The 72,089-nt window shown below is 34.3% G+C and overlaps 3 protein-coding genes across 6 annotated transcripts; 2 read left to right on the forward strand and 1 right to left on the reverse strand.

Moving 5' to 3' along the window:
* Positions 1-22,252: 22,252 nt before the first annotated feature.
* LOC131150486 (putative disease resistance protein RGA3) lies at positions 22,253-25,389 on the forward strand. Its single transcript, XM_058101213.1, has one exon. The coding sequence runs from the start codon at positions 22,347-22,349 to the stop codon at positions 25,326-25,328; it is 2,982 nt and encodes a 993-aa protein (XP_057957196.1). The 5' UTR covers positions 22,253-22,346; the 3' UTR covers positions 25,329-25,389.
* Positions 25,390-32,128: 6,739 nt separating this feature from the next.
* On the reverse strand, positions 32,129-58,620 carry LOC131150488 (SKP1-like protein 1A). Of its 4 annotated transcripts, XM_058101215.1 has the most exons (5): positions 41,651-42,689; positions 41,259-41,330; positions 34,377-37,676; positions 34,082-34,283; positions 32,129-32,819 (listed from the first exon to the last, which is right to left on the reverse strand). In XM_058101215.1, the coding sequence occupies exon 1, from the start codon at positions 42,431-42,433 to the stop codon at positions 41,747-41,749; it is 687 nt and encodes a 228-aa protein (XP_057957198.1). In that variant the 5' UTR covers positions 42,434-42,689; the 3' UTR covers positions 32,129-32,819; positions 34,082-34,283; positions 34,377-37,676; positions 41,259-41,330; positions 41,651-41,746. The 4 variants fall into 4 exon arrangements, 3 of the variants coding, with proteins under 3 accessions (XP_057957198.1, XP_057957201.1, XP_057957199.1); XM_058101218.1 differs by lacking the exons at positions 32,129-32,819; positions 34,082-34,283 and adding an exon at positions 41,440-41,503 and having other exon boundaries at positions 37,287-37,676; positions 41,651-42,459; XR_009135551.1 differs by lacking the exons at positions 32,129-32,819; positions 34,082-34,283; positions 34,377-37,676; positions 41,651-42,689 and adding exons at positions 57,979-58,080; positions 58,167-58,620 and having other exon boundaries at positions 41,081-41,330.
* LOC131150487 (putative disease resistance protein RGA3) lies at positions 32,433-36,691 on the forward strand. The gene has a single exon (XM_058101214.1). The coding sequence runs from the start codon at positions 32,433-32,435 to the stop codon at positions 35,433-35,435; it is 3,003 nt and encodes a 1,000-aa protein (XP_057957197.1). The 3' UTR covers positions 35,436-36,691.
* Positions 58,621-72,089: the final 13,469 nt, after the last annotated feature.

The following is a 72,089-nucleotide window of genomic DNA, read 5'->3' on the forward strand; positions in this document are numbered from 1 at the left end:
GAGTTTCTAGTGATGCCGTTTGGTTTGACGAATGCTCCTGCAGTATTTGTGGACTTGATGAATAGAGTCTTCCACCAATACCTAGACCAATTTGTTGTTGTTTTTATTGATGATATACTAGTCTCTTCAAGGAACTATGAGGAGCATGAGACGCATTTGAGGCAGGTTTTGTAGACACTTCGGGAAAAGAAGTTGTACGCCAAGTTCAGTAAATGTGAATTTTGGCTGGAGAAGGTCGTGTTCTTGGGGCATGTTGTATCTGGAGACGGTATTTCTGTGGATCCTAGCAAGATTGAGGCTGTAGTGAATTGGGCTAGACCAAGAAATGTCCAGGAGATTAGGAGTTTCTTGGGGCTAGCAGGCTATTACCATCGTTTTGTTGAGGGATTCTCAGCTTTGTTAGGGCCCTTGACACGACTGACGAGGAAGAATGTTAGATTTGAGTGGGACGATAGTTGTAAGAAGAGTTTTCAGGAGTTGAAGCAGAGACTAGTCACAGTACCAGTGTTGATCATCCCATGTGGGGGTGAAGGGTATACCATTTATAGTGATGCGTCCTTGAAGGGACTTGGCTGTGTATTAATGCAGCATGGCAGGGTAGTGGCGTATGCATCCAGGCAATTGAAAGAATATGAGAAGAACTACCCTATCCATGATCTTGAGTTGGCTGCAGTGGTACATGCACTGAAGATTTGGAGGCATTACCTATATGGTGAGCAATGTGAGATCTTCTCCGACCATAAAAGTTTGAAGTATTTCTTTACGCAGAAAGAACTGAATATGAGGCAGAGAAGGTGGTTGGAGCTGATTAAGGATTTTGATTGTACCATCAGTTATCACCCAGGGAAAGCAAACGTGGTAGCTAATGCGTTAAGCAAGAAATCCAGGGAGTTAGTGTTGGCGGCTATGGGGATCCAGCATCCGATCATAATGGATCTGGAGAGACTCGGCATAGAGTTGGTGGAGAGTGATCTCCCAGTATGTATTGCCAGCCTAGTGGTACAGCCTACCCTGCTAGAGAGAATTAAAGTTGCCCAGAAGGAAGATCCAGGGCTAGTGGAGGTGATAGACAGAGTACAGAGTGGGCAGGGGGAGGAGTTCAGTATCGCAGATGACGGAGCTTTACGGTTCCGTTCCAGATTATGTGTTCCTGCCGATACTGAGATCAAGAAGACTATTCTAGAGGAGGCTCACAGATCCTTGTATATAGTTCATCCTGGTAGTACGAAGATGTACAGAGATCTGCGAGAGTCATACTGGTGGAGTGGTATGAAGAGAGAGATTGCCGAGTATGTAGCGCAATGTTTGACATGCCAATAGGTAAAGGCTGAGTACTAGAGACCGGTAGGGCAGTTGCAGCCGTTATTCATCCCGAAGTGGAAGTGAGATCACATATCGATGGACTTCGTGTCAGGACTGCCGACGGCGTTACATGGTCATAATTCCATCTGAGTGATTGTTGATCGATTGACGAAGACCGCCCACTTTATTCCCATCAAGATCAGCTACTCCCTCAACCGTTTAGCAGAGATTTACATTCAGGAGATAGTACGTTCTCATGGGGTGCCTGTATCTATTGTGTCGGATCGAGACCCACAATTCACATCACGATTTTGAAGGAGTCTGCAGGAGGCTCTGGGGTCTCAGTTATCGTTTAGTATGACATTTCATCCTTAGTCAGACAGGCAGACTGAGAGGACGATACAAATATTAGAGGACATGCTCAGAGCGTAAGTACTAGACTTTGGGGGTAGTTGGACTCAGTTCATGTCATTAATAGAATTTGCGTATAATAACAGTTATCAATCTAGCATTGGCATGACACCATTTAAGGCTCCATACAGTAGGAGATGTCATTCTCCTTTGTTTTGGGATGAAGTGGGTGAGCGGCGAGTAGTGGGACCAGAGCTAGTTCAGCAGGCGTGTGATAAAGTTCGTCTTATCAGGGACAGGATTAGTGCAGCTCAGAATCGACAGAAGAGTTATGCCAACCATCGCCGCAGGAATTTAGAGTTTGATGTAGGTGATCACGTATTTTTGAAGATAGCTCTGATGAAAGGGGTTATGCGATTTGGGAGGAAGGGTAAACTTAGTCCTAGGTTTATCGGTCCATTTGAGATTCTAGATAAAGTGGGACCGGTAGCCTACAAGCTAGCTTTGCCACCTGTATTGTCTAGGATTCACGACGTATTTCATGTTGCTATGTTGAGAAAATACGTCCCAGACCCTTCTTATGTCATTAATTATGATGAGTTGGAGCTTAGTGATTCACTGGGATATGAGGAGGTACCAGTACAGATTCTGGATAGGAAAGTGCAAGAACTATGTAACAGGACGATTCCTCAAGTAAAAGTCTTGTGGAGGAATCATGCAGTAGAAGAAGCTTCTTGGGAGTCCGAGGAGCAGATGAAGCAGAGGTATCCGCATTTATTTCAAGAAGTCTGAGTGAATAAATGTAAATAGTTAAGTAGTTTTCTGTTGCAGGTAAATGTAATGGTTGAATAGTGTAGTACTTTAGTTTTGGGAGAATGGTTTTCTTTTGTATATGTAATCTTCCAAGACTCGAAATGTAACCACGGTATTCCTCCGCTATAAGTGAGGGTAGGTAATAAAATGAGTAGACACTTTTTCCTGATTAAAGGATGGCGAGTTATGGAAATAGTAAATTTCGAGGACGAAATTCTTTTAAGGGAGGAGGAATGTAGTAACCGGGAAAAATAAATTTAAAAAATAATAATAATAATAAAATAAGAAAATAAAATTAATTAATTAAATTAACAAATAAAATGAATAGTATGATAAGGACAAAAAAAAAAAGAAAATCTATATATTTATATATATATATATATATATATATATATATATATATATATATATATATAATACCACAAGCTTCTTCAAGAAGTTTTGAAAACTAAAAAAAAAAAATCCAATTTGAATTGGATTTTTTTTGGTGTTGCGGCAAGTGCACTCTCACACACACACACACACACACTCTCTCTCTCTCTTCTCTCTCTCTCCTACGACCCTCTCTCTCTCTCTTCGATTTCAAGCTAGTTTTATGCCGGATCGACAAACCGAAGCCACCACGACGCTCCTGGCGAAGTTCTCTACAAGTCTGCCGGAGCGGATCGTCAGGGAAACGAAGTTGGATTTCATCACAAATCCAAGGTAAGGTTTTATATTCAATATTTGGATTTTTGACCATTGAAGAAAGTGATATACGTGTAAAAATACTAAAATTTAATACTAAAAATTTTCAGTTCCAAGGGTGTTGATTGAGAACGTTGGGAATCATCCCTAAGTTGAGGTAAGACTTTTTAAGTCGAATTTGACTTAGTGGTAGTTATAGAAAATGTTGTACGTATGAAAATACTAAACTTTAATTCTGCGAGTTTTCATTTTCAGGGTATTGAGTTGAGAACCTTGTGGGTACGGGGAAGATTTTCTTAGGGGTCTTTCAGGAATCAGGTAAGGGGATAAATTAAACTAGTTTTGTTTTGAGAAAATGCATGTATATATATGTAGTATCTGGTTTTAGGAAAAATAAATATATTTATATATATATGATTTATATTTGGAAAATACTGTTTAAATGATGATATGTTGAATATGTAGAAAATTTGTTTAGTGTGGCATGAGTATAAAAACGTTATGAAATACTATTTTCTACGAATGGGGACGATATGGATTTCTATGATGGAAAACCGGTGTACGGGCTGAGATATTTATATATATATATATGTGTGTGTGTGTGTGTGTGTGTGTGTGTGTGATTTGCCGACGTATGGGCCGTGCTATGTGGATATGTTTGCCGGCGTACGGCTGGCTATGTGGATGAGATTTGCCAGCATACGGGCTGTGCTACGTGATTTGCTGGCGTACGGGCCGAGCTATGTGATTTGCCAGTGTACGGGCTGTGCTATGTGATTTGCCAGCGTACGGGCCGAACTATGATAAAATGTGTAATTCTGGCGTACAGGCCGATGATTTTCATGAAATGTGTATATGTAAAAAATGATATGATTGATTTGATAATTATTGATATGAGATATCCATGTATCACGATTTTAGTATATGTATATGATATCAGAACCTGGTTGGCTTGGTCTAGGCTAGCACTTGCACGGTACCGTTGCAATGTGTCCATGGTCCTCGTGATCATGATATCTGTGTCAACGCCGCTGTACGGAGTGGTGTGAGATTGGATGGTCGATGTGGTTATTTTCAAGAAGTGTGTTGTTATTGCCCCTGGTGTACAGACCAGTCTGGGTAGACCCATCGGATCTACAGACTACTGTTTGACTTGGCAGTGGTCGGCCAACCATTGTCAGATCCCGCCTTCGGGCCACACAACCGAGTCATGTGGGGGTAATACATGACAACAGCCAGCTAACCTACCAGGATTGTTTTTATGTTATTATTATTATGATATGAGATGAGAAATGTTTATGAAAATGCAGTATGTTCTGTCATGTTTTGATATGCATATGTTTTCCCAGATTTGATAAACAGTATTAAATATGTTATGTATGGTATATGTAGAACACAGAATACTCATGTTGCCACACACTGGTATTAGTTTATTTTCCTTACTGATAGGTGTCTCACCCTTAAATCTTATACATTTTTCAGGAGCCCCTGATAGGAGAGCGGGAAAAGCCCCATTGATCTAGATCAGTTGTTTGCCCTCTTTGGAAGGGTAAGTTTTTGGTAGGGACAGTTAGGTTTTGTGGGGATTGTCTCTAAATTTCATTTTTGAGATGTATATACTGTGAGATAGTAATTGTAGTGACTCTGGTATGTGTTATGCACATTATGATGAGATGTATATGATTTTATACTTTCTGCTGCGTAGGCTTCTGCTATATGTTTTGTTATATCCCTGGTGCCCACGGGCTCAGGTGGATTGTGACCTGCTGAGCTGGAATGCATGATGTGATGATAAATTATTTATATAATATATATATATATATGTGAAAAAGGAGCAGGTCGTTACATCTCACCCTAGCTATAAAAACATTTCAGGAGCTCCAGATAGAAGAGCGGATAGAGATTCGCAGTGTTAGAGTTCAACAATTCTACCCTGTCTAAAAGGTAAGTTATTTTGTTAGGGTCAGATGGATTCTTGAGTTGTGACCCTAGGTGTAGCGACCTGCTACTTATATCACATTTTTTATTATTATTTATATATATAACATAAATACCATCTGTCTGAAATACTATTGAAAATATCTCAGGCTCCAAGGAGCACCGAGGAAAACTCTATACGTCACACAAACCTAAGCAACGATATAAAAGAAACTATAAACAGTCATATACAATACTGGAAAACTATAAATTTCATAGTGTATGTAAATAGAACAAAATACCCAATGACATCACCAAAACCTAGAATCTACCCTAAACCACTGGTATCATAGAAACACCTACCCTTCTAGTATGGGTAGTGCTAGATAATCTCTACCCGCGAGCCTAATCTGCTCGCCTAGCTGAATCTCCTGAAAAATAGTAAGTCATTGGGATGAGACAACGCTCAGTAAGAGGAAATATGCTATTACTAGTGTGTGGCGGCTGAGTTGCACATTTAATAAACTGAAATAATACTGATATAGTAAGATGAGTAAACTAATATACCGTACAAAACACATATAATGTGGTTTAAAAAACAATTGTGTATCTGAATTTACTATTTGTACATACTACTAACATAATAATATAAACTGCTGCTGTATGATATATTTGTATATACATTGAAACTTTTGTTATACCCTGGGATTTGTATGTCATGATATATCCCCGTATGACAGGGTTGTGCGGCCCGTATGCTGAACTTACTCTGGTTGGTTTACCAGACAAGTCAATCTGTATCTATCAATATGACTCATTGCAATCTCACCGGGCAATCTCCAAATCTATCTCGTTTAACCGACCTCCTCAACCCAGCATGCTGGGGAGACTGCAATCTTTCCTAGCATGGTTAGACGGAATCCACATACTATCTAAGTTATATGGTTGCACATGTCTGTATTAGCGACGATGTAACGACCTACTTAATTAACTAATTTTTTTTTTTTCCATAATAGCAAATAACATACTCTGATACCAAAGTATTAACCTAAGCAGCAAGAAGCAGAAATCATACAAGCATAACCATAAACCATTATATACAATACCAAAACCAATACCAGAGTACTACTATTTTCCCCAAAATATACACATATAACTGTTTTTCAAAAATTCTCTCAACTATACTGGGATATACAAAAACGCTCCCAAAATGATACTCACTCTCTGACAGGGCACTACAGACGCCCCTCTATTTGCGAGTCTGATCTGCTCGCCTACCTGGATCACCTGAAAAATATTTCAACACTGGGATGAGCCAACACTCAGTCAGAAGAAATATGTTATTACTAGTGTGTGGCAAATGAGCTGCTATATATATATATATATATGTATATATATATATATATATATATATATATAATGAAATCTGTTTCATATAAACATGAATAACTGAGTACAAAAGTATAGTACAAATAATAAAGTACACCACCCCTTTTCCCTATTGCTTAACATATCAGTATTATGTTTATAATTCAAAATACTTCTAGTGTACATAAGTAGGATCTCTATTTCTGTAAATCTGTACGTATGTAATAGTAACTGAAACTGTTCCCTGTGACTATCTGTGTCATGACATGCCCCTCATGACAAGGTTGTGCGCCGTAGGCTGGATTTACCCTGACTGGTCAACTAGGAATAAATCACTGTACTCCGTCAGTCGACCTACCCACCTCAACCCATATCTGGATGGGGAGCCTAACCTCTTTAAGGGCTTAGGTGGTTGACCTTATCTCGTATTATCTGAATAGGTGATTGCACTCATAAAGTAACATAATATCTGTAGCAACGATACCGTGCTCTGTAGCTGCAAGTCCAACAGGGTCTGATATCATATAATATATTTCTATACATATCTATCTGATTTACCATGATTCTAAAGTAATCATAATAACTATGATGCTACATAACGTAGAGAAATCTGAATAATCATAACATGGAACTGCATATTCGTAATACTGAAATTTGTATAATCATGGTACTAAGATTCGTATAATCATGGTACTAATATTCGTAAAATCATGGTACCAAAATTCATAAAAATCATGAAACTACAATTCGTAAAACATATCCCCGTACTACATACATATTCACAAGCCACACCATACTTTAATACATAATTTTCATAAATAAATACACTGTATAATATTTAGAAATTTCCTAGTATAGCATATTTCCCTTACCTTAACTTTGAAAAGCCCCTATGGAACACTAGTCTTTGAAAAGCCCCTATAGAACACTAGTCTAACTCCCGCAGGACTTCCTACACAACATCCTAAAACCAACATATGTTAGAACATAATATCAGTATTTTCCTGCCTACATCATTTCCTATAACTGCCAGGAAGTCAAAAACTAGATAAAAGTTCTTACCATGAATTTGGGATGAAATCCAACTTCGTTTTCCTCACGATCCGCTCTGGTAGTCTTGCAAAGAACTTTGCAAAGAGCGTCGTGGTAGCTTCGGATCGTCGATCCGGCGACTAGTGGGGCCGAAATGGAAGAGAGAAGGGAGAGAGTGGCGTAGAGAGAGAGAGAGAGAGAGGAGAGAGAGGCGCGGTGAAAAAATGAGAAATATCTTGGTTTCCATCCTTATATACTGCCATATTCGTCGACAAGACCCGTCACTTCATCGACGAATCCTTCAATAAATTCGTCGACAAAACCCTGTATTCGTCGACAAAATTCAGACTGCCCCAGAACCTCTCTTGGTATTTTCTCGTCGACGAAGCCCTGTGTTAATCGACAAAATTCTTAAGGCCTTCATCGACAAAACCCTGTGTTTGTCGACGAAGCTTGGCAATTTCCTAAATTTATGATTATTTAATATTATCTCCAAAATACAATGTCGTCGACGTAGTCTACGGCCTCCTTCTGTTTCTGTATCTATTTTCTCTCCCTCTTATTATTAACATGCTATTATTATTTGGGTCACTACAGACGGTGTCGTGCTCTGTTGTCTGTGTCTATCTGTAATATCCTCAGGGATCTGATACAATGTAATACTATATATATATATATATATATATATATATATATATATATATATATATATAATTATCTTGCTATTTTAACATGAATTCAAAACTACCATAACACTGTAAATCTGAGTTGTAATGTCTGAAATTTATATCTGTAATATCTATCTGAAATATCTGTAGTTTTTGTTTGAGTGTTATGATTTAGAAATCATGTTATTCTGAAAAATGCAATAAATTTTATTTTCTGCTAATAAACTGTATAACTGGGAATCTGTAAAATTTCATAATCAATATATTAAACTATAATAAACTCAGGCTACACAACTGTGTAATTAAAATCTCATGCTTCATATCTGTAATTTCACTGAAATAATAATACTCATGATATTCTAGAAAAATAAACTGATCAACATGCTTGTAAATATACATACATAATCTTCTATTATACATTCTAAAAATTTCCTAGCATAACATATTTCTTTTACCTAATTTCTGAGAAAGCTCCAACTGTGTTCTGGCTTTACACCTGCTTCCTCACTCAACACCCTAAAAACAATATCTCCTAAAATAAAATATCAGTATTTCTTCGTATACTACATTTCTTATAACTGTGGGAAAGACAAATTCTAAATATAATGTCTTACCCTAAGATTAGGATGAATTTCAAATCAGTCCCATCAACGATCCGCTCCAGTAGACTTGAAAAGAACTTCCCCAGGAGCGTCATGGTGGCCTCGAATTGTCGAATTGGTGAGAATCCAGCCCAAATACTTAGAGAGAAGGGGGAAGGGACGAAATAGAGAGAGAAAGGAGTTTTCTTGTGTGAAATTTTGGCTGAAAATGAAGTTTAGGCTATTTATACATTGGCTTTTGTCGACGAGTCACATCACTTCATCAACGAGGTTTAGAAGAAAATTCGTTGACAAATGCTTACAACTCGTCGACGAAATTCAAAACTTGTAAAATAGCCTTTTGGTATCATCTCGTTGACGAGACAAATCCTCATCGACAAGACCCTCGTGTGTGCTCGTCGACGAAGCCCCTATGTTCATCGACGAGACCCTATTTTATATTTCTTCTTTTCTCTATTTCTCCTGTTATTAATTTATGGAAATTATTCGGGTCACTACACTAGGGCACCTTTTGGTTATTTTGGGGGTGTATGCATGTAACGGTTGTAGCACAACTCTAGTATTGTGTTGGTTGGTTGATTTGATATGAATATGATTTTACGTTTTTCGCTGTTTAGGTATTCATGTTGTATTTCAGGTATATCTCTGGTACCCATGGGTCCAGATTGACTATGATTTGTTAGGATTATTATATTAGACATTATTATAAAACAAAGAAAAAAATATATAAATATAACAAATTAGGCAACTTGCTACATCTTCGTCCCCTGTTTGTATTTTTAGGGTGCTTACAATATCAAACGTAATAATTGTGGCCCAACTTTAATAAAGCAGAAGACATTATTCGATATCTTATGACATATTAGCGTGCTTGGCCTGATTGTACGATGGTGGCACATGCAGGATATCTATTCTTTTACATTACTTTTCAGAGGAAAAGGATAAAAAAGTACTAAAGTATTAATTGTGTGGTTCTTAATACAAGCAAATCCATTACTTTAAACCTTTGAAACATTAACTTAAATAATTAAATATGAATTTAAAGTAACATGGAATTCAAACAAAAGTAGACCATTTTATTTTAGAAGTACAATAATAAAACTGAGTGTTCTTTTTCCTTTTATTTTTGGTTGGGCTACGTTATTTGGTTGTTTGGTATTTTTTATTTTTATGCCCCTCATTTACTTTAATTGTTTGGTAAAAGGATGAGTCTCGAAGTTTTTTCCCGATTTAACATTTTTAAAAATATATATATTAAACAATACCCTATTCTATGAAGTATTTCTCAAAATGACTCTGACGTAATCTCGCTACTTGGAGTAGTGAGATTTAAACAAATCTCGCTACTCCAAGTAGCGAGATTCCTAGTAGGTTAGTTGGCCGTTGTCATGTATTACCCCCACATGATTGGGTTGTGTGGCCCGAAGGCGGGACCTGACAATGGTTGGCCGACCATTGCCAAGTCAAAATTACAGTCTGTAAGTCTTATGGGTCTGCCAGACCTAGTCCGTACATCAGGGGCGCTTACACACTTTTTATAAACCACATCGACCATCCAATCTCACACCATTCCGTCCAACGGCGTTAACACAAATATCATGATCATGATGACCATAGACACATAGAAATGGTACCGTGCAAGCGTTAGCCTAGACCAAGCTAACAGGTTCTGATACCATATAACATATACTGAAACTGTGATACATGAATATCTCATATCATTAATTATCAGATCAATCATATCATTTTGCATACATACGTATATCATGAAAATCATTGGCCCGTACACCAGTATTACATATTTTATCATAACTCGGTCCGTAGGCCGATAAATCATAGCATAATCCGTACGCTGGCAAATCACATCCATAGTTCGGCCCGTACGCCGACAAATCATATACATAGCTCAGTCCGTACACTGGCAAATCACATCTATAGCTCGGCCCGTACGCCGACAAAATATATCCATAGCTCAGCACGTACGTTGGCAAATCAACATAGCATGACCCATACACCGGCAAAACATATAAAAAATCTTGGCCCATACGCTGATTTTTTCATTATAAAAATCCGTGTCATAATCACATTTCTAGAAAATGGTATTTCATAACATTTTATACTCAAAACACACTAACAGATTTTCCGCATATTCAACATACCATCATTTTCAACAGTATTTTCTCAAATATAAATCATATATATGAACATATTTACTTTCCTAAAATCAAATGATATATACATATACATACACTTTCTCAAAAAGAACTAACTTAATTTATCCCCTTATCTGATTCCTGAAAAGCCCCTAAGAAAATCTGTCCCGCACCCACAGGGTTCCCAACTCAACACCCGAGAAACAACATTCCCCAGAACTAAAGTTCAATATTTCTACGCGTATAATACTTTCTACAACTGTCAAAAATCCAAATATTGAGTAGAAAGTCTTACCCTAGATTTAAAATGGTTTCCAACTCAGCCCCACCGACGATCCGCTCTGGCAGACTTGCAGAGAATTTTCCCAGGAGCGTCGTGGTGGCTTTAGATCTTCGAACCAGCGAAAATCCAGCTCGAGATCGAAGAGAGAAGGTGGAGGGACTGAAGGGTAAGAGAGAGAGAGAAGTGTTGTGCAAAAAATTTTGGCCAAAAATGAACTTTAGGCCTATTTAAACTGTGGCCTTCGTCGATGAGCCACGTCATCTCGTCAACGAGGTCAATACAAAATTCGTTGACGAACTCTCCCCTTCGTCGACAAAATTTAGAAACCCTAAAATCATCCTCTCAGTAATTCCTCGTTGACGAGCCCAATTATATTTTTGTCGACGAATCCCGTCCTCGTCGACGAGCTCCTGTTATACCCTCGTCAACGAGTCCCCTGTATTCGTCGACGAAGAGCTAAAAAATTCCTTAGGATTATCCTTTCTAAAATGCAATGTCGTCGACGTACGCAAAATATTTCCGGTTTCCATTTGCCTTTCTTTTTATTATTTAGATATCATTATTCTTCAGGTCGTTGTATATATATAAGAAAAGGATATAGATATCAACTTTTATTAGATGTTACAAAACGGTTAACAGTTACAAAAAAAAAAATATATTCTAAATATCATTATTCATTATAAAAGCTAAATTATAAATTTATGTTACAAACTTTGAATATTAAATAATTTATTTTTGGATCAATTTCAAAATATTAAATTAAATATCATGTTTATTAGGAGTTTCAAAAAAGCAATCATTTTTTAGGGTACTCTATAAAATAATAATTACAATTAAATTAATGCTCCCATTAAAAAATTAAATAAACACAAATCTTGTAGGTGTGTAAATTCTAATACTTGTATGACACTACATAAAACAAATTTAATAAACACAAATAAATATTTTTTTAACTGTTTGATTTTGTAAAATATTCTATTATATAATTGTCACTATGGTTGCTTAGTCGATAAATTCATAATTTTCTTTAGTTAGAGTCATATTTGAGTATTGGGCGTTATGGCCTTTTGAATTGAGATTAAAACCTTTATATTTATGTGGAGAAGGTAGAGAGACAGGCTTGTTAACTTGATGTATTAGTCAAGCCTGTAAATGAACTTGGGCACCACTTTATTAAGTTTTTAAATATATAATTTTTTTTATTGAAGATGTAAATAATTTATTATAATTTTTAAAAAATAAAATATTTAAATCGTATATATATTTGTAATTATATTTAAAGAATAAAAAAAAAGTAATGATAATTTGTAAAAGAAAAAAGTAATGATAACGCTCTAAATCATGTATGCATGCAACTGTACACACACATATACATACCAATATATTATGACATTAATTATTATAATTCAATTCTGGATTGAACAAGAACTATTTATTAATTTAAATTAACATTAAATAAATTAATATGTTGATTTAAATTAGTAATATTCATTTTTATCTTAATTTTATATCATAGTAATATGCTGTATACATACATTAATAACAAGATTATTGTTAATTAAATATAATAATCTTATATTATTTATTAACCTATTAATTATTAATAAAATATAATTAAAATATAATCTTAAAATTAAGAGAGTTTAATGATCATAATAGAGTTATAGGATGACTAAACGTGTTTTTGGTTAATCTCCAGGAAGGATTTATATAATTTTTCTTTCAAAAAATAAAATTTACCAAAAAAAAGACACAAGTCTCTTGCAATGTTAAAAAATTTAACAGTAACCTCTCGTTAACACTACATATATCGACACTAATCTTATGTTCTTCTTGATCTTCTTCTTTCTCATGCATGCAAGAGCCAAGTTCTAGTTTCTTGGTAATTTTTTTATATGTGTTCCATTTGAGAACACAAGTTCACGAACATAAATTGTAGATTATATGAATTTGAATAAATTTGAATGTAAAAGCATATATAATTTTACTTGAAGATGCACAATTTTAAATTGATGCATGGCAATAAATTCATGTTGTAAAAATATATTAATACTTATTTTATTTTATCTTTGGAAAAAATTAATATTTTTATTATATAATTAAATTTTTATTTAATTCACTCATTTGAAGGAGATAATTGTTTTATTCCAATTATTTAATAACACACTATCTCTAGTCCTTATTTAAATGTTGAGTATTCAGATTGTTAACCTAATAAATCACCAGAATTTATGAAGTAAAAAAAAATCCTAGGAATATTTTAAAATTTTCCTAACTTATGAAGTGATTTGTACTTAATTAAATAACATTCTGACATGCATATATAAATTATATATTTTTATGATAAAAATATTATTACCTTATCTTTGGAGAGACCTCAGATTTGAATGTGAATTTGCATTGGATTTAAATAAAATGTAAGGTAAAATTATATTAAAAATTATTCAAATACATCCAAATCTAAATCCAAATCTAAGGTCTGAAATTTTTTTAACCAAATAAAGATACTATAAAATCTATATACTCAAAAATTTAAAAGCTATAAGAGAGTTTAATGATCATAATAAAGTTATAGGATCACTAAACGTGGTTTTGGTTAATCTCCAGAAAGGATCACTTACGTATTATTTTGTACGGGTGGAGGGATCAGTTGTTGGCATCAAATGTTGCGCAATATACGTTGCCCTGATACAGGTTCGAGTTGAACATGCACCGCGAGCATGAGATATAGTCTCATTCAAGTGTATTGACCGTATTGCATATTTATCAGATAGCCCTACCCACCTCTTACATTTTACATATGTTTTCGCGCAGTTTATATGGGCGCCCTACACGGTTGACGTTCTAGCCGACCTACCGGCTAATTATGCAGTTGGGAAGGACCTGTGGGTAGCCCGAGTGCCACTCATATGTTTTGATATTATCGATTGGCATCTCCCTAATCGAGTGATGCGTTAGTTCGGCTATCGATAAGGTATTTCAGACCGCTTTTTGACGTGGGGTTCGATATACGTGGGGATGACCTACACGAGATTGATGGTCGCGGTCGAGGGAACACGGATTAGGCTGTCAAGCACGCGATGTACATGATTATGTGGAGGCATCAGCAAGAGTACATCATACAGGGAGTGAAGGCGGACGGTCCGATGGGTCTGGAGGACCTATATTATACGTGGTATAGGTCCATCACACGACGCTTCATAAATAGGACCACAACAGTCTACATGAGCCTCGTAAGAATACTGTAACGCATATGTAATTTTTTACTGTCTACATTACGATGTCAATGTGGTAACCACTTTTTTCGTATGCTGCAGGCGGACGTACTACATCAAGTCGACCTACTCTATTCAAAGCCCGTTGTGAGCGATTTAGCGAGAGCAGGTTTGGACATTGTCCACAAAGATGGACAATGGATCCCTACACCATATGAGGAGGTTGAGTAGCTCCAGTACGAGGAGGTCGAGCAGCTTTCTCCAGTCGGCCATCGAGTCCGGCTTTCTCCCCGCCTGTTGTACTAGCTGAGTACGTATTCAAGTCGTCCGCACCGTATGCCCCATCAACAGTCGCCGATATTGCGAACCCGTCCAATAGACAGGTGGACACCCCGTCTGACTCTACCGCCATCCCGCCAATGTCATACCTGCTAGACGACCCTCTCAATGCGGAGGAGGTGGATGCACCTGCTTTGCCACCTCGGACTCGTCCAGAGACTTTATATGAGTTAGCTCCCTTTCTACTTCGCATGGATATAGATGATGCAATACCTATGGGCGTAGATGACGAACATGTAGCACATCGACGAGCTCGGATGCCAGACGCGGAGGAGTAGCCAAGAGAGGGCAGATGCAGACGGCAACCACCCCGACACCAGAGACGACCTCCCTATGGCACCAAGTAGGAGATCATCGTCGTATTATTTCACTTGTACAACATGTATTGGTTCATTCTTTCATTTGTACATCATGTATTTGTTCATTATTTCATTTGTATAGATCATCGTATTATTTAAAGTGGCAAGCATCTTTTTGTTCATTTTTTAACTTGTATAGATCATCGTTGTATTAATTCTTCTGTACAGCATCAAGATGTCCATTCTTTCATTTGTATAGATGATCGTTCTATTATTTCATTTGTGCAACATTATATTTTTTTCTTTTTTCAATTGTAAAGAGCATCGTTGTATTATTTATCTATAATTACAAATATTTATTCATTTTCCACATGATGTGAAATTTGGTTATGACTCGTGTAAATGAACGTTTCATATTTGTTTCCCACAGATGTATACATGAAAGTGGTGAATGTAACATTGTGAACATAGTGGTATCGATTGTGTAGGATAAATGTTTTCTTTGAATAGGTGCATGGATGGATATGCTCAATTTTTAAAGTGGATTCTACCGAAATTTATATAGTAATTTGATAGGTTTGATGTATATAAAACTAGTAAATGTAACAATGTGAACATACTGGTATCGATTGTGTTGGTTAAATGTTTTCTTTGAACACATGCATGGATGGATATGCTCAATTTTTAAAAGGGACTCTGCCGAAATTTTAATAGTAATTTGATACGTTCGATGTGTATGAAACTGGTGAATGTAACGTTGTGAACATACTAGTATTGATTGTGTTCGATAAATATTTTCTTTCAACAGGTGCATGGATGGATATGCTCACTTTTTAAAGGGGACTCTGCCAAAAATTTTATAGTAATTTGATAGATCAATCATGTGTATGAAAGTAATGAATGTAACGTTGTGAACATACTAGTATTAATTGTGTTGGATAAATGTTTTCTTTGAACAGGTGCATGAATGGATATGCTCAATTTTTAAAGGGGGACTCTGCCGAAGTTTTTATAGTAATTTGATAAGTTGGATGTATATGAAACTGGTGAATGTAACGTTGTGAACATACTAGTATCGATTGTGTTGGATAAATGTTTTCTTTGAACAGGTGCATGGATGGGATATGCTCAATTTTTAAAGGGGACTCTGCCGAATTTTCTACAATAATGATTTTTTATATAATTGGACGCCCACACTACGCTAAATGTATATCAAATTTTAAGTTCCAATACTCAGATTACTACTATTCATATTATAAAATATTGGGTCAACAACAACTAATGAACTCAATATAACAATCATACGTTATAAATATACACTAACTCATTAGACATACCATGATTTATGTGAAAACAATTCATGCTCACAAAGTAGGTCAAGAACGGCATAGTTACCACAAAAGAAAAACGAAAATAACGTCAAACTTCATGAATTGTGAATGAAAGTTGCTGACAAATGAGCATAGCATATCAGTGTAACTGCATACATGAAGGTTAACAATAATTAGAAGGCTGAGCTTTGTTCTTGAAATTTGAACCTTATATCTCCCTTCCCCCCCCCCCCTCCCCCGCAACCCAAACACAACTCAACATGCATGCTCAAGCATGTACCAAACGAAGTCAAATTTCAAACCAGAAGACTATCTTTGTTAGCCAACATGCCTACACATATGAAACATTGTTAAAAAATTTTATGATCACATATCCATTTCAAATTAATCCAACGAATAGTGTGGGTAACAAGTGTAAAAAAAAAGGACTTGGATAAGCACAAACACCTCTATAATTTGATCCAGCTCAATGTTCAAAACTTGGTTGAACTAAGACTTGCTAACCCCATCCCTAAATCAAATAGTTAAGTAACTAATGAGTGAAAATTATTCTAAGTTAATTAACTAATGGATACAAAGGATATGGATACTTGATGTTATCAAATATTAAAAGTCATATTTTAGTTTCCATTTAGGCGAATGATTCAAGTAAGAAAAAGGGATTTTTTTGGGGGGTTTGAACATGCTAGTAAGGCCAAAAGATTATCTCATACACACATGACATACAAATTTAGAAGACCACATCAAATGAGAGATGTCGTTTCGTGACACGTGGCAAATCTCGCTGGACCAAGTAGCGATATTACGTCAGACTCATTGCGGAAATTATTTGCCCAAAAAATGTATTATTTAATATATTTTCTTAAAAAAAAATAAATCGGGAAAAAAGTCTTACAAGATGGGCATTTGTATTGCTTAATACTTTCAGCCTTAGTGGGGGTAATCTTCACACACTTTTCATGGAACCACTTCTCACAAATGTTGCAACCAATCCAAAACTCATCAGCATTGTAGCTTCCACCGCAGCTTCCACAAAGGGTTTCACTATGTTCATTTTCATCTTCCTCGTAACTTTCATCTGCAAGTCTCAGGTTGCCTTTAACTTGTCCATCATTATCCAAAGTGCAGGTTCAGGAAGCGGAATTTCCTCGGCCAAAAGAGTAACTTCCCAAGTTTCATTTGGCTGTACATACAAACACAGGTTCTCCTTATCTCGATCACAGAGGCCATAACAATCATCAACATCATAGGTTAAGGCACGAATAAGGCTAGCTCATCTACCATTGTAATCCTTGAAGATCTCTTCTACAGTTCGAGGACTGAAAGTCATTTCCATGGCGTACGAAATTAAAGTGATTCAATAAAGCTTGAATTCAAATAGAATGTCGATACCTTTTGGGCATATTCGATGAACAGAGAGCGGCTTGTCGAGGTCGCGACCATGGTCATAGATCGAACTCTGCCAAAGAGATTTGGGATGAATATCCTCCCCGTAACGCTAACAAAGCCCACCTATAAATAGGGCAACAGACAAGCCCATCTTCTCTATTCTTGAATTCAATCTCACTTCCCAATCTCTCCCTGAAGGCCTCTGCATCACTTCCCACTCTCTCTCTTTTGCCAATAATTTCATTTCTTTATCTGTCGATTTCTTTCAAACTTCGATCTTTGCTTTTTCGTTGTGTTGGGAGGGTTTTGTGGTTCTGATTTCTATTATGATCGGTGTCTGCATTGACTCTGTTGTTTTTGTTTTATTATTTTGAAGAATTTGATAGGCCTATTACGTAATGCGAATCGGTGTGTATTGGGGTTCATTTCTTGGTGGGATTTTTTTTTTTTGTGGAAAAAGGTGGTGAAATGGCTTGCAAGAAGATTCCCTCTCCAGGAGGTTGCTGAAGGAGCATTTCAAAAGACTCTCTGGTGCCTATTTGACTATCAAATCAACCCAAGTAATTGTCATTTACAGTGGAATCGGGTTTTCCTTTTTTGGATTGAGCTCGTTAATCTCCAGTACACGGGTATGTTTTAAGATTCATTTCAATGAAAAATTTTGTATTAAAAAAGGAAACTCATTTAAAAAATGATAACTTATTTTATACGATTAATAATTTAGAAAATTCAAATGTTGATCGTTTCTAAAATTATATTTTTATGCATTCTTTTTGTAATACTTTTTTTTCCCTCAATTTTCTTGATATGAAATATGAAAATTAAATTCTCTTATATTTCTTTTACTTTTTTTTCCCCATTTTTCATTTTCTAAATAAGGCCTAAACAGAAGGTTGCTGTTATCAATTAATTAGTCTATCTAATTGATTAACAACTTCAATAATAATTATTTTAAATTAATATTTAAATATTTCCTACTCAATAAAATAATAGAAGATTTCCTTATTTAATTAGATATAATTAGTGTATATTTATAATGTATGACTGTTATATTAATTTATGATAAAAATAATATTTTTAACTAAATTACAAAATGTAATTTATTCTATGTGAAAATTTAAATTAATAAATGATTCTTCCCTCCAATAATTTAATTAGTCATTATTATAATAAATAAAGGGAAAACAAAAAATTCCTTATGCACAAAAAATCTCGCTACTTGGAGTAGCGAGATTTAAACATTATTAATCATTATTATAATAAATAAATAAATAAGGGGAAAACAAAAAATTCCTCATAGCGAAATTTAGAAAAATCTCGCTGCACGAAGTAGCGAGATTTAAATGACAATCAAAATCTGGTCTAGACACATGGCAAGCAAATTTCACTACTCTAAGTAGCGAAATTTGCCTATATTTATCTTGGTACGTGACATGTCACAAATCTCGCTACTTGGAGTAGCGAGATTACATTAGAGTCATTTTAGAAAATACTTCACAGAATAGGGTATTATTTAATATATATATATATATATATATATTAAAAAAAAAGGATAAACTAGGAAAACACTCATGAATCTTGACTCCATAGGTTTGCCATGTTTTACAGAGCCAGAGGCTTATAAAGAAAGAGTTTTTTACCAAAATATTAAATAAAAAAATCAAAAAACACAAATATGAAAGAAATGGAAAAAATTTACACAAATGTACCCAACCGACTTTCCAAAAGTTAGTTTGGGCTTTAAAATAATAAAAAAATGTCAACCGTCAGCTCTTGTCAACCAAAAAAAAATAAGAACCTTCTTCAGTGCAAAAAGTCTCCCCACCTCCCTCCCAGTTCTGCCCCCTGCCTCACCCCAACCACAACCCCCCCCCCCCCCCCCCCCCCCCCACACACACAAAAAAAAATCAAATCCCACTTTAAAGTGGGAATCATAAATTTTTTTAATTTAAATAATAATAAAATATATATTATTTTTCAAATTTTAACATTTAAATAAAAATTTATAAAAAAATATATATATATTTTTAAGTGTCATTTAATACAAAAAATATTTTTTTACATCTTATTTTTTTTTCACATGAATTAAAAAAAGCAAGTTAATTTTTTAATTTTAAAATATTATATAAAAATGAATACAATAACAAAAAATTTTGAAATAATTTACTTTTAGGAATATTAAGACAAAAAAAGGACATTTTACTTCCCAATTTACATAAAAAAAAAATTATTTAACATATAATTAAGAATGAAATAAAATTGAAATAGTCTATGTAATTATATATATATATATATGTTATAATTTTTTATTTCATTGCACCTTTTTTTCCATTCCATTATTTGATTCAAAAATTATTTTTAAGTACAATTAATGTGATGGGTCAACTCCGTCATGACCTCCAGTCCTCTTTGGACACCGATTGCGATTGTGACTTTTTTTGTGGCAAAACTCAAACCACATCATTCAATTGCCCTCTCGTACATCTATTTTAGTGATAGGGAATTTGATGCAATACAAATCGGTCGCAACTCGATTTTTTGCGGTGGGGGTGTGGTCGATTGTGACGACAAACGAGTCTTTGACTTATTGAGCTAAGTTTAAGTGTCATGTAATAGTAAAAATATTTTTTACTTTTTTATTTGATTACACTTTTTTTCCATTCCATTATTTCATTCTACTCTCATTTTTTTTATTTTAATATTCAAAACATCAGTAAATTTAATATAAAATTATATTCCAGTGAACGTAAAATAGGAAATTTCAAAATGAAAAAAAAATTATTATTTTATATAGGAAAATTATAAATTTTAATATTTCTTTCCTAACCGACTTTTCAAAAGTCGGTTTGGATTTAAAAACAAAAAACTTGCACAAAAATCTAGGTACAAAAAACAAAAAAAATTTTGAAAATGTCAAAAATCGACTTTTGAAAAGTTGGTTTTTGACCTGCATACATCACACAAAATTGTCTTCTTAAAATATATATATTTTTTAAGAAGTATATTAGGTCAAAGCTCATCAACTCACCAACCCTTTACTTCTATATGTTTCATTCATAAAACTGGCGTGCTCTGTCTTTCTTCTCTTCCTGTCTCCCTTGCCTGCGAGTCTCCTTGCATCCTGAAACCGTAGTCCTCTTGATTTTTCCTCCTCTCCGTGAGCAGTTTCCTTACCATGGAATTCAACTTTGCTCAAACTATCAAGGTCATACAAGACCTCTCCCAGTACCTTCATCAATTCGCAATACCCCCTTCACCCCTCATCATCCCCCACAATACTTCGTAGGTTCAACAATTTCTACTCCACTTTTGTTTATTGAATAATTATAAAAATATTACATTCTTTTTTATTTTTTTATTTTATAAAAATATTATATATTTGTACAGACCTGCAAAAAAATAAATTTAAAATCCATATTTTATACCCTCAAATGTAGGCAAGAAATATAAAATTTTAAATTTTTCTTATATAAATTTACTGATGTTTGGTATATAAAAATAAAAAAGAATGGGAGTATAATGAAATAATGGAATAGAAGAAAAATGTAATGAAATAAAAAAACTATAACATATATATATTTAATTACATATACTAATTCAATTTTATTTCATTCTTAATTATATGTTAAATAATTTTTTTATGTAATTAGGAAGTAAGATGTTATTTTTTGTTTTAATATTCCCAAAAGTAAATTATTTCAAAAAAAATTGTTATTGTATTCATTTTTACATATTATTTTGAAATTAAAAAATTAACTTACTTTTTTAAATTCATTTTAAAAATAAATAAAAGATAAAAAAAATTGTATTAAATGACACTTAAAAATATTTTTTTATTTATAAATGTTTATTTAAATATTAAAATTTAAAAAATATATATTATTATTATTATTTAAATTAAAAAAAATTTATGATTCCCACTTTAAAGTGGGATTTATTTTGGTTGCGTCGGATAAAACTGGGAGGGGGGACATGTGGGATTTTATTTTAGCGGGGGGGCATTTGGGAGGGGTGAAAAGTCGGTTCTTGATTTTTTATTTTATTTTATTTTAACTGACAAGATTTGGCGGTTGACATTTTTTTTTTTTATTATTTTAAAGCTCAAATCGACTTTTAGAAAGTCGGTTGGATATATTTGTGTAAATTTTTCCAATTTCCTTCATATTTGTGTTTTTTAATTTTTTTTTTGTTTAATAGTTTGGTAAAAAACTCTATAAAGAAAAACAAATTCAACCATTAAGCAACGGAAAAATAGTCTAAAACAAAGAAGAAAAAGAAAAGGACTTCTGATCATTGCAGCCACAAGGTATCTGATGTTGACATGCTGTCCCACATTTTCGCCCTCACTTCCCAATCGTTCACACCAACAATTATTTGAATACTCATCCTCGCTTTGCAATCTTTTTATTTTTATTTTGAATACTGACAATGGAAATTGACGAATTTAATTATTTAAAGTAGGATGGATCGGCTGAGCCAAAAAGCAAACTGGGTCTGGTGAGGTATCAGTGCTCGTCTTTCTTTTCCATCACTTCGCGCTTCTGAGGATCAGTCTTTTCTAGATGTTGCTCATCGAATTCAAAGCAAGGAAACTAATATGGCAGCTGAAATGGTTCTCACTTTTGCAACAGAGGAAGTATTAAGGAAGGTGGGTTCACTGGCATCTGTAGAAATAAAGCTTGCGTGGGGTTTCAAGGGCGAGCTCAAAAATCTTGGAGAATCACTGACAATGATTCAAGCTATACTGCGTGATGCCCAGAAACGGCAAGTGATCAAGGAAGAGGCTATTCAAATTTGGCTAAAGGATCTTGAAGAGAGGGCTTATGATGCGGAGGATGTGCTGGATGAGTTCTCGTACGAGCTACTCCGACGTCAGGTACAAATTCAAAACCAATTTATGAAGAAGGTATGCAACTTCTGTTCACTCTCTAGCCCCATTGTGTTCCGAATCAAGATAGGTCACAAAGTAAGGAATGTCATTATCTCACTGGAAAAATCTATGAACAAAGCGATTAGGTTTGGGCTTAGACCAATGTTATCTATAGATCCAATTTCTCACATAAGAGCGAGTCGAGAGACCAACTCCACCGTAGATGATTCAAAATTTGGAAGGGAAAATGATGTATTAACTATAGTAAATAAGGTGACTAGCTCATGCAGTAATGATGTCTCTGTAATTCCAATAGTGGGTATGGGGGGCATCGGGAAGACTACGCTTGCTCAACTAATCTACAATGATGAGCGAGTGAAAGAACATTTTGACGTAAGAATTTGGGTATGTGTATCTGAAAATTTTGATGCCAAAAGGATTCTAAAAGAGATTTTGGAATCTCTTACCAAGGAAAGTTGTGGGATTGAAAATCTGGATACCATCCTTGAAAAAATTAAGGATAAGTTGGAAGGGAAAATATATCTTCTCGTATTAGATGATGTTTGGAATGAAAATCAGAATAAGTGGGAAGATTTACGAAGTCGTCTACTGTCAGTGAGTTCAAAAAAGGTGGGAAACAGCGTTGTTGTGACTACTCGGAGCGACAAAGTGGCTTCAATTATGAAGACACTTCCTCCTCATCGCTTAGGGAAACTATCAGAAGAAAATTGTTGGGCAATATTTGAGAGAATGGCATTTGTAGACGGTGGAGTACTGAAGACTCAAGATTTTATTGAAATAGGAAGGGGTATTGTGAAAAAATGTGGGGGTGTGCCACTAGCAGCAAAGGTGCTGGGAGGGATCATGCGTTTTAAGAGGGTGAAGCAAGAGTGGTTGTCCATTTTGGAAAGCGAAAGATGGAATTTACCAGAAAGTGAGGATGGGATCACAGCAGCATTGAAATTGAGCTTTGACAATTTGCCATCGGCTTCTTTGAAACAATGCTTCGCATACACTGCAATTTTCCCCAAGGATTATGTCATTGAGAGAGTAAAGCTAATCCAACTATGGATGGCTCAAGGATTTCTTGAGTCATCTCAAGAGTGCGGTTTGGTGATGGAAGACAAAGGTAATGAGTACTTCAATGTCCTGTTGCATAATTCCTTGTTTCAAGATGTTGAAAGGGATGTCATATATGGGGATATCAAATCATGCAAGATGCATGATCTTGTGCATGACCTTGCACAATCTGTTTCCAAATCTGAAATCCTGGTATTGGAGGGTGGATATCAGGGGAATGAAATCCCTGCAGTCCGACATTTATCATTGACAGATTATGAAGAAGGGAAGCACATAGTTGGGAAAGACAAGGGTAAAAAATTACGCACCTTAATTTTATCAGGGGTTTTTAAAGTTTGCGATGAGGTGTTAGTTTACTCAAAATGCTTGAGAGTTTTAGATTTAAGCCGGAGTGAAATTAAGGTTCTGTCAGATTCTGTTGGGAAGTTGAAATATTTGAAGTACCTTGATGTCTCCCGTACTGACATTGTAAGGTTTCCGAATTCAATTACCAAGCTATACCATCTGCAGACGTTGAATATGAAGGACTGTTATATGTTGCAGGAGCTACCAAAAGAAATGAGAGCATTAATCAACTTGAGACATTTGGGACTTGACCTTTACAATGCAGAGAGAATAATGAAGGACGGACCGATTGAGATGAGGCGGTTAATTCATTTGCGGACGTTACCGGTGTTTGTGGTGGGTCGGGGCAGGGGACGCCGAATTGAAGAGCTGGAACCCTTGAACGAGCTCAGAGGAGAATTATGGATTTACGATCTACAGCATGTGAGGGGTAAAGAAGAAGCTGAAAAGGCAAATTTGAAGGGAAAGAAAAACATTGAAACATTGGGGCTTCAATGGGGTAATGATGATGAGGTTGGTATTGGTGAAAATGATGATGAGGTGCTGGAAGGGCTGCAACCACACTCAGATCTGAAACGACTTATAATATATGAATTTGGGGGTACTGCTGTGTCACCATCGTGGATGGCGAAGTTGTCAAATCTTCAGGAGTTGGATATAGGCATTTGCCCTATATTGAAATCCATTCTTCCCCCGAATTTAGAGGGCTTCCCGCCCTCCCTTCAGCAGATGAAAGTCTATTCGTGTCAAGAATTGACGTCTCTGCAATTCTGCACATCTCTCAAGAAATTAAGCATAAATGATTGCCCAAATCTGGAATCTGTGCCGGCTGATTTACTAAAATTGCACTCCCTCTCATATTTATGTATTTGGAATTGCAGAAGATTGAGTAGTTTGCCGGAAGGGCTATTGTGCTGCCTCCCTGACTTGAAGAGACTAGAGATCGGAGGGTTTAATGAGGAGCTGGATAGTTTCCCCTCACTTCTCTGCAGCACCAACCACCACCGCCACTGTCACCACCAATTCCAGCTTGAATCACTACATCTGTTTGGTTGGCCTAAGCTCAAGTCTCTGCCCAACCATGAACAACTTCTTCCCGGCCTCTCTTCCCTACAATTTCTCCGGATTCAGAAGTTTGGTGGTTTGGAAGCTCTGCCGGAGTTGCTTCCGAAAAACCTTCGAGATCTAGTTCTTAAGGATTGCGAAGACAATGAGCATCTGGTGGAATCCGTGCGAAGCGTCGCCAAATCAAGAAACTTGACTGTTAATCCAGTTTACTGGTAGTTTTTTTTTTATAACTATTTTTGTATTTTATAAAAATTTCAATATTTGACTGAAATTTCCCATAAAACTTTGATTGATTAAAAATAATATTTAATTAAGATAATTCCATACTGTTCAATTAAAATAGGATGCACGCACTTATGAGGATCTTCTAGTTTTTATATTTAACCAAAATTTTTACAATGATACTTGATGAAAATTAGAAAATTGATTGACATCATAACGTATAATATGTCTTTATTTAGGTTTTCCATCTAGAACTCAGAAAATGCTAAGGAAAGGAAAATATTAAGAAATTTTGATTCTACTCATCATAATATTTTATTTTTTTATATTTTTAATCATATTAAAACAAACTTCAATTTTCAATAATATTTAGAATTCTTTTGGATTAAGATTTTTTTTTTTTTTGGGAAAAGAAAAGAAAAGGAAAAAAAAGGAGAAAACTTGTCATCCCTTGTATTTTCCTTGTATATAGAATACTATTAAAAATAAAAGTTTATTTTACCATGACTAAAAATTAGGAAAAACTAAATATCAATGATGTATAAAATCATTGTACTGTCATAGATTTGATATTTTTTATTTTCTTTTTCACTTTCCTCAAACATGAAAATGTAGATTTTTTTAATATTTTCTTTTCATTTTCCTAATATTTTCTAAGTTCCAAACAAGCCTTAGTATGGAAAAAAATATATAAAGAAAAATAAATTTCCTTCCTATCTTTTCCTCTTTCTTTCCCTTGGTAAAATCCTTAACCCAAATGGACTCTTAAGTTATCTATCAAATTAAAATTTGTGTGTTAGTATTTTAAAATGTTAAGAAATAGACACTAACAAAGGCACTTTATGTATGAATTATTTATAAAATGTTTGTATTAATTGCATATCAAGTTGGAACTATTATTCTGTCCCCAAAAAAAAAAAAAATCTTAATTTAACCTAAACATGACAAAGTTGCCAGATTAGAAGCACATCAAATTTTAACACTGCGACTAAAATTTCATTTAACTTTCCAACAACACAACAACAAAACCAACCCTTAGACCCACTAAGTGGGGTCGGCTTTATAAATCATTTTCCGCCAATTTATGCGATCATGCACCATTTCTTTTGATAGATTCAAGGATATTAAATTCTTACTCATTATCTCTTCCCAAGTTATTTTAAGTCTACCCCTACCCCTTCTACTGCCCCCCACAGTAACTAAATCACTCTTCCTCACATGTGCACTATAAGACCTACGTTGCAAGTGTCCATACCATCTGAGTCGTCCTTCCCTTATCTTATCTTATCTTATATAAGAGTTACACCTAACTTACCACGAATATGTTCATTCTTTAATTTATCTTTTAATGTTATATCACTCATTCATCTAAACATTCTCATCTCGGCAACTTTTACTTTTTGGATATTATGTTTCTTCGTCGCCCAACATTCTAATCCATATAGCATAACTGGTCTTATAACTGTCCTATAAAACTTTCCTTTCAATTTTAAGGGTATTCTACGATCACATAGCACACTTAAAGCACTTCTCCATTTTTCCCAACCTGCTTTAACTTTATGCATTACATCATCTTCAATTTCTCCTTCAGCTTGCATAATAGATCCAAGGTATCGAAATCTACAAGTGCTATTTATTTCTTCATCATCAAGTTTAACTTTATCTCCAATATTCCTCCTACCATTACTAAAATTACATTTCATATATTCTATTGTATTTCTACTTATCCTAAAGCCTCTATATTCCAAAGCTTCTCTCTATAATTCTAACTTAGTCTCTACTCCATCCCTAGTTTCGTCAATTAATACAATATCATCTGCAAACTACATATACCATGGAACCTCCTTTTAAATACTCTTAGTCAATTGATCCATCACTTAAGCAAAAAGATAAGGACTCAAAGCAGATCCTTGATGTACACCTATGGTAATTGAAAATTCTCTAGTTTCTCCATCTATAGTCCTTAAACTAGTCATTACTCTATTGTACATATCCTTAATGACATCGGTATACTTACAACATATACTTTTTTTTTCTAAAACCCACCATAAAACTTCCTTAGGTATCCTATCATATGCTTTCTCAAGGTCAATAAATATCATATGCAAGTCCCTTTTCTTTTCCTTAAACTTTTCCATTAATCTTCTTAAAAGATAAATAGCTTCTGTGGTAGATCTCTTAGGCATAAAACCAAATTGATTTTCTGAGATCTTTGTTTCTAATCTTAATCTTTGTTCAACAACTCTTTCACATAGTTTCATTGTATGACTCATAAATTTAATTTCACGATAGTTATTACAATTTTGAATATCTCATTTATTTTTATATATAGGTATTAAAGTGATTCTCCTCCATTAACGGCCCTTTTTGCATCTTTCCTTACCTCCTTATATTTTTCAAAGTTATCTTTATTTCTACATTTTTGCCACGTTTTATACAAAATTTTTTTTATCTTTATGATTTTTTGTACATCTTTATCCCACCACCAACTTTCTTTGCTATTCGAGAATCTTCCCCTTAATTCACCTAAAATCTCTTTTGCTATCTTTTTAATAGAACTAGTTAATCTATTCCAAAAAGTATTTATATCTATCCCATCCTCTAAGGTCCAATCCCCATCTTTGATCATTTTATCTTTAAATTTTATTATGTTTTCTCCTTTTAGGTTCCATCATCTAGTTCTCCTACACTAGTTTATTTTATCAATTTTCTTCTATTTTTTAATACATATATCTAACACTAAGACTCTATGTTGTATAGTTAATCTTTCACTTTGAATAACTTTACAATCCTTGCATGATAAACGATCTATCCTCCTAGTTAAAAAAAATTTTATTTGACTTCTATTTTGTCCACTTTTAAAGGTTATTAAGTGTTCTTCTCTCTTTTTAAAGTAAGTATTCATTATACTAAAATCATATGACATAACAAAGTTTAAGATCATCTCACCTGACTCATTTTTGTCTCCATATCCATATCCTCTATGTATCCTCTCATAATTTTTATTATCTCTTCCAACGTGTCCATTCAGATCTCCTCCTATAAATATTTTCTTAGTCACTAGTATGCCTTGTATAATACTATTTATATCTTCCTAAAATGTCTCTTAAGATTTTCTGCTAAGCTGACTTGAGGAGCATAAGCACTAATGATATTTATTATCTTTTGTCCGAATATCATCTTGATTTTTATAATTTTATCCCTTACTCTAATTACATCCACAATATTATCTTTTAAGTTTTTGTCTATAATAATATCTACTCCATTCTTATGTTTTTCTTTTCCAGTGTACCAAAGTTTAAATCCTCATTTATCGATTTCTCTAACTTTCTCCACCACCCATTTAGTTTCTTGAATGCAAATTATATTAATTCTTCTTTTAATCATTGTATCCACAATTTCCATGCTTTTTTACCCGTAAGTGTCCCTATATTCCAAGTTGTTAATCTAATCTTAGTTTCCTAAACTAACGTCTTTACCTGCCCACGTCTAGACTAAGCGCACAACAGCTAATTACAAAACCTTGGAGCTAAATTTTCAAAACTCTAGGACTTAAAAAAAAAAAAAAAACACGCACACACACACACACGCACAAAGCATAGTACTCGGAATTTAGTTTTTCTAGAGAGAGACATACGAGTTTATTAGTGGTGGAAGAGAAGAGGTCGATCATGTTGCGGACGCGGTGGCTCTGGAAGAGGCGGTCTTTGGTGGTGTGAGGTTCATTCTGGAGGTCCTTCACTATCAGCCGCTAAAAGCCCCATGATGTTAATCATCCATTTATAACAGTGTTCTTTTTTCTTTTTCTTTTTGGCTGAGCTTTTGGTATTTTGATTTTTATGCCCACGATTTAAAAGGATGAGTGTTGACTCCAGAGGCTTGTCATGTGTTACAGAGCCAAAGGCTTCTAGAGAAAGGCAAATCCAATCATTAAACAAATGAAAACCAGACCAAAACAAATAAAATTTGTGGAAAGCTTCAAAATGTAAATTGTTTTTATTTATATGCAATTTAAAGATATTTAGTATCAAAAAATTTATAATTAATGTACTGCGTATAACGCTTGAGTAAGTGTTATGACTTTTGTTTCGAGTTGTCTTTTTGGGATATGGTTGACACCCGGGTATATGTTTTGTATTATGGAGCCTGGATTCCTTTTGTAGACTCTAGTATAGTACTGTATATGTATAGAAAGACCTTATTCCGTTATATATATGATTTGATTTTGGATGTGTATAGGGTGCCTGGGAACCCCACGGGATCGAACCCTCATTCATTGTGCTGTGTTTTTGACTATTTGTACGATATAGGAACATGTTAGGTTACTAATTCACCCTTAGGTCCCATTTCTGGGTCGGGGCGTGACACTAACAAAGGCACTTTATGCATGAATTATTTATAAAATGTTCGTATTAGCTGCGATTAGTTATGAATTAATCATATAATATTTTTAATATCTTCCTACAATAAATTAGTTTTACCATTTAACTAATTAATTAATAAGAACATTTTAGGGAATAAAAAGCAGACAACCAAGTGAAAGAAGTTTGAGTGTATACAGTAGGCATATTGAACCCGCATAAGTAGTGTTTGGAAGTATCGATTTTGAATTTTGATAAATTTTAATATAATTTTATATTACATCTTATGCAAATCCAATATAACTTCAAATTCAATGCTTCTCCAAATATGGGGAAATGATTAATTTAAAACTTGAAAAATATAAAAGAAAGAAAAGAAAAATGTAAAAAAATATTGTTTTTCATGATGAATGGGATAGGGACAGCCACATGATATTAATTTATAACAGTGCTCTTTTTTCTTTTTCTTTTTGGCTGAGCTACGTAATTTGGTTGTTTGGTATTTTGATTTAAAAGGATGAGTGTTGACTCAGAGGCTTGCCATGTTTTACAGAGCTAAAGGCTTCTAGAGAAAGGCAAATCCAACCATTAAACAAATGAAAAACAGTCCAAAACAAATAAAATTTGTGGAAAGCTTTAAAATGTAAATTGTTTTTATTTATATGTAATTTTAAGATATTTAGTGTCAAAAAATTTATAATTAATTTTTTTGTCATTGCTAACAATTGATTTAAAAGTTTTTGTACTTGCTAATATAGATTGACAAATACTATTTTATTAAAATTTTAATTTAATTAAAGGAGAATAACACTTTTCATATTTATTGATTTGGAATGATCCATAAATAAAATTATTAATATGTTAAAATTGCCTTTAGAATTTGTGATTTAATTTTTCTAATGTTTAATAATAATGGAATTAATTTTATTGCATTTCTCTATGATTCTTGAATTTAATAGATAAGAAGGTCCTACAGTTTTGCACGCGCGCGCACACGCACATACATAGATATATATATATATATATATATATATATATATATATATATATATATGCTGTATGCGATAGTTCCTTTTCCACTACAAATATTTGATTAATTTTCTCCCAATTGACCACAAGTGATACACTGTAAGTTTAAAATTCGTATTTCCATGAACTTATAATTTAATGATTTTACATTGATTTTGCTTTTGAAAATATGCCCGGGCATACAAGTAGAAATAGTGAAGTATGTTTTAAGGGTAAGAAAAAGAAGGATGTTTTGGTCACTCAAATAAAATTATCATCAACAAATATCTAGAACTACAAACCACTAAAAGATACAAGAATTCGAACAATTATTGCTTAGACAATTTACGAAACCACATTAGAGAAAAAGGGGAATTGCTAAGTCTTCTCTTTTAGCACTTTATTTGTCTATCGAGGCTTTTTTGATGTGATACATATAGAACAAAAAATATTACACAAATTTCCTTCTTTTCTCAAATAAAACTTGAAAATGAAGGTTTTACTACACCCTTCTATTTGTTCTCTTCTGCGTTCTTTCTTCCCTTATTCCCCAAGCTTAGTGTGACAATGGATGAAGCAAGTCAATAGTACTACTTAAAATTACAAATCTACTCAACAAACGAAATAGGCAAAATCTTCTTACGAGTGCATGTTGCGGTACCATTTTCAGAATAAGTAGACCGTGTTATTAATCGCTCTTTCATAAACGATTGTCTTTATTTATTTTGTAAAGGAAATTATAAACTTTCATTTTTAAACTATTTTATTACGATAGCATTCCAGAGCATGAATTTAGAGTTATATAAATTTAAAAAATATGAAATTTTATATAGATTTTAATACACGTTGAGTAAACATAATTTTCATCTAACAAAGTCTTTTAAATATCTTTATTGAGTAATGACACATTTATTTGCTAAAATGACACTTGAACCACAAGCCGATGACTATCAACATGACTATTTATTGAGAGAGCGGATTTATATGATATGAGGAGAATTCTCTTCCACGGGTTGCTCCAACTCTCAACCAACTTGAACATTGATTTGTGATGGAGGCGTTGGCCTCGCCGGTCCGAGCAAAATTCTACAACTCGGAAGTCACTGCATTATGAATATGAAAGGTGGTCCGCCCACTCTATGCTCTTCGAATATTTGTTTTTTTACTTTTCTTATTCAAACCATCCAATTGCACAACTCTAGCTACACATAAGCCTTTCTTTTTCTTTTTTCTTTTTTCTTTTTTTTTTTGCACTTGCTTTCCAATAATTAGAACAGTTCAAAGTCAATTTAGGCCAATTTTTTTAATCTCAACATCAAATATTATTAAAATAAAAATTATTCTAATATAATTAAAAATTAAGAAAAATGAAATATTAAGGTTATGTAAAATTAATTTTTTTTTTCTTTTTCACTCTCCTATATAACCAAACATAGAAAAGTAGAATCTTTCATGTTTTCCTTTCCTTTTTTCAATATTTTTCAAGTTGCATACATAAAATACCCATCATACTATCGTTTTATTTGTATTTTATTTTTTATTTTGAATACTTCCACCAACAATGAAATTGACGAATTTAATTATTTCAAGTAGGATGGATCAGTTGAGCTAAAAAGCAAACTGCGTCTGGTGTGGTATCAGTGCTCGTCTTTCTTTTCCCTCGCTCGGTGCTTCTGTGGATCAGTCTTCTCTAGCTATAACTCATCGAATTCAAAGCAAGGAAACAAATATGAAAGCTGAAATGGTTCTCAGTTTTGCAATAGGGCAAGTATTAAAGAAGGTGGGTTCACTGGCATCTGAAGAAATGAAACTTGCATGGGGTTTCAAGGGCGAGCTAAAAAATCTTGAAGAATTACTTAAAATGATTCAAGCTATACTGCATGATGCCCAGAAACAGCAAATGAGGGAAAAGGCTGTTCAAATTTGGCTCAAGAATCTTGAAGAGAGAGCTTATAAAGCTGAGGATGTTCTGACTGAGTTCTCTTATGAAATGCTCCGACGTCAGGTAGAAATTCAAAATCAATTTATGAAAAAGGTACGCTACTTCTGTTCCTTCTCTAGCCCCATCGTGCTCCGTATCAAGATGGCTCATAAAGTGAAGAATGTCAATAGCTCACTGGAAAAATTTATGAAAAAAGCGATTAGCTTTGGGCTTAGACCGATGTTACCTATAGATCCAATTTCTCAAATAATAGAGAGTCACTCCTTTCAAGATGATCCAAAAGTTGGAAGGGAAAATGATGTATTAACTATAGTAAACAAGGTGACTAGCTCATCCAGTAATGATGTCTCTGTAATTCCAATCGTGGGTATGGGGGGCATCGGGAAGACTACGCTTGCTCAACTAATCTACAATGATGAGCGAGTGAAAGAACATTTTGACGTAAGAATTTGGGTATGTGTATCTGAAAATTTTGATGTCAAAAGGATTCTAAAAAAGATTTTGGAATCTCTTACCAAGGAAAGTTGTGGGATTGAAAATTTGGATACCATCCTTGAAAACATTAAGGATAAGTTGGAAGGGAAAATATATCTTCTCATACTAGATGATGTTTGGAATGAAGATCCAAATAAGTGGGAAAATTTACGAAATGGTCTGTTGGGAGTGAGGTCAAAAAAAGTGGGAAACAGCATTGTTGTGACTACTCGAAGCCACAACGTGGCTTCAATTATGAAGACACTTCCTCCTCATCACTTAGGGACACTATCAGAAGAATATTGTTGGGCGATATTTGAGCAAAAGGCATTTGTAGACTATGGAGCACTGAAGACTCAAGATTTTATTGATATAGGAAGGGGTATTGTGAAAAAATGTGGGGGCGTGCCGCTAGCAGCAAAGGTGCTGGGAGGGATCATACGTTTTAAGAGGGAGGAGCAAGAGTGGTTGTCCATTTTGGAAAGTGAAACATGGAATTTGCCAGAAAGTGAGGATGGGATCATAGCAGCATTGAAGTTGAGCTTTGACAATTTGCCATCGGCTTCTTTGAAACAATGCTTCGCATACACTGCAATTTTCCCCAAGGATTATGTCATTGAGAGAGTAAAGCTAATCCAACTATGGATGGCTCAAGGATTTCTTGAGTCATCTCAAGAGTGCGGTTTGGTGATGGAAGACCAAGGTAATGAGTACTTCAATGTCCTGTTGCAGAATTCCTTGTTTCAAGATGTTGAAAGGGATGTCATATATGGGGATATCAAATCATGCAAGATGCATGATCTTGTGCATGACCTTGCACAATCTGTTTCCAAATCTGAAATCCTGGTTTTGGAGGGTGGACATCAGGGGAATGAAATCCCTGCAGTCCGACATTTATCATTGACATATTATGGAGAAGGGAAGCACACAGTTGGGAAGAATAATGGAAAAAAATTACGCACCTTAATTTTATCAAGGTCAAGGGCTGTTAATGTTTCCGATGAGGTGTTAGTTGACTCAAAACGCTTGAGAGTTTTAGATTTAAGCGGGAGCCAAACTGAGGTGCTGCCAGATTCTGTTGGGAAGTTGAAATATTTAAAGTACCTTGATGTCTCCGATAATAAAATTGTAAGGTTGCCGGATTCAATTACCAAGCTATACCATCTGCAGACGTTGAATATAGAGTTCTGTTATAAGCTGCAGGGGCTACCAAAAGAAATGAGAGCATTAATCAACTTAAGACATTTGGGACTTGACCTGGACAATGCAGAGAGAATAATGAAGGATGGACCGATTGAGATGAGGCGGTTAATTCATTTGCAGACGTTACCGGTGTTTGTGGTGGGTCGGGGCAGGGGACGCCGAATTGAAGAGCTGGAACCCTTGAACGAGCTCAGAGGACAATTATGGATATGCGATCTACAGCATGTGAGGGGTAAAGAAGAAGCTGAAAAAGCAAATTTGAAGGGAAAGAAAAACATTGAAACATTGGTGCTTCAATGGGGTAATGATGATGGTGGTCGTGGTGAGGTTCGTTGTGGTGATAATGATGATGAGGTGTTGGAAGGGCTGCAACCACACTTAGATCTGAAGCAGTTTAAAGTTGAAGGATTTGGGGGTATTGCTGTTTCGTGGATAGCGAAGTTGTTGAATCTTCAGGTGTTGGAGATAGTGAGTTGCCCTAAATTGAAATCCATTCTTCCCCCGAATTTAGAGGGCTTCTCGCCCTCCCTTCGAGAGCTGAAAGTCCACATGTGTGAAGAATTGATGTCTATGCAATTCTGTACATCCCTCAAGAAATTAGGCATATGGAATTGCCCAAATTTGGAATCTGTGCCGGCTGATTTACTAAAATTGCACTCCCTCTCAGATTTAAGAATTTGTGAGTGCAAAAGATTGAGTAGTTTGCCGGAAGGGCTATTGTGCTGTCTCCCCGAGTTGAAGAGACTAGAGATCGGAGGGTTTAATGAGGAGCTGGATAGTTTCCCCTCACTTCTCTGCAGCACCAACCACCACCACCACCACTGTCACCACCAATTCCGGCTTGAAGAACTAACTCTGAGGGGTTGGCCTAGGCTCAAGTCTCTGCGCAATCATGAACATGAACAAATTCTTCTTCTTCCCCGCCTCTCTTCCCTACAAATTCTTGTGATTGAGCAGTTTGGTGGTTTGGAAGCTCTGCCGGAGTTGCTTCCCGCAAACCTTCGAGATCTACGTCTTTTGCATTGCAAATACAATAATCATCTGGTGAGATCCGTGGGAGGCGTCGCCAGATCAAGAAACTTGACTGTTCAGTACTGGCCTAGGGATATTTGACTATTGCCATCAAACCACTACGGCATTATTTTAAAAAATTCAACCTCAATGAATTGTAACATGAAAATTTACTTAGATTTCTAAATAAATTTACAAGTTTGCTAATGAAATAAAACCACTTGCTCAAATCGAGTCTTGTTTGATTTACCTTCTCCATGAAACCATTCCCTATCACTAATTTACAAGTTTGCATTTGCCTTTTTTTCTCACTTCATCTAAAACAACTCAAATAATGGTTGGTGTTTCACTTATACATGGGATACATATTCTTCTTGAAATGAGTATATTCTTGAATAACATGGAACATAGTAACAATTTTATAAATATAGGTAATAATTATTTCCCATAGCGCTGTTTGGAATGTAGAAAACTTACAATCTGTTTGGAATAAAAGAAAAGAAAAGGAAAATAAGTGAAGAACTCATTTCTCATTGCATTTTCCTTCTATATTAAACATTGTTAAAAACGATAGTTTGTTTTAAGATAATTAAAGATTATGAAAAACTATATATGAATGATGTATAAAATCAAAATTTTGCTTATGGATTTGATATGTTTTTTTTTTTTTATTTTCTTTCTCACTTTCCTTAATCCAAATATGAAAATATGGATTCCTTAATATTTTCCTTCCATTTTCTTAGTAATTTTTGAGTTTTAAACGAAACCTTTAAGGAAAGGAAAGAAAATTTTGAAAGAACTCATTTTTTCTTAATTTTTAATCATATTGTGAACAAATTTTCATTTTAATTAGTAGAGAAATTATAACAAAAAGCTAGTTTAGTTTCTTTCCTATTTGGAACTATCAAAGGATCTATAATTTTAAATTTAATTATCAAGAAAAGTGAAAAATACGCCATTTTTATAAACCTAAATTTTATTTTACACATAATTAATATTTTTTTAAAATTTTTAATCATATTGAAACAAAGTTTTATTTTTATAACATTTAATAAGAAAAATGAAATAAAAAATGAGTTTCCTCATTTTTATTTTTTTTTGTCTTTCCCTCCCCTAAATAAAATTCTTGAATCAAATGGACCGTAAAAAAAAATTGTTTTTTGAAAGGACAATATTACAATTTTCTATTGATTCCTGGTGCATGATATAAGCGTGCCCCCTTCAATTTGAAAAGACCATTGGATTTAATTTACTAAAAATCTTGATTCAAACGTACTCCCATTGAAGAAAAAATTTTCAATCCAAGTGAAAAAAGTTTGATTAATTAAAAATAATATTTAATTAAAATAACTCCATATTGTTATTTTTCAATAAAAATTAGATGCATGCATCTTTTAGTTTTTATATTTAACCAAAATTTTTACTATGATACTTGATGAAAATTAAAAAATTAATTGACTTCATAGGGTGTAATATGTCTTTATTTAGGCTCCATTTGGAATTCAAAAAATACTAAGGAAAATATTAAGAAATTTTGATTCTACTCATCATTATTATTATTTTTTTATATTTTTAATCATATTAAACAAATTTTTATTTTCAATAATATTTAGGATGCTTTTGGATTAAGAATTTTGTTTGTAAAAAAGGAAAGAGAAGGAAAATAAGGAGAAAACTTATTTTTCCTTGTATTTTCCATCCATATAAAATACTATTAAAAATAAAAATTTATTTTACTATAAATAAAATTAGGAAAAACTAAATATCAACGGTGTAAAATTTTATTTTTTTTTTCATAGATTTGATATATTTTTTTTATTTTCTTTCTCACTTTCTTCTGAGTTTCAAAAGGGGGCCTACGTAAGAAAAAAATATATAAATAAAAATAAATTTCCTTGTTTTTATTTCCTTTTTTCTTCTTTTACATTTCCCATTTACTTTTGTATAATTAACTTCTATTTTGCTCCTGGAAGCAAAGTAAAAACATTTAAAATCTGAAATTAATAAAAAATGTTTTCCAACTTTTATAAATAAAATTAAAAAACAAGTTATTATTTTTGTAATTATTTGAAAAATCAAAATAAAATTTCCACGAGAGAGTAGTGAAAAAATTTTTCAATCTCCTTCCCCTAATGCTTAAGATTTTTATATGAGAATGCCTGTTGACCTTCTCCGGATATCCATTCTAGGCTCTCTGCTCTTGAAAAGCTTGGAGTTTGAGGAACTCAGATTTTTACCTGTGCAATGCGGAGGCTGAAACCAGAGATCATTTTGAATTTTATTGACTAAGGATTTATTGAACTTTTCAGCTACACCCTGCAAGATTCGATCACCTCTGGTTCTCTGCAACCGCAATGAATCATGAAAAGATTCTAACAGTTTATAATGATATGACAAGCAGAGGAAGCAGGGATGATCGTATTGATGGATTGTTGAAGCCAGTGAGAGGTGAAAGGCTAGCAAGTACGGCCTCAGAAATGTATTCAATCTGATTCATCGAGGGGATTTAATGATGCAGATATTTCCCATGAAGATGATACTCAATTTTGATGTGTTTTGATTAGTGTGGTCTCCCTTGGTTAGTTTGAACTTTATAAACTTCCAGGTTATCCAAACGTCTATCTTCTATATTTTCACCATCCAAAAGAATAAACCAGGGGCTGTGTTTTAACCATTATTAAACAGTTCATGAAGTTCAAGGAAGTCTTGCCTTTCATAGCTTTAGGGTTTAAATGTCAATATTATGTTCGTTTAGTAATTTGTTTTTCCAACATTAATTATGTTGTGAATAAGGATGAAATCATAATGAATAATTTCTGTATTTCTTGAATGATTTTGTACAAATCAATACATAATATTTTATAATACAATCGAAAAATCTAAATATGAAAATAATCTCCTAAAAGAATCTCTCTCAAGAATATATACAATTCTCTACATATATACTTCCCTAAATTACTCCAAGATACTCAAGATTTCAACACTCCCCCTCAAGTTGGATCATAGATATTGATCATATCCAACTTGCAAATGAAATCATCAAACCTCTGTCGGGCAGTTGGTTCCTTGGTGAGTACATAAGTCATACAGATGGTTCCTTCTTCAACCTTCTCTTTGATAAAATGTCGGTCAACTTCTACATGCTTAGTCTTGTCATGTTGAACTGAATTGAGAGAGATACTGATGACTGCTTTATTGTCACAATAGAGTATGATAGGAAATTTCACCGAGATCTATAATTCTTCCAAGAGTTTCCGTAACCACAGTCCTTCACATATCTCTTGTGCAACTATCCTAAATTCAGCTTCAGCACTACTTTGAGCCACTACATTATGTTTTTTTGCTCCTCCAAGTTACTAAATTTCCCCATATAAAGGTGCAATATCCGGTAGTAGACCTTCTATCTTCCGCTGATCCTGCCCAATCCGCATCTGTGAAAATTTCTACTTCCTTGCTTTCACATTTCTTGAAGAAGAGTCCTTTACCCTGAGAGCCCTTGAGGTACCTGAGGATTTTGTACACAACATCTACGCAAGTTTTTTTCGGTGAATGCATGTGTTGGCTTGCCACACTTATCACAAATGCAATGTTGGGTCTAGTATGTGATAGATAGATTAGTTTACCAACCAATCTCTAATACCTCTCCTTTTCAACTGGTATTACGCAGTCTTCGACCCTCTTTACTGCTTTAATTGGGGTTTCACTAGGTTTGCATCCAAGCACGCTAATTTTGGTAATGAGATCAAGGTTATACTTTCGCTGAGAGACACTAATAGCCTTTTTTGATCTAACAACTTCCATCCCCAAGAAGTACCGCATTTGTCTCAGGTCTTTAACTTCAAACTCAGCAGCTAGAACTTTCTTCAATCTTTCCATCTCCACCATATCATCTCCAATTAGGATGATATCATCAACATACACTATCAGAATTGTTTTCTTACTACTTTCAAGCTGTTGAAAGAACATAGTGTGATCTGATTGCCCTTGTCGATATCCTTGGTTCTTTATCACCTTCGTAAATCTGTCGAACCATGCTCTGGGAGATTGTTTTAGTTCATACAGTGACTTCTTGAGTTTACATACTCTATTTTCTTCACTTTTCTTACTGAAACCTAGTGGTATCGTCATGTTGATTTCTTCTTCTAACTCGTCATTTAGAAATGCATTCTTAATGTTGAGTTGCTGTAGTGGCCAATTTAAATTGTTGTAGTGGCCAATCTAAGTTAACTGCCAAGGACAGGAGGACCCGAACTGTATTCAATTTTGTCACTAGTGCAAATGTCTCCATGTAGTCAATACCATAGGTCTGTGTAAACCCTTTCACAACAAGTCGGGCTTTATACCGTTCAATTGTCCCATCAGCTCTATATTTCACTGTGAAGACTCATTTGCAGCCTACTGGTTTCTTCCCTCTCGACAAATTTATAACATCTCAAGTTCCATTTTTTTTCCAAGGCCCATATTTCCTACATGACAGCTTCCCTCCATTCAGGATTCTCCAAGGCTTCCTGGACCTGGATATTCTTTGAAATTTTTATCCTATCAAGGTTAGAGGTAAAAGTACGATACCCTATAGACAGAGTTTTATAAGACATGTATTTTGACTAAGAATATAGAGTACAAGACCTAGTTTGTTTTCTGACTGCAATAGGTAAATTGATGTCATTAGGTGTTGACTTATCATAAGGAAGCTCGTGACCATCTATTACCTAATCGGGATTGGGCATGGACTCATGGTTGCTCGGAGCTATCACCAGTTCCAACTCTCTTGGTGCCTCGGGTATGAGATTCTCCCTGTTCTTTGTTTTTGGCTTTCTTGACTAAACAAGTATTTCCTTGTTATTTTGTTTTTATACATCTCCCCCTTAGTTTAAGTAATCTTTTGCACATGATAGGTTAGGAAATGATGCAATGGCAGACTCATCAACAAAGAAATCAAATAATCGATCTTCACTCTACTTCTCCCCCTGAAGAGAGAGTTTTTGGAAATAAAGAGTGGTTTCAAAGAATGTGACATCAAGGCTAACAAACAATTTTTTTGTGACATGATCATAACATTTGTAACTTTTTTGAGTAGGAGAGTAACCAATAAAAACGCACTTAATGGCACGAGGTTCCAATTTATCTCGATTGTGAGCATGAACATGAACAAATGCAGTACATCGAAAGATTTTTCAAAGAAAGATTGGAGTGGAGCTGAGAGTTGGGAAAACATTCTTGGAGTTTCTGGAGAGAAGTAACAAAAGAAAGAACTCGACTAGGCATTCAATTAATAAGATGCGTAGCAAAATGGCACTGCCCCAAAAATATTTTTTAATATTTGTAGTGAACATCAATGCCCGAGCTACTTCAAGAATATGTCTATTTTTACATTCAGCAACCTCATTTTGTTGAGGGGTATCCACATAGGAAGAATTTTGATGAATAATTCCATTCTCTTGAAGATAATTTCCCAAGATAGTATTAAAATATTCTGTATCATTATCAGTACGCAAGATTTGAATGTGAGTTTGGAATTGTGTTTGAATCATGGAGTGAAAATTGATAAAAATATAATAGACTTCAGTTTTATCTTTCAACAGGTAAACCCAACAAATACGAGTGTGATCATTAATAAAAGTAACAAACCATTTCGTGCGAGTGCGATTAAGAGAGTGTGAGGGCCCCTCATAAATCATTTTGAATAATAGTAAATGGTCTGGATGATTTGTATGTGGATTTTGGAAAGGAATTACGATGGTATTTTGCAAGTTCACAAATCTCACACTGAAAATCAGAAGATGTCTTATTTAAACAAATGGAAGGAAATAAACATCTTAAATATTAAAAATTTGGATGACCCATCCTAGAATGCCATAACAACATCTCGCTGTTCCTAGAAACAGATGCAGAATCACAAATAGCAATTTGACATTGTTTACTCACATTAGCCTCCTCAAAGTAGTAGAATCCCTCACACTTCTTAGCACTACCAATCGTCTTCCCCGATAATAGATCCTGAAAAACACAATGAGAGGGAAGATATTTAGCAGAACAATTGGAATCTTTAGTTAATTGGCTAATGGATAGTAAGTTGCAGGATAAATTAGAAACATGAAGAACGGACTCTAGTGCGATGGAGTCAGAGAGTCGAATATTCCCTTTGCTTGCAATAGACAAAAGTGATCCATCTGCAATTTTAATTTTCAAATTTCCAGCACGGGATAAATATGATGAGAAAAGATGATAGGCATCGGTCATATGGTCAAAAGCACCAGAATCAATAATTCAAGGAGTTTTGGATCTAGAGGTTATACTCAAGGCTGGCAAAAAATTACCTCTTTGGGCTAAAGATCCCGAAGAAATATTTGTGGAAGACGAAGCTCTGTAATAACTAAAAGGGGTTTGATCTGCCAACCTAGATAGACTCTGCCTCAACATTTTCTCATTAATCCCAATCTCTCTGTCGGAACCAAAAACGTCAAAAAGTCTCGCTCCATTCTTTCCTTTTCCTCTTCCTCCGGTGTGAAGTCATTCTTTATGTTGAATGTCTTGCGCATCTCCTCAGGAGTTTTTCCCTTGATCATGTCTGCTACAGTCAGACACGTAAGGTCCAGGAGGGTCTTGATGTTCAGATAGTTTGCAGCCAGGATGAGATCGAAGAGGGTCGCCTGATCAACTTTGACGAACTCAGCGTCCCACGACTTGAGCTCCTCATTGACGCCGCCTCGCTTCTCGATATTTGGAGCCTTGACGTGCTTCTTGCAGTACTTGATGACTTTCGCCAAGATCCGCCCGATGACATTGGGCAAGGGTATTCCGTTGTCCGCACAGTCGTCCTCGATCATGTGCTTGATCGACTGAGACTCAAGAGCCAGGATCTCGTCGACCTCAAAGGTCTCGCCGTCGGAGCTCCTCGCCATGATCTTCCTTGCCGACATAGTCGATTCCGCTTGTGAAATTGAAAAGGAAACCCTAACTCGAGAGTTATTCCCTCTGATGCAGAGACGAGGCGAATCGCAGACTGAAGCTCTGTTGGAGGACCTCGTGAAACTCTGTTGGAGGACCCCGTGAGATTTAGAGGTCATCAAACCTCTACTTTGGCCAGCGGTTTCCGCCATTGATAGCTAAGTTCAATCTCCTAGCTCTGATACCATGAAATCAGAATGAATAATTTCTGTATTTCTTGAATGATTTTGTACAAATCAATACACAATATTTATAATACAATCGGAAAATCTAAATATGGAAATAATCTCCTAAAAGAATCTCTCGCAAGAATATACAATTCTTTACATATATACTACCCTAAACTATTCCAAGATACTCGGGATTTCTACAAAAGATTGAGATTCACAAAGCCAGCCAAGGAAGAGCAAAGAAATGAAAATCAAGGCCAACATTAAACCATCACCACTTGTTAGTTGATAGTAATTATTAGCACTGCTGTCACTAATAGTTATTATTAATGACTGCAAAAATATGGAAGAGCTACAATAAAAAAATTTCCGCGAGGGAGTAGTGGAAAATGGTTGTACCATTTGCAGATGCTGAATATGGAGTACTGGAACGAGATGGAAGAGCTACCAAAAGAATTAGGAAAACTAATTAACTTGAGACGTTTGTGCCTTGACGCAGCCAATGCAGAAAGATTAATGGAGGGCACACAAATTGAGATAGGGCAGCTAGTTGGTTTGCAGACAATAGGGGTGGTTCTAATGGGTCTGAACAAGGGACGTTGTATTGAGGAGCTGGGATCTATGAACAAGCTTGGGAATAATTAATATGTACGGGTTGAAGCTTGAATGTAGTAGTGGCGATGAAAATGATGAGGTGATGGAAGTCCTGCAGCCCCACTCAAATTTGAAAGGCTTTAAGTATTAGAGGTTTTGGGTGATGGAGTATGCCCATCATGGATCACAATGATGCTGCATCTTCAAGTATTGGAGACAGAGAATTGACCTAAAGTAAAGCCCATTCTTCTTCCGAGTGTAGAGGGCTTGGCAACCTCCCTCCGACAGTTGAGCATCAGCCACTGCACAGAATTGTTGTCTTTGCCAACTGAGCTGCAATTCTGTACATTTCTTGAGAGATTGAGGGATATGGAGATGCCCAAATCTGGACTCCATGCCCGTTGGTTTACTAGAACTGCATTCCCCCTCAGTTTTAGAAATATATGATTGCACCAGATTTAGTTTCCCAGGACTACCGTGCTGCCACACCAGTTTGAAGGAACTGAAGATTGGAGGGTTTTGGGAGGAGCTGGATGCTTTCCCGTCTCCTCTGCAGTAGTTGTGGCGGCGGTAGTTGCAGCCGCAGCAGTAGTAGCACTAGCAGTCCAAGTAGTAGAAGCACCAACCACTACCACCACCACCACCTTGGAGCACTATGGTTGTATGGGTGGCCTAAGCTCAAGTCTCTACCCCACCATGAAGAACTACTTGGCTACCTCTCTTCCCTCAAAACTTCGTGGATTGAGGAATTTGGTGGTTTGGAAGCTCTGCCTGAATGGCTATCGGAAAACCTTGAAGATCTGAATCTTGTGCGTTGCACGAACCTCAAGTATCTGCCTCCAGTTCAATCCATGCACTGGATGAGATATTTTCAAATTTTAATCCCAATATTTTAGCATGTTAAAGAATAGACACCAAAGAAAACATTATAGTTATGAATTAGTTATAAAATATCTGTATTAGTTCTAATTATATATGAATTAATCATGTAAAAACTAATATTTTTATAAATTGCATATTTTTACTATATAACCAATATTTTTACCGGATGGAATATTTTAAGGAATAAATTTGAGCACACACCAAAGTAGGAGAATCCCCATTTTGTGTTTGCACACGTGTGTAGTAGCCAATAGATGGGCAAAATATTATCAACTAACAAATGGATATATATATATTAAAATTTAGAAAGTCTATAAGAATAATTTAGAATGTAAGCACTAAAGAAAGAGTTGTGATTATAGGTTAGTTATAAAATATTTATATTTAGCTATGTATGATTGTAGGTTAGTTATGAAAGACTTCTTTTTTTTTTATTATTATTTAACTTGGGATATTTTAGAGAATAAAATGTGAATGGGTGCAGAAGGAAAGTATTGAGGTGATAGCCAAAATACAATAGCCTAAGATAATCTTTCCCCTAGTTCAAATCAACACCTACCAAAAATCAGGAGTCGACAATTGACAACACAGCTTAGCCACACATAAGAGTACACCAAGGATTACATGGAAAATCTTTCAGTGTGAAAGGAAAAACCACGGCACTGAAGTACGCTTCCAGTTTGTAGGTTATAATAGGTCTTTTCCAGTTGAAACTAGAGGCATACATCAACTACAATAATCAAGAATAACAAATTCTTGTCATACAAAGCAATATAAGTCATCACCTTTAGGCATAATTGAACAACAGTAAGAAATGGACAGGTACCATCCAAAAACAAAGATTGTGACATCCAAAAACAAAGGTTATGAGTCATGAGCATTTTGTCAAAATTTCAACTCAATCAGACAAGAAATCACCATCCGATCGTTAAGATCAAGATGACTGTGTAGGTAGTATTTTCTTTTGTCCCTCACTCTCTTCTTGGCTCTCCCAAAGAATGCACGAAGCTCACCTTAATTTATTTTTCACCTCCAAATATGATCATTCATCTTCCAAAGTAAACCATAATGAACTAATAAATAAAGTACTCCATTGGATGACAAGTGAGTTTCAACTATCACTTGGGCATAGACTTCACCTAATCACGGACCAGAACATCCAAGCAGACCACTACACACAAGTGGGCCATCTTTCATATTGGATAGAAACCTAAATTGAACATTAAAGTGGGGGAATCTCCTTTTTATATGCACAACTGCATAGGTGTTGGTTATCTTAGCTAATATCTTTTCAATATTAAACTTATCACTTTTAGTGATGGCCCCATATGTTTACTCAAATCAAGTCTTCTAGAGCTTAAGCTCAACGTAAAAATTCATATTTTTAATTTCTACTTCTTGTTTTTGTTAAGATTTGATTAAAAATGAGTGACCTAACTTGAAGTTAGGTCTCTCCCTCTATCTATAATACAAATTTAAATACATTCTAATGACAATAATACCGTCACTAAGTCTCACTAATTAACATACTAATACACTCAATAATAATAATACTAAAAGACAAATACAACCTCTGCAAGTTTTAATTAAGGTAAAAATTATAAGCACTCTTTCTGTCAGCTCTTATGAAAATGCATACAAACACCTCTTATTTGCTAGTCTAAGTACTTATCTAAGTAGAAATAATTACAAGTACTTATTCTTAGTGTTTCTAAACAAGCTGTTAGCTGATGAATTAATGCCTTAATCATATATACCACAGGACACCAATGCTGAAGCTTTAATGACTAATTAAGCTATATCTCCTAGCCTAAAACAATTGGGGCATTCATGAACAAGTGTTTGCTTTGTAGTTCTTTCTTCTTCTTTTTTTGTCAATTTGAAAATTATACAACGTGTAGTTGTGCAATCTGTCTTGAAAAGATTGTGAACAGAGTGAAATGTGCGCAATTCTGCCAGAGAGATTCATCCTTTGTTGATGACTCAACAATTGTGGGAAGAGATTGAGACATATCCAAGATAATGAACAAGCCCCTTGGCCCCAGCAAAGGCAGAGAAGATTTAGGCATCATCTCCATACTAGGGAGTGGAGGTGTTGGGAAGACAGTTCTGGCACAGAAAGTTCATGATAATGAAAATGTGGTTAGGCATTTTGGTGCTAAGCAAAGAATGTGGGTGACAATTTCCAATGATTTCAATGTTGAAAGGCTTTTTAAATGATATGCGGGAAAATACAGTGTCTAACATTCAAGCCACAGCAGAAAAGCTGAAGGAAGAGATGAATGGCAAAAAATTTTTGCTTGTGCTTGATGATGCATGATGCGCATATCCTAAATTTGGGATCTCCAGAGAAGTGCTTTTTTAGGAACTGGTGCTTCAAATGGAAGAAAGATTTAGATAGCCTCATAACCACTCATATCTATGAAGTATTGTCAGCCATGAAATAAATCCCAGGCATTGTTTCCCAGGGCTATACATCCAACAATGATAACTGGATTTTATTTAAACAATGACCATTTTCCAGAGGTGGAGCAAATGAGACCCCCAACTTGGTGGAGATTTGGGGAAGGCTGGTGAAGAGGTGTGGTGGCGTGCCACTAGCGCTGATGTTACTTGGAAACTAGATTTGTACTCTTTAACTACATGTTTAGTACAAAGGAATGGAATTGAATTGAGTGGAACGGAATCATGTGGAATGGAATTGAATTATAACTTTATTTTGTCATGCTTCCAATTCAAATTTTCATTCCATTCTCTTCCTATTCCCATTCCAACCGGAAAACCAAATGTAATGCAAGAAGAGTAAAAGTGAGTGGCATTCAAAGGACAACAACAATATATGGGAAGTATCTTATGAGGTCATAGGGTTAAGTTCGAAAATCAAGGTCTTTTTAAACTTAAGTTTCAATAATTTATTGCCACCATCTCTAAAACAATGTTTTGCATATTGTGCAATTTTTTTGTGAACATCATCTCATTCAGAAAGCCAAACCATTCCAACTGTGGATAGCTCAGGGATTCCTTCATCTGTTCACAGGAGCAAATTGGAGATGGAAGACAAAGGCAATTACTACTTAAATGCTCTATTTTTAAAAAGGATAAATTAGGTAGCATCAAAAGCTGCAAGATGCATGATCTCATGCAAGACCTTGCAAAATCTATTTTAGGATCTGAAATCTTGGTTTTGCGCATAGGCATAGACACACGTGGAAAGATATTTTCTTTTAGCTCCACATATATTATTGATTTGTGAGGAAGAAGGAAGGATGATGGTAAAAGATTGTGCACCTTAATTTTTCCCAAAAGCTCTTTTAGCAACATATCACTTGAACTTGACATGGTTGAGTGTTATATTCCAGTGGTAGTGGAACAAATGAGCTGCCAAGTTCAATTGGAAAGCGTAAGCATTTGACACCTTGATGTCTACTACAATTGGATTAGATGGTTGCAAAGTTCAGCTACTGAGTTGTACCATTTGCAAACATTGAGAATTGTACCATTTGCGGACGTTGAAGATCGAGCACAGCTTGTGGATGAATGACCTTCCAAAAGAAGTAAGGAATTTATCAGAGATATTAATGAAGGATGCACCGATTGAGTTGGGCGGTTGGTTGACTTGCAGATTCATTACAGGTGTTTGGCATGGATCCTAAAGAGGTTTTTGAATTGAAGAGTTGGGGTCTTTGAACAAGCTTCTAGGGGAATTGAGGGGATAAGGAAGAAGCTGAAAATGCGAATTTGCAAAGAATGAACAGTGACATTTTGGAGCATCAATGGAGTAGAAACACTGATGAAAACCAAGACGATGAGGTACCGGAAGGCCTGCATTGCCACCATGGATGTTGGTGATGTTGCTTCTTCAGGTGTTGGAGACAGGATTTAGTGCTGCAGAATACCAAATGGAATGATGTCATAGCACCAACAGCCTGTTTGTTGCTATGGCCTAAGCCTTGTGGAGCATGTATTAAAGAGTTGGTTGCAATGGTCTAAACCACCTGTCTTGATGGATGGTGCCAATAGAAAAAAACTTATTTGTCGTATTGTACTATTACAAGTGAAGCTATCTACAATTTTTGCACTGTCAATGATGGATAAACAAGCACATAGAATTATGGTTGTTCGTGTCTTAATATGCATCCTAGCAATTGAAGTTCGGGTAAGGTTTGAATTTTAATAGAGTGACATGGGGTATGGGATGGGAGATTAGCTACTTCCATTCTGTAACCTAGCCCAGTAAGGACCTCTGATCAAAATAAATATATAAATAACTAGTCATTCAAAAATACAATTTCTTTTGCACTATTAGATGTTATTACAATAAAAAAGAACTGAAAATATGATATCGTACATTTATTATATGTTTAGTCTATAAGAATGGAAAGGACTTTATCAACTGAATTTTCAAGGTTAGTATTCAAATTTTTCATTCTATTCTTTTCTTATCTCATTCTATTCCATAAACCAAACACAATGTTGGATGCCTCATGACCATGAAATTATTAATATAATAGGTCCAACTTATTTAGACAGATATATAACCATCACTATCATTTTTATTGATGCCCCCATATTCTAATTGTTTCTTTTTTCAATGGATTTATGATTGATCATGCAGGAGAACTCCAAATGGAATGGATGCCTAGCAGCAATATGAACCTCTGCAATACCAAATGATTCAATCTGTATTGGAAGCAATGGGAGATTTAAGCCCAGATTACATCTTTTTTCAGTTTTGTTCATTACAACTTTTTGACTGAATTGTGATTGTTCCTTGCGCTTTGTTACTATGACTATACTCTACAAAGTCCTGTAGTACAAAGCATTGCCTTTTTTCAGTTTTATTTTTATTGAAACAATGTACTTTTTGGTTCATATTGGGGCCACTAGGCCAAATCCATGGTCTTCTTTCAGCCATGGACGACTTTTTGATCTGTCATGTTTGCTTATCCAAAAACTTCAAGGAAAATTAGGTTACAACCATTCCAAATTTTCATTTGAATTCATTCTTGAGTGGGATAATGTTTCATCTTGTTGACCAGGGAAGCTTCCTTTCTGATTTTGATTAAATTTGGGTTTCTTTTAGGACATTCAATGCTTTAACCTGCACATTCCAAGAAACTGTTGGAGTGATAATGTATCCTGTAGCCTCTCCTAGCACGAAAATGGAAAAAATTAATTCTTACATATTTTTTATTTTTGCAATTAGAAATGCAAATGCAAAGAAAAGAAAGAAGAAGACAGAAGAAAAGAAATTATCCCATGTTTGGCAAGGTATTCATTTTAAATTTATATTTAATTTGAATAAAATATAATATAAAATTATATTGAAATATATTCAAACCTATCCAAATTCAAATTCAAAATTTGGCAGCTTTCACGCTAATTTTCTAAGGAAAAAGTACCAACAGCATGGTTCTTCACACAATTTTTTCAATACATCCTAGAAATTGTCACACAGCCATGCTATAATAATCCGAAAAAGGGATATAGAAGATTAGTGAAGTGATTTCTAAAAAATATAATAATAATAATAATAATAATAATAATAATAATAATAATAATAATTAAGTAATTAAATTTAAAAATAATAATAATTAAAATTTACTTTTTATTTTTATTAATAAAATATATTATTATTAATATTAATTAAATCTTATTATTATTATTATTATTATTATTATTATTATTATTATATACATTCACCTGAAGCTTCAGGTGAATTCTGAGTACGTCTCTCTCTCTCTCTCCCTACTCAATTTTGCGGCGGATTTTCGCCTGATCGAAAATCAGAAGATACAGCTAGACTCCATTCTCCACTGCCGTCATTTCTACCAGAACGGATCGGTGGTAGGAGCGGCGTAGATGTTTCTCCTGAGGTAAGCCAATTTCCCTTTTTTCTTTAATTTCTTGCAAATTATAAGTCCAATCGACGAACGGACACCACCACGAGAATTTAGGGATGATTCTCTACAAGTCTAGTGGGACGAAATTCTCGTGAGGTCGTCGTGAGTAAAACCTTAAATTTGGGATACGAGAGTTATTAAGGAGCTTATTTTTAATTAATTAGTACTAATTTAGAAATGCTAAAATATTGAGCATCTGAAGTTAAAGTAAGATTTTTAAAATTTAAGGCCCGGGTGAGCGTCACGGGTGTAATTTTAAGACCCACAGGCAAAATTCAGAAAATTAAGTGGAGGTGTTAAATAATAGTTTAAATGATAATTTGAGGTATATGGAGCTTAGGGAAGGTTAGTTGAGTAATGTTTTGGGGGAAATGAGTTAATTAATCTAGGAAAAATGTGAATTTTAGGATTTGAGTTTCGAGTGCCAAGGGCGTAGAATCTGGGTGTTAACAAGTCTCTCAGTAAGTCAAGTAAGGGAAATAAATTATAACAGTATTTTTAGAATTACTGTCTAAATTAATATGAAAATGTGCTTATGGTATTTTGTCTCAAAATTATTACGATATAATATCAGATAAATTGTGTGGCATTTGAGTAATTTTAAAGTGTGATATTTTGGAGTGTAAAATATAACGATGTGTAATTTCTGAGAAAATATTGAAATGAGAATTATTGATGTAATTAGTGAGAAATAATGAAATATGGTATTTATATGTGAGTATAAATGTTTTACCAAAAAAATGAGATTTTGTGAATTACAGATATTGGAAAATAATGAAACGTGGCATTTATTTGTGAGTGAAAATTATTTGCATGAGAAAAGAGTTTGTACAAATTATTGATATGAGTATTTTGGGAAAAAGTGAAAAATACGTGAAATATGATATATGTACTATTATGAGATGAAGAAAAGTGCACAGAAAATGATGAAAATATTTATATTGAACTGAATTATGATATACTGGAATATGATTGATGAAATGTCAATACCGCATAATGATTGCGGGTATGTGGTAGTAAACTCTGTTGGATGGTTATGATATTGAGCACAGTACCGTTACTAGTGGTGTTAGTACAACCACACGAACTCTTGGAGCGTGTGGTGTGACAGTCGACTGTGCCATTTTATAGGGTTGTTGGGCCCCCTAAGTCCGGATTAGGGTTATAGGTCGGTCAGTCGTACAACAGACGCGATATGTGATACGATATTTGATCTAACCGGGTCGGCCAACTGCGGCTAGATCCAGCCTTCGAGCCGCACAACCTTAACCATAGGGGGAAGCATGGCGTGGATAGAAAGATCCTCAGGGTGGCCATGAGTTACAGACGCGATGTTGGTATTTGATACCAAGGATACTCATGAGCCGGAAAGTAAAATTGAAAATGGAAAGTGAAAGAATGATAAAATTGGTTAAAATAAGAAATGAAAGAAAGAATGGAAATTAAGAAATAAAGAATGATAAAATTAAGAAATGGAACCGTGTGAGTTGATAATATACATACCTAAGGCGAAGTGAAACTCTCCGCCTGAGGGCTTGCTGAGTAAGGTGAGTGCCCTGATACGTATCAGATGTGACCATACATGGTTGCATAACGTGTTAGGGCAGAGGGAAGCTACCTGTATAGGCAGGTAATCTTCCCTATTCTCAGGAATTTCGCGGTAAATATGTGTTGAAAATTATTAAATTTGAGAAATGATTTTAAAACTTATAAAAGCTTATATTGTATATCAATATGATTATGAGAATGTGTATATCAGTGTATTTTCTCAGATGAAACAATGATTTGAAAAGTAAAGTGTATTATAATTGAACTCATATGGCCACACACTGTAAATAATTTATTCTTTCTTACTAAAATGTGTCTCACCCAAATTATCTAAATTTTTCAGGGAACTGAGACCGACCGGGTGATAGAGCTCTGTGATAGTAGGGAGCTGGAACCTTGATACACAGGGTGAGTTTCTGGACTAGGGGAGGTATAATTCCCCTAATGTTGCGTGGTTTTTTTGAGTTTGTGATAATGATGTATATGTGTGTATGTAGATACTCTGGGTATTGTATTCTGGATGAGATGAATATATTGTCTTCCGCTGTTAAGTTGTATAATAAAATAACTTTTTACCCAGTACCCAATGCGGGTCGAGTCGTATGAATGATAGTAGGTTGTTGAAGTGGTCGATTTGTGAATATTACGAATGATGCGTGAATATTTGATTAATTTATGTATTATTGGAAAAAAAAATTGTACGAAAATCGAGACGTCACACATGCCTCATAACTTCTGTTCGAAATCATGCTTTGAAAGTCTCTCATTTTGCAACAAATTATAGGTGTCGACTCTCTTAAGAAGAACCAACGAAATAAAAGTCCATAAATTTTTAATTTTTTTTCCAAAAATTACATAATAAATTAAAAAGTCTAAAAAAAATAGTAAAAGTGTGTTTTCCAACTTTTCCTATGCAAATTCAAAAATTTAAAAATAATGTAGTATTTTTTTGTAATTACTAAAAAGTATGAAAATAAACAACAAAACAATTTTCCGCCAAAACTTCTTATTATTTACTAGTTATTTCACACAACTATTGCAAAATCTAAGAACAGGCTCATTTTTTTTTGTAATTATTTAGAAAATTAAAACTAAAAATAAAATTACTTTCCACAACTAAACATCCTATTTTGATTTTGATTAAGTTGACTTTACCAATACTCCGATTCGACTGAATAAATTTACATAGAAACTCTGTTAATTCAGTTTATACAATACAATATTCACATGAATTAATCTTGATTTGGCCAAAAGTTCAACTCTTCATAATGAAGTTTATTGCAGCCTATCATCCCACAAAATGGCAAATAGGAAAATTCTTACATAGGATAATAATACAAGCAATTTTCGGGTGTCAAGCCATGCTCAACTTTTCAAGTTTCAAATGATCTCAATGTCAAAAAGATTTTAAATGAGATGGGGGAATATCTCACCAGAGAGAAAATTCAGATGTATAATATTCAAGCCCTAGGAGAAAAGCATAAAGAAGCATTGAATGGAAAAAAATATTTACTTGTGCTTGATGATGCATGGTGCACAGATCCTAAAAGTTGGGATCTCCTGAGAAATGCTTTGTTAGGAATTGGTGCTTCAAATGGAAGTAAGATTTTGGTAACCACCCGCAATGATGAAGTTGTATCAGCCATGCAAACAAGTCCCACACATCATTTGTCAGGTCTTACAGACGATGATAGCTGGATTGTGCTTAAACAAAGAGCATTTGCGAGTGGTGGAGCAAAAGAGACCCCTGAGTTGGTGGATATTGGAAGAATGCTAGTGAAGAGGGGCGGTGGTCTGCTGCTGGCGCTAAGGTTACTTGGAAGCTTGATGAACTCTAAGAAGACTGAAAGTGAGTGGTATTCAATGGAGAACAACATATGGGAATCACCTAATAATGGACTGAGAATCATGCCTATCTTAGAGTAAAGTTTTGAACATATGTCGCCATCATCTCTAAAACAATGTTTTGCAAGTTGTGCGATGCTTCACAAAGATTATGTCATTCAGAAAGCAAAACTAATCCAGCTGGGGGCAGCTCAAGGATTCCTTCAGCCATTTGAAGGGAGCAAATTGGAGATGGAAGATATAGGTAATGACTACTTCAATGTTCTATTATGGCACTCCTTGTTTCACGACATTAAAAAGGATAAATTAGGTAATATCAAAAGGTGCCAGATGCACGATCTCGTGTACCACCTTGCATGGCAATTTTAAGCTCTGATATTGGGGGTTTGCGAGATGTGAATCCGTTTAATAAAACCTGGCCAGTTAAGGCACCGCTTCCTCCTACGAAAGAAATAGACAACGACTTTTGGAAGTACATTAATTTTCAAAAATTGAGCAGCTTAATTTTTCCAAGAGCTCTTGTTGGCAACACGTTAATTCACATAAACAGCTTGAGAGTTGTAGATTTCAGTGGGACTAGAATTGAACAGGTGCCAGATTCAATTGGGAAGGTGAAACATTTGAGGTACCTTGACATCTCAGGCACTAGCATCCAAAGGTTGCCTGATTCATTTACCAAGCTGTACCATTTGCAGACATTGAATGTGGAACACTGCAAGAGGATGGAGGAACTACCAAAAGAACTAAGAAAAATAATCAATTTGAGGCATTTGTGCCTTGATGAGACAAAGCGGAGAGATTAATGAAGGGCGCACCAATTGAGATGGGACGGTTGATAAATTTGCAGACATTACGGGTGTTTGTGGTGGGTCAGAAGAGAGGTTTAAGAATTGACGAGTTTGGATCTTTGAACAAGCTTCGAGGGGAATTGAAAATTTGCAATCTAGAGCATGTGAGGGATAAGGAAGAAGCCGAAAATGCGAGATTGCAGAGAAAGAACATCGACAGCTTGGAGATACGATGGAGTAGAAACACTGACGTCAACAGCAGTAGGATCATGAATCATGACGATGAGGTACTGGAAGGCCTGCAACCCCCATGCAAACCTGAAAATCTTGAGTATTGAAGGCTTTGGGGGTGGTGCAGCATTGCCACCATGGATGTTGGCAATGATGCTTCTTCAGGTGTTGGAGATAAAGAATTGCCCTAAAATGAAGTCCATCCTTCTGAGTTTAGAGGGCTTTGGTGGTGCAGCTTCCCTCCGGAAATTGAGCATCAGTGATTGTGCAGAATTGACGTCTTTTCCTAGTGGAGTAGAATTCTGTACGTCTCTCGAGGGATTGAGGATGCGGGAGTGCCCTAAAATGGAATCTATGCCAGGTGGTTTTCTACAATTGCCTGTCAACTCTAGAAATTGTTGGTTGCCGAAGATTGAGCAATTTTCCAGAAGGGCTACTGTGCTGCCTCGGGGGTTTGAAGGAGCTCAAGATTGGAGGGTTTTGCAAGGAGCTGGATACTTTCCCTTCTCTTCTCTGCAGTAGTTGTGGAGGTGATACTAGTATTGCCAGTACTAGCAGCAGCACCAGCATTGCCACCGAGCACCACCACAACCATTGTGCATCCCACCTTGAAGAATTATCATCGTTGGGGTGGCCTAAGCTCAAGTCCCTACCACACCTCTCTCCCCTGAACATTTTGTGTTTGTGGATTCATGGATTTGGTGGACTGGAAACTCTGCCAGAGTGGCTGCCAGGAAACCTCCGAGAGCTATATCTTGCAGATTGCAAGAATCTCTAGTATCTGCCTTCAGTGGAATCATGCAATGCCTTTCCCAATTGCAGCAGCTGTATGTTAATGGGCGTGTCACCTCTTGGAAGAAAGATGTGAGAGCAAGTTGGCCCAGAGTGGCATAAGATTGCCCACATCCCAAACAAGTATATTTCAGGATGATCTGATTAGCTGCTAGTCTTCTGGTACATATGCTATTACTTTACCAACCCATATAATCATTTAACACTCTTGAAATTATTCAACTTCTCAAAATTGGGATTCAGGCGTGTGCCAACCACATAGGGGTGGATCATATCTATCCCTAACTGAAATAACGTTTTATTTTTTTAATAGCACAATGATGTATATTTTTTGATAGCAAAAGAATAACTTCATTAATAGATTGAGAATATACAGCCAGGAGAATAAAACATCTCCTCAACAGAGTCTGGAAAAATCCAGAAAAAAGAGTAGAATGATACATATATATACCTATGAGCAATGTTTTAAAAGGCGAAGGCGGCAAGTGTTTTAACCCTTAAGAGGCGAGGCTTAAGCCTTAAGGCGTTAAGCCTTTTAACGCCTTTTAAGAATTTGTTTTTTAAATAAAAATATGTAAATATCTTTTATATATTTTAAAAATAAGGAAAAAATAAGAAAATCACAAATATAATGTAAGAAAAAAAAATTATATATACTTTGCAAACTACTTGTTGACCATTCAAAAATTGCTAACTTGAATACATGACATAAATCATGACAATAGATAGCTATACTATTGCAAAGTTCAAACTATCTTCATGATTTAAGATACAACTCTCAATTATTTTGAAAAGATTGAGGTCCAAGAGTACTAGAAATCAACTCATATTATGACATTCCTTTTATGCAAACATGTTAAAATTATTTAACCAATTCTTACTCGAGAATCCCACACTCAAAATGCGAAAGCCTCACCTAAACAGGCACAAAAGGCATATCTTTTGTAAAAATGCGTAAACCTTAACATGAAATGCATAGCCTTTTTAGAATTCAGTATTTTAGATTGAGCCTCAAGGCATTTTTGGCATGTCATGCATTGAAGCAAGTCTCAAGGTGAGCCCCAACTGAGCCTTTTAAAACACTGCCTATGAGTGAACAGAAGACACCCAACACTGCCTATGAGTGACCAGAAGACACCTAGGATTCCAATTTTCGGATTACTAGCACAGGTCCTTTCTTTAAATTCAACTACATGTCTACTTTTTCTTCTCATCTCCGAATATAAATATATATATATATATATAAATATATTGCAAAACAATAAAAAAAAATTTATGAACTTTTGCTTCCTCATGCATGCATACATGCAAGTAGACTTGCCTCACTTTACTAAAATAAATTTTCAATAAATTTGTATAATGATATATATATATATATATATATATATATATATTTGTGCGTGCATTGTCTAAATGCCCAATAAACTACAAAAGATAGTCAATCTCCCATTTCATATCCCTTTTTTCACCTCCTCCTAAGGTTCTAACCAAAAACCTTTAACATAAAGTCTCAAACTCTTTTAACTGTCAGGATGTTGACTATTAGGATGTTTGTCCAAGTATAACAACTGTATTTAACATTTAAATAAAAATTAAGCCTTCAATGCTATGTTGAGTGAGCAATAACCTCTAGCCTAAACCATTCTGCGCATGCATGGACAATCAAATTGGGTGCTTTTTTGTGGAAATAAAATTCCAGGGCAGCAAATGGTCCATTCTATCTCATAAATATTGAAAAGTATTTGTATTGTAAGTCTACGTTTATATGTTTCACTGTAGAATTTTGATTGTTTCTTATTGCCAGTTGGGTTCTGTTAGCATTATTACATTCTGCAAGTTCAAGACTTGCATAAATAATTGATTTCTTTAATTGAAGCAATGTGTGCGTACTCCAAGTGTTCTATAACATTCAGCGTCTTAAAACAGATCTATGAGACGACGCAATATGTTGAATTATGATAATCGCATATACTTTTAGGTCATATGGATTTGGATTTGTGTGGATTTGAAAAAACTTAACACAATTTTATACTATGTTTTGTCTGTGTTAGATTACCATTTTACCTAAAAGCTTAAGCTATTAGGTTGTGGGCCAACAATGTATATTAAGCTTTAACACTCCCCTGCACATCCAGTCCAACAACACATGGAGAGATACACACACGAAAGATAATACCCATTACAAGGAATATAATAATTTTTTTTAAACAACACATAATAAGTGCATGCAACAAGACTAGAACTCAGGACCTCCTAGTAACCAACTCTAATACCATGTTTGATTACCACTATACCTAAAAGTTTAAACTATTACGTTGTGGGGCAATAATGTATAGCAAGCTTTAACAGTCTGAGCCAGAATTCAATAGTCCTAAAAATAAGATTAGGGTTTTAGAATTTCAAATAAGCTGATTGGATGAGGTAATTTTGTTCAAATTGAATGCATCTTTCCATTTCACTTTACATCCATTCCATTTCACTGTACCAAACACTGGGTGAGCGTGACAACTTTTCAAGATAGAGTAACATATTTCTCTTAGTAAACTACTTGGATAACAAACTCATCCCAATTAAACAGTTATTAAACTAAGACCAAGAACATTTACATTTTGATCCTACAAAAGTTAGAGTGAGTTCATTCATCCTTGACATACCTTGCAAATTCTATTTTAAGATCTGAAATCTTGGTTTTTGGGGCATGGGCATAGAGATATGTGGAAAGATATTCTTCCAGCTCAGCATATATTATTGATTTGAGAGAAAGAAGAAATGGTGAACCCAATTGGGAAGGACAACGGTAAAAAATTGGGCACCTCAATTTTTTCCAAAAGCTCTTTTTAGCAACATATCAGTTAACTTGAAATGCTTGAGAGTTTAAGATCTCAGTAAGAGTGGAATCAAAGAACTACCAAATTCAATTGGAAAGCTGAAATATTTGAAATACCTCCATGTCTTCTACAATTTGATTAGAAGGTTGCGGAGTTCAGCCACCCAGTTGTACCATTTGCAGACGTTGAATATCGAGCACAGCATGTGGATGAATGACCTGCCAAAAGAAGTAAGAAAAAAATTATCAACTTGAGACACTTGTGCCTTGACGAGCGCAAGCGAAGAGATTAACGAAAGAGGCACCGATTGAGGTGGGGCCATTGGTTGATTTGCAGGCATTTCGGGTGTCTGTAGTTGGTCTGCTGAGGGGTTTCCGTATTCTAGAGTAGGGATCGTCGAACAAGGTACAAGGGGAATTGAGGATCTGCAATCTAGAGCATGTGAGGGATAAGGAAGAAGCCGAAAATGCGCGAACTTGCAGAGAATGAACATTGACAGCTTGGAGCGTTGATGGAGTAGAAACATCAAAGGCAACCATGACGATGAGGTACTGGAAGACCTGCATTGCCACCATGGATGTCGGCAATGTTGCTTCTTCTGTTGTTGGAGAAAGAATTGCCCTAATTTTTCTTCAATTTTTCTGTGGAAACAAATTTCTGGACCCCAAATGTGAAAAAATATTGAAACTTTCATTGTAGAATTTGGATCGCTTATGGAATGATTGCGGTTGGCTTTTGTTAGAGTTCTGCAAGTTCATGACTCTGACTAACGCTCCCAACCATTTATTATTATTAACTTCCAGTACTTTCTAAAAATTCCTATTTTACTTTTGCTGTTTATTAGAAACTGCAAAACATTTGATTATTATGTTAATAGATGAGAATTAGTAAGAGCATCGTCCTCATCATATAAATTGAGGAAATTAGAGGTCTATCATTATATTAACTCTTTCATTTTAGTTAAATTTCAATATGATATCAAAGTGAGGTTCAACCTAAACCCTACCACCACCATCAACCCTAAATCCTACTGCTAAACAAAACCCAACTAAAGTACGTATCCATGTTTTTATTAATTAATGGGCTAGCTAATTTGTTCGATTTAACTATATGTAAAATTTAGTGTTGCAAAATACCAAATGGAATGATGTCATATTGTCATGACATCAATAGCCAAATGTTTATTACTATGATTTAAAGAGTTGTTGTAATGATCTAAGCCTCGATTTGGAAGCACTTAAAAGAAAATATTTATAGTACTATCACTTAAATAAATAATTTTATCAAAGAGTGATGTTTGACTTTTACTATGACAAACACTTATTGCAAAAAGTTTTTTTTTCAAATCACTTATTTGAGAGCTATTTAACCACTTATATGGGAGCAATTAGAAAAAAAATTTAATAAAACAAAAAAAGGTACTTATAATAGGTATCACAAAAAATAAGCACTTTTACTAAAAAGTGTTTTTAACTTATACTGCAACAAACACTTATTGCTTTTTAGAGCTATTTACGTGAATGTTGATAAGTAACCTAAGATGGTTTTTTGGCCACTTTTAAGTGGCACTATTTGTAGACAAGGTTAGTTTCATGATATAAGAAAATTTAGTGACTATTTTATAATTTAAAAAATACATTAGAAAATAATTATATATTATTTTATTATGTATTGTAATATATTAATTTTTAATGAAATATAATTCAATTATGGAATGAAAAAGAAGAATTGTTTATTAATTTAAATTAAAGCTAAAAATTGGAAATACTTATTTAGTTAATAATATTATTTTAGCATATATTAATATGGTAATCATATGCTATAAATATAAATTAAGAACAACATTATTGTTAATAAAATAATAATATCATATTATTTTTACTTAATAAGTTTTAGTTAAATTGTTAATTAAAAATTAATCTTATATTATTTTACCATGCATTATAACCTATTAATTATTAATAAAATATAATCAAATTTTGAAATGAAAAGAATCATCTATAAATTTAAATTAACATTAAGGAAACTTAAAATTTTAATTTTTTTTATTAATACTATTTTTAACATAAATTAATGTGATAATCATATCTTATAAATATAATTAATAACAATATTATTGTTAATTAATAATAATATTATATTATTTTAGATAATATAAAATAATTAAAATTTAATTATAAAATTAATACAATTATTATTTAAAATTTTAATTATAAAAAAATATTGATATTTTTGTTTAATATATATTTAAAATATATATTAGTTATTATAATTCAATTTTGGATTGAACAAGAACTATTTATTAATTTAAATTGACATTATAAATTAAAACTTCATATTTAATTAATAATATTATTTTTTCATAATTTAATATGATAGTAACATGTTATAAATATACATTAATAACAAGATTATTATTAATCAAAAATAATAATCTTATATTATTTTCTAATATAAAATTATTTAATTATAAATAATTACAATAATTATTAATGAAATTGTTAATAAAAAGTGTTAAAATGTTTAATTTAGAATATGTTTAAAATTAATCATATAATTACTCTATAATAAAAATAAGTATTCAAATACTACTTATTTTATACACAATTAAATATCACTTATAACTTTCAGTACTTTTCTAGTTGAATACTTATCATCCATACTTACTAAATTCAATACTTTTTTTAAAAAGGCATTTCCGTAGAAGTAGTTTCAGATGATTCCTAAACCATTTGTATTGATAGATGGAGCCAACAGCCAAAACTTATTTGCAGTTTGTATGATTTTAAGTGAAGCTATCTACTACTTACACATGGGTAGGGATGAAAAAACATGCATATAAAATTATGGTTATTCTTTTTCTAATAGACATCCTCAAAATTAAAGTTAGGAACTTTTATGTTGCAAGTATCAAGTTTGAATCCTAAAAAGGGTGAGATAGGCTATGGGATGGGAAAGTTAGGGCCTTCTTTTCACCATGGACGACTTTTTGATCTGTCATATTTGATACCCAGAAAGTTTAGGAAAAATTAGATTACAACCATTCAAAATTCATTTGAATTCATCTTGAGGAAGACAATGTTTCATCTTGTTGACCAATGGTAGGGAAGATCTTTTCTTACTTTGATTAAATTTAGATTTCTTTTATGGCATTCAATGCTTTAACCTGGACATTCCTATAAATGTGGGAGATAATGTATGATGTAGCCTCTCATTCCATGAAAATGAAAAAATTAATTCTTTCATATTTTTATTTTATCCCCATGTCGTACTTTTGGATTTCAAAATTTCTTGCTTTGAATTTTTACTGGTCTAAACGCAATTAGAAAGGCAAATGCAAATTAAAAAAAATGGAAAAAGAAAGAAGAAAATAAATTATTTTTTCTTTGGGAGATTGAATTTAGATTTATATTTGATTTGAATAAAATATAATATAACATAAGATTATATTGAAATATATTTAAATCTATTCAAATTCAAATTCAAAACATGCACTACAATTGACAAAACACAAGGAATCAAATACTTTCACGTTAATTTTCTAAAATCCTCATTTGGAACTAGGAAAATACGAGGAAAAGAAAAAGAAAACATAAAAGAATTCACTTTCTCATATTTGATTATCAAGAAAATTTAAAAATAAAAATAAAAATAAATCAAATCAACAAACAAAAATTTGATTTTATGCACCTTTTACATTTAACTTTCCTTAATTTTTAATCATATTTAAACAAATATTTATTTTTAATCATATTTGATATAAAAAGAAAAATATAATAAAAAATAAATTTTCTTTCCATTTTCCTTTCCGAAATAAAAACTCATTTTTCTTTACATTTTCCTATTATATTAAATATTATCAAAAATAAAAGTTTGTCTTAATATGATTAAAAATTAAGAAAAACATATAATGATGTGTAAAATTGAATTTTATTTATAAATTTATATATTTTTTAATTTTTTCCTTGATGACCAAACATGAAAATGTGGGTTCTTGATATTTTCCTTTCTTTTCCTCCATAAATTTTAAGTTCCAAATAGAGTCTAAGGAAAAGATGAAAAAGTACCAATCCATAGCATGGTTCTTGGAAAGACTCGGAAAATTTTAATGCTTAAATAATTAGGAAAATGATAAATGGGATAAATAAATAAGGAATAAAGGGGAAAAGGAAAAATTTTGGAAGAAGGGAACAACAGACCTCATCGACGAGTTCCATGTCCCGTCGACAAGTGTTCATTAAAGATCGTCAACGAAGTTCAGTTCCTCATCGACGAGAAGATCCCGAATTAGCAAATTTCAAATTTTAAGACTCATCGACAAATGAATCTCCTCGTCGACGAAGTTCCTTCTATGACTCGTCGACGAATCTTGTTTACTCGTCGATGAGTCCACGTGGCAGCAGCATGTATAAAAGGGTTTGGGGAAGCTTCTTGGCAAAGGAAAACTATTTTTCCTTCGAATTTCTCTCTCTAAAACGTCTCTCTCCCTTCTCTCTAACTTTTTGGCCTGGATTTAGTCCAAATTGATTATCGGAGACCGCTACAGTGTTCTAGGGAAGATTCTCTACACATCTAGCGAAGCAGTTATCTAAACTGGACTTTTCGACAAACACTCCAAAGTTAAGGTAAGGATTAAGATTATTGGTTTTGGGTTTTAAAGGTTTATTTGAATTTATAAGTTGAAAACATACAGAAATAGTAGTTTATTTAATTAAATTAGGATTTTTGATTCAAGGTCCGGATGAGCGTCACAGACATCTTTTGGGGATTCCTGTTGGTGAAGTTCAAGAAAGTAGGTAAGGGGGAAAAAATATTAAACCAGATTTTTATGAATTAATTGGAAAATGAAATATTTTATGAATATGCAAGTATATGTTTTTATATGGGTTTAAAAAGTCAATAGTTTAAATTACGTTTTCTAAGCCTAGGGTTGTTTTATTAGATATGTATATGTGAAAATGGACTGATGAAAAGGAAAGATTTTTCAGGGTAATTATGTAAGAAATTAAAGATATAAATTCATTATAAGAATAATAAATGAGGGTTGACTTATTTTACAAAACATATTTGAAATATATTGCTAAATTGTGTGGCATGAATAAAATGGAAACTATGTGATGAATTATTATATGTACATTTATGAGATGTTGGGAATATTGAAACGTGATAAAAATATGTATTACATGTGTATTATTTGATATTACATGAGATCCACTTAAGGAGGACTTTACACGAGATCCACACAACGTGGACTATTACAGATGATGTATATGACATGAGATCCACGTAATGTGGACTTTACATGAGATCCACATAGGTTGGACTTTACATGAGATTCACGTAGGTTGGACTTTACACGAGATCCACGTAATGTGGAATGTTACATGAGATTCACTTAAGGTGGACTTTACATGAGATCCACGTAGGTTGGACTTTACATGAGATCCACGCAAGGTGGGCTTTATATGAGTTTTATGTAATGTGAACTATGAAAATGAACTACGTAATATGAACTAATTGAGAACATGAAAAGATGTATATATAGAGATAACAAATACCAAGTAAAGTAAGAATGAATTGTATATATTGCAGTATCAGTATTCACGCTATTATGATATGTATTTATACGAACGGGACAAACTCTTCACCTGAGGGCATGCTGAGAAAGACAAGTGCCCTAATAGGTATCAGATGTAGCATTAGGCTGCATAATATATTAGGGAAGAGGAAAATTACTTGTATAGGCGGGTAAATTTCCTTATTCTCGAGAGCCTTTACTGGTAAACCATTGTATTTCACTGTGTGAATACGAGATTAATTCTTCATTTGAGGGCTTACTGAGTAAGGTAAGTGCCCTGATATGCTTTGGTTGTGACCATTGGTTGTGATGACCCAAAAATATATATATATATATATATATATATATATATATATATATATATATGATTAAAGTACAATAATAATAAAATAATAAAAATAGTCATTAAGTTAATATCAATACGGAAGTGTTTTTCTGTAGGATCCTTGATTCCATGTTTGATGCCTAAGAAAGACCTTGTCTTAGCGAGTGCTCAGAGACCATTGCGGCTCAGTCGCTCCCTGGAGGTCGGCCTGGTCAAAATGGAATTTCATAGGATAAACAGGATAGACACTGTTTGTACACGTAAATAAGTATATATACATAAAATAGTGTTTTGACAGACATAATTCGTAGAAATACATAATAAGATGATAATAATATAGGTATCATATGTGGGGCCCACAAGACTATGTGGGGTCCACATGAGTCCCGGAGCCACAAGACACTGTTTATATACGTAAATAAGTACATAAAATAATGTTTTAACTGATATAATTTGAAGAAATATATGATAAAATAATAATAATATAGGTATCCTATGCGGGGCCCACAAGACTGTGTGGGGCCCACATGAGTCCCGAAGCCGTATGGAGGTTTACACGAGTCTCAAAGTTATGTAGGATGCATAAAATCGTATAAGAGTTATTCGAGTTACGTAGGATTCATTCAGGTCTCGAAGTTGTGTGGGGCCCACAAGACCATGTGGGGCCCACATGAGTTTTCAAAATTTAAATTTAATTCTTGTTCAAAAATAAATAATAAAATAAATAAATACTTAAAATAGTTTATAAGTAATAACAATGATAATAATAATGACAATAATGATTAAGAAAAATAATAAAATAATAAAATAATTAATTAACTAATTGATTAATTAATTAGGTAAGTAGTTAATTAAAAATTTATTTAATGGGAATGGTAGCAAGCACTCCCACATGGCCTCCATCCCCATCCCATACTCAACTAATACCTTGCCCATCCCTTGCCCATTCTTTAATTTTAAAAAATTATAATTTCACCCATCTCCCCACACTTTTATAAATTCTATTTCTTCCCCAAAATTTTCCTATAAATAGGGAGCTTTCAACCTTCATTTTTCACAACAATTTTCTAAGGAAGAGAAAGATTAGTGAGTGAAAGAATTTGTGGTGGAGTGAGAATTTTGAGTAAGTTCTCACTCACCCACTCTTTCCGATCTCATATCTTAAAGATAGTTATTGTGTTCGTAGCACACGGTAAAAGAAGAAGGTAAGTAAATTTTGATTATGTTAGTTACTTTTTATTTTAAATTCATACCCGAGTTTATTTTGTACGTAAATTTTAATTATGTTACTTAGTTCCACAAAATTTCCATGAGTTTATTTTTACGCATATTTAATTATACCAGTTCTATCTTTAATATACTTGCATCTATTTTTGGGTTAAGAAATGTTCCAATCCCCTCAGGTAAATTTTCAGCATTTCTTTCTATTCAAAAATAAAATTATATATATTTATAACACAAAAATTGTATGGCATGAGTTTATTTCTACGTTACATTTTTTACGTAAATATGAGTAAAGATGAGATTTTCACGATATTATTTTAAATTGCATAAATTATAATAAGATGATTTTCAAACCCCTTATGGCAACGAAAGTTCAAAGTTACAGATACTCGGTACCGCAGCTTAAAGTTTATACGGATCAGAGTGCACCCACACTGTTTACAGAGTGGTTATTTATGTTAGTGGATTTCTCCTGAGTGCACACCTGGTTCCGGACCAGGACTTAATAAGGAAAATCTCACTTAAAGTTTACGTACGTTGATTTAGTTTGGTCGGCCAGCCAGTTAAGTCCAGTCTTCGGACCGCACAACCCAGTCATGGGGGTAAACATGACTTACGGCAAACAGGCCTAAGGGTGGTTTTTACAATATATGTTTATACATATTTAATTACGTGTACAAAGTTACTGATGATTTGAAGGGAAAGTGTAAGTTTACGTGAAAATGATCATTTTGGTGCTTAAATGACGATCTAAGGAAAACGTATAAGGAAAAGTATATGTATGTTTATCATTAAATATTTTTACAGTTTTAAAGTTAAAAGTTTAATTTAACAGTTATAGTATATGATTGTAAAAATTTACTGTTAAAATTGATGACAAAAGTTTTATGCAGGAATTTTTAAATTTATGTTTATTCTAAAAGCAGTCTTGAAGTTATAGTATTAAATATTATTTTACGAAATTCTTTAAAAGCTCATTTTGGCCATACACTAATAATAATCTTATTTACTTACTGAGCGTCGTCTCACCCCAATCATATTTTATTTCAGATAACTCTGAAGGACATGTTGGAAATCAGGCTTAGCAAGCATGCGGGTGGGGATTAGAAAAATAAAGATTTACTTAGAAACATTAGTATGATTTCAGATATTTACGTTTGTGTAATTTTCTTCTTTTGAAATAAGTGATTGTAACATGAATAATTAGCGCTCTGGTTTAATAAGAATCGAGTTTATTTGCTTCCACTGTAAATCAGTAGTAAAGAGTTAATATCCCAGGCCCCTCGGGGTCGGGGTGTTACATTGGTTGCCTAAAGTATTAGAGCAGAGGAGTGCTACTTGTATGGGTGGGTAATCACTCCAATCCTTAGGAAATCTCATTGGTAAAATACCTTGCATGTGTTTGATTAGGTTCAAGAAAGAATTTAAGAAATTATGATTAAATGTAAATGATGATTTTTTATATGTTATATACAAACCTCATGTTGGTCACACGCTGATTTAATATATTATTTCTTCCCTTACTGAGATGTATCTCACCCGAATACAAATTTATTTTTTTCAAGACTTCTACGAGATCAAGCTTAGAGAGCTCCAGGTTATTACAACATTTTTGAGTTATAAAAAGAAAGGGTATAATGTTAATGATATTTTGGGATGTATAAAGTTTATGTTTTATGTTTTATGTTATAAGTTGTGACGACCTGCTTAATTTCCACACAAAAAAATTTTTAACACAATAAAATCTAGTAGATCATAATCCACCTAGACTCGTGGGTACCAGGGATACATCAGAACACATAACAGAAGCCTAAGCAACAGGATACATACAATCACAATATCATAAATATGAAAACCTCCATCACAATACCATAAATACTAGAGTCACTAAATTCACTATATTTCAGTATACACATCCCAAAAACAAGATCTAGGGACATTTCCCACAAAATCCAACTGTCCCTACTAAAAACTTACCCTTCCAAGAGGGCATGTCAACAGCACTAAATCAGCGAGGTTTTTCCCACTCTCCTATCAGGGGCTCCTGAAAAGTTTATAAAATTCGGGGTGAGACACCTCTCAGTAAGGGAAATAAACTAATACTAGTGTGTGGAAACATGAGTATTCCGTGTTATACATATACCATACAAAACATATTCAATAAACTGTTATGTCGAATATGGGAAAACATATATATCATCAAAACATGGCAGAACATACTGCATTTCATAAACATATATCATCTCATATAATAATAATACAAAAACAATCCTAGTAGGTTAGCTGGTTGTTGTCATGTATTACCCCCACATGATTGAGTTGTGTGGTCCGAAGGCGGGACCTGACAATGGTTGGCCGACCACTGCCAAGTCAAAAGTACAGTCTGTAAGTCTAATGGGTCTGCCAGACCTGGTCCGTACACCAAGGGCGCTCACACACTTCTTAAAACCACATCAACCATCCAATCTCACACCACTCTGTACAGTAGCGTTAACACAAATATCATGATCATGATGACCATGGACACTTAACAACGGTATCGTGCAAGTGCTAGCCTAGACCAAGCCAACCAAGTTCTGATATCATATAACATATACTGAAACAGTGATACATGGATATTTCATATCATTAATTATCAAATTAATCGTATCATTAATTATCAAATCAATCATATCATTTTGCATATATATATATATATATATATATGTATATCATGAAAATCATCGGCTCGTACGCCGGTACTTCACATTTTTCCATAGCTCGGCCCGTACGCCATCAAATCATATCCATAGCACAGCCCGTACGCTGACAAATCATTTCCATAGCTTGGCCCGTACGCCGACAAATCATATCCATAGCACAGCTTGTACGCTGACAAATCATTTCCATAGCTCGGCCCGTATGCCGGCAAATCATACACATAGGTCGGCCCGTACATCAGTTTTTCATTATAAAAATCTGTATCAATAACATATTCCCAAAAAACAGTATTTCATAACAATTTCTACTCATGCCACACTAAATAGGTTTTTCGTATATTTAACATACCATCATTTTCAACAATATTTTCCAAATATAAATCATATATAAATATATTTATTTTACTGAAGTCAAATGTTGTAATAATATACATACATTTTCATAAAAGAATTAACTTAGTTTATCCCCTTACCTGATTCTTGAAAAGCCCCTAAGAAAATCTATCCCGCACCCGTAGGGTTCCCTACTCAACACCCTGGAAACAACATTCCCCAAAACTAAAGTTCAATATTTCTACACGTACAACACTTTCTACAACTGTCAAATAACCAAATACTGAGTAGGAAACCTTACCCTAGATTTGGGATGGTTTCCAACTTAGCCCCACCAACGATCCGCTCTGACAGACTTGTAGAGAACTTTCCCAAGAACGTTGTGGTGGCTTTAGATCGTCGAACCAGCAAAAATCCAACCCAAAATCTTAAAGAGAAGGAGGAGAAACCGTATGAGGAGATAGAGAGAGATTCGGTGCAGAAAAGTGACTGAAAATTCTCGTTTAACCTTATTCATACTTCGGGATTCATCGACGAGACACTTCACCTCATCAACGAGTCTTGTAAGAAGTTCGTCGACGAACTTTGACCCTTGTCGGCGAATTTTAGGTTTCCACAAATCCTCTCTCGGCATCTTCTCCTCGACGAATCCTGTCCCGTCGACGAGTTGCTCTTATACCCTCAAAGACGAGTCCCCTGTGTTCGTCAACGAGGAGCTGAAAATTTTCTCAAGATTTTCCCATTTAATACGGAACGTCGTCAATAAAGTCGACTGCTTCCTTCTGTTCCTGTTTCCATTTCCCTTTCTTTTTATTATTTAAATACCATTATTCTTCGGGTCGTTACATAAGTCTTCTAAGAAATGGATGATTGTGAATAGTGGAAGTTGTGGATTATGTTTTTGGAGTTATGAATATATATGGATACATGTGGATGTATGATTTATGTTGGAATGTAGATAGATGTAAAAAACTCTGGTATTATACTGATTGAAGACTGTAGTTATGTTTTCTGCTGCATAATTATAAATGGAATAATAGGTACAAGAAAATGAATGACGCGGCACTCAGGTCACACAAGGCGAGTTCGGGCACCACAAGACACAGTTAATCAGGTATAATGCATCGGACCGGGTTTTTGAGTTTAGGGTGTTATAGTTCTTCACACAAACAATTTTTTAAATACGTCCAAGAAAATGTCGCATAGTGATGCTTCATAACTCGACTTTTATACAAAATCATGCTTTGAAAGTCTCCCATTTTGCAACCTACCAAATAAAAGTCTATATAACTTTGTAATTTTTTTTCAAAAAATGTAACAAATTAAAAAATCTAAAAAATAATAAAAGGGTGTTTTCCATTTATTCGCATGCAAGTCTAGAAATTTAAAAAAAAAAAATTGAAGCATTTTGTAATTACTTAAAGAAAATTGAAAATAACAACTTCTACGCCTTCGATTTGTTTAATTGTTTAGAATGAACTTTCTTGCAGCCTATCATCCCATGAAATGTCGAATAGGAAAATTCTTACATTGTGTTAGAGAACTCATCCTCAAAACCTAGGTGTCAAAGAGAAAGAGCTAAGAGGATCTTATACTAGTCTTGGAACTGCTCACAAAGACATGTGGGACTAAACACACATTAATACTCCCCCTCGAGCCCATGGGGGAAATGAGGCAAGGAGAAGTCCAGCCCACGGAGGAGCTAAGCAACCCAAGGTCCTGCTCCTCTGATACCATGTTAGAGAACTCATCCTCAAAACCTAAGTGTCAATGAGAGAAAGTTAAGAGGATCTTATATTGGCCTTGGAACTGCTCACAGAGACATATGGGACTGAACGCACATTAATACATTGAATAATAATACATGCAACAGTTTCCGGGTTTCATGCCATGTAAGAACCTGACCCGTGGCGTATGGATTTAATAAATAAAAGAAGGGTAAAAATGTAATTTGTGCAAGCTTCGTCAACGAGGCCATAGTTCGTCAACGAAGGCCCTTCTGTACCTCGTCGATGAAATTCAAAGGCTCGTCGACGAGGAGAAACCACAAGGTTTTGGGAAATTCAAAATATCAGGCTCGTCGACGAAACTGTTGTCCGCCCGAGTCAAAGGGCTATAAAATATCTTTTGGTTGCTTAATTTTTAATAAAACTCATTTTTTTTTTCTCTCTCTCTCTAGAATTCGGAACTCTCTCTCTCTCTCTCTCTCTCTCTTCGAGCTCTTCGTCATTTGTCGCCTAATTCGTTAATTCGATGCTACTGTGAGGATCAGAGGAGGATTCTCTTTAGGAATAGTGGATCGGAATCCCGTTTCGAGTCTTTTCGGGTTTCGGCTCAAAATCAAGGTAAGGCTCGATTTTTCGTTTCTATTTTAGAATATGTGTAGTAGTAGAAATCGTAAGGAAGTATTGTTCTTGGTTGTTTAGGTTTTGGAGTCTTGGTTCATAGTTTTGAGGACTGTAGAGTTCATAGTTGAATTTTGGGTTAAGGTAAGGGGATTCTATTTATATTAGTTCATTTTCAAAATCGAGAGCGGTAAACCTATAAGTTACAATCGTATATATGTTTTGGTTACTTACTTGAGAAAATCTATCGAGTAAAATACGAGATTTTCGAGTTATAGTTTTTCGGGAAAATTGGGGATTTCGAGTATCATCTCTACTTTGTTTGGAAAGTCATTGATTATGTTTTAAATTGTATTATTGAGATGACCATATTCCATATTTGTATAAAATTGTATTCTTGAACTGGAAAATGATATGATTTGTCGTAAACCAAACAAGTGTGGAATGTATGGTTGTATGTAATTGTTACAAGTATTTTGTAAAATAGCTAGGGGCGGCTAATTACCGTACACTTATATGTATAGGAACGTGTGTTCCAAAATGATTTCAGGTTTTGTGAAATCGACTAGAGGCGGCTAATTACCGTACGCTGTGCCATGTACCGGTTCATTACCGTGGGTGAGAGTGTCTGGTTCTATATCTGAGGGTGTGAAATATCACCAGTGTGTTACGGATGGTCACCAATGGGTGTGAGTTACATCGTATTGGCAATGTAATCTCTGTAAGACTTCGGTCTTCGCAGCGTAGTTGTGTATTTAGTGTGATGACACTAACCGTATGTTTTGGGTATCGTATGTATTGGAATGTTTTGTGAAAATACTTTCACACTGGAACTGTATGAAATTGTATGAAACTATATAGAAATATTTCAAATTGTATTGTATTGTATGGTGTTATGATTTACGAAAAATAACACAGGTATGTCACACATTAATATAACCTGCTTTCTTCCTTATTGAGAGGTGTCTCACCCCGAATGTACGTACAACTATTTTCAGGTCCTTCGGGTAGCTGAAACTAGCATCCTAGCATCCAGAAGCAAGGGATGTTGTTTAGTTGCTTCTAGTGCCTAATAGGTACGAGTTTTGTAACCGAGTTGTCGTGATAGATTTTGTGGACACCCGGAGTATGTATTGTATTTATGGGGATGTATATTCTAGTATTGTATAAACTTTGGTATGGTACCTGCATATGTATAGAAAGACCGTATTTCGCTGCGTATTTGATGAGTATGGATTTGTATATGTATATGTGTAGGGTTTCTATTTACCCCACGGGGTCGGACCCTTTTATTGTTGTGTATCATGTATGTTTGATTGATACAGAGACAGGTTAGGTTACTTTTCTTTACCTCTGGGCCCTTTTGCTAGAACAAGCCCAAATTTAGGTGGAGTTATAGTTTCAAAAATCAATTGATAAGTTTGCAATTAGTTTAGTATTGCTAGTGGCAAATCAAGAGCCATAGTGGGTGTGGAGAAGCATGGAGATCTAGAAGAATCAATGACTTGAAGTTTATTGGGTGTGTGTAATGTATGTGTGTGTAATACTGGCCATATATTAACAATATATGTAGAGTTGTAAAAAATATATCTGTATGCAATATTATAATCTTTTCACACACAGCGGGTCCCAAGTTCGGGTAAAGGAGGAGGGTTACCTTAGATAGCTGATAACTAACATAAAACTTATTAGACATCTGTGAGTGTCCTACGAGCGATGTGGT

The sequence above is a fragment of the Malania oleifera genome, chromosome 3 (assembly GCF_029873635.1).
Source record: "Malania oleifera isolate guangnan ecotype guangnan chromosome 3, ASM2987363v1, whole genome shotgun sequence".
In the NCBI taxonomy this organism is placed as follows: domain Eukaryota; kingdom Viridiplantae; phylum Streptophyta; class Magnoliopsida; order Santalales; family Ximeniaceae; genus Malania; species Malania oleifera.

Coding starts and splice junctions, on each gene's coding strand:
- LOC131150486 (XM_058101213.1), top strand. CDS start 22,347: ATGGCAGCTGAAATGGTTCTCACTTTTGCAACAGAGGAAGTATTAAGG.
- LOC131150487 (XM_058101214.1), top strand. CDS start 32,433: ATGAAAGCTGAAATGGTTCTCAGTTTTGCAATAGGGCAAGTATTAAAG.
- LOC131150488 (XM_058101215.1), bottom strand. CDS start 42,433: ATGGCGGAAACCGCTGGCCAAAGTAGAGGTTTGATGACCTCTAAATCT.